The sequence below is a fragment of the Anopheles coustani genome, chromosome 3 (genome assembly GCF_943734705.1).
Source record: "Anopheles coustani chromosome 3, idAnoCousDA_361_x.2, whole genome shotgun sequence".
Lineage (NCBI taxonomy): Eukaryota > Metazoa > Arthropoda > Insecta > Diptera > Culicidae > Anopheles > Anopheles coustani.
The window spans coordinates 76,890,325-76,962,413 of NC_071288.1; the positions used below are offsets into that span (position 1 = coordinate 76,890,325).

Genomic DNA, 72,089 nt, shown 5'->3' on the forward strand with positions numbered 1-72,089 from the left:
ATTTAATAGTTACAATAACGACATATTTAAATTTTTTGATATTTCATCAATTTCCCCGCGATGTATAAACCTTAGTGTAACTATGGTAGATACACCTTGACATTTGTTTACATGCTTGTTTTGTTTGTGTTAGTAAAACTGAGTTTAAATTGTGAAATTTAGATGATTTTATCAAAAAATTGTGATCAAACAAACCTTCAACAACATCTGCAGTACTTAAACTTAATGTGTGAAAAGTTTCAGAAGCGACGGTTCAATGTTGGTCGAGTTTTAGGTGTACATAGAAATCCATACATAAAAAAAAGCTAAAATATGTAGTAGATATATATATATATATATATATATGTAATCTCAAGTAACATTTTAAGTTTTATCATGGTTCTAACAATGTTGTTCTTCTTCTTCTTGGCGTAAACGACCTCTTGGTCATGCCTGCCCGTTAAGGGCTTACGAGACTTGTTTCCCTGTTGTACGTGGATAGTCAGTCCTCTCGTACAGGGGAGGGTCCGGTCTCGGTTGGGATTCGAACTCACACCGTCGAAGTGGTGAGCCCCGGCCGATTTTTCTAACCGGCGCTACCGCTCGGCTGTCGCGGACCCCCAATAGCTAGTATAGCTTTATTCCACATAAATAAGTGCACCGATCACGACAAGAGCACTAAATCACACATCCAACAATGAAAGTCCATGCACAATCGCCAATGTTTTTGACGAATATGTTTGAATGGGATACTTGGATAGGTTGTGTTTTCTTAATTTTTGCCCGTTTAAAGTGGATTTTCGTTTGAAATATTCACCACAATTGGTTTTTCTCTACTTATTTATGACCCAAAACAAAAAAAGCTAGCAACAAAATGACTCTTCAATAACATTCTTAACGCAATCTTAAGGATTCCCCCACAAGACTACTTTATGGCCGCCACAAGTTTATATGGTTTTAATACGCATTGTAACTGATTGGTTTTAAGAGAAGGTTTTAAGAAGGACTTAACAATGTATTCACAGACTTTTCAAGATGACAAAGATTTTAGACTTAATGATCGGTTTTATAGCTATCCTTGAAAGGTTTTAAAGATGTTAAAATTATTAAAACTATTTTGCATACTGAGAAACCTCTATAAAACCAATTGGACTTAATACACCCATGTTAAAACATTGATAAAACTTGTTTAAGTCTATTAGGTCTTGGAAATGTTACTTTGGATTGATTTGTAGCTTAGAATTGCCCGGCAATTCAACTCCCCGTAGGAAACTACCCGCGTAACTAAATGAATAAGTATGGTAAGTCCTTAACAGTCCATAATAAACTACGGTTGCTATGCCGACACACAAGAACCAGAAGATAACAAGTTGTGAATTGCAAATTGCCAGTTGAGTGACAAACACAATTTCCTTACTTGGCAAAAATTTAAAAAATAATGCAAAAACTTATTTTTTAAAGTTGAATACCATCACGCAGAAATAGCGCTTCATATAACTAGCCATAATTTTTTGGTTACATTTATTGCAGCCATTTGCTTTCTTTTACAACAGTTCCCGAAGCTTTTGTTGTATAGATGAAATCTCTAGGTTGCATCATCTATAGTAAAATCGGTGATAAAAATGTACTGAGAAGTCGATCGCTTGGATTTAATTTGTACTGGGACACCAAATAATACCGAAAATAAGTAGCCTGCGAATTTTTTATTCAACAATCAATTTAAGTCCGAAAATGCTAATGATGCTTGGTGATAACACTAATAATGCAATTAACTTTTATCGGCGCTTCTCTGCTCTATAAAAGCATTGACATCATTTATTCACCACCCTTACGTATTGATCCGGTGAAGGCGATCACAAGAGGTTTTGCATTAGGTGAATGATGGTTGGATCTGTTTTCTTACCGTGGTTTGTGGTTTGTGAATTTTTTTTCACATGTTGTATTACAACTAACTATAACTATTCTCCTCTGCAATTGCAGCCTGTTACTGTGCTTTACAATCGTAACACATCTCGAAGCCTTCAGCCTAAAATGTAACCGTGGAAAATGTGTGATTACAGAGCTGCGATCTTCTGCCGAAACCTTCCTTTATCGATACTTTCCCGATGACATATTGTAGAAGCCTTCAGCCTAAAATGTAACCGTGGAAAATGTGTGATTACAGAGCTGCGATCTTCTGCCGAAACCTTCCTTTATCGATACTTTCCCGATGGCGAGCATACTAGAAGGCATCGGGGTGGGTCACGCGAAACGCGTCTACATACATCCTTCTGCAGCGGTGCAACGACTCAGCCTCTCCGGGAAGTGTAACATTTGCTTCCTTCAGATTAAACGTACACGCCTGCGAGATATGGTGTTTGAAGAGAATGATAAGCTAAGGGAGCTTGAAATCGTCATCAGTAGTCTAACGAGTGTAACTCCTACGATTCGACTGCTGAAGAATCTATCCATACTGGAAATTATTGAATCGCATATACATCTTTTGGACTTCGGTATATTCTGTGGGCTCGCGAAACTATCATCAATTATTTTAAACAAAAACCAGATCACTTCTATATCAAGCGACTATAACAAATCCTGCATCTTCAACGGAACTTCCATACATTTTTCAAACAATTTGATGCATTCGGTCGACTTGGGGTTATTTTGAGCTTGCAACAGAATCACTGGAACAGCTAACCAAATCGCGCTTCTGTCCGGAAATCTAATATCAGATTATTTAGACTCTTTCGATTTCAGCGTGAACAACTTGCAAGCGTTAAACATATGCGAGTGGGATACCCCGAACTTAAGTCTACTTGACTTGAACTCTAATCTACTGACCAGCCTTCCTACATGCTTGGAGGATCTTAAAAACCTAACAGTGCTTCGGTTGGCATCAAACCGGATCACTTCTATGACCATAGAAAGCTTCGCAACAATGTGGAACCTGAAGTATCTGTATCTCAACGTCAATAACATGACGGCCGTCACCCTGAACAGTACCCGTTTTCCACCGCAAATTCATACGTTAGTACTTAACATGAATTTGTTGACAAACAAGACCTATCATTTATTCCAGTAAAAGGCACTTTTATTGATGTGTCGCACAATTTAATCACCAGTTTCGATGTCAATGGCACATCACCCAATGTAACATACCTCCAAATGGCCTGCAACCCGATCGACTGTACGTGGTACTCTGAGGAACAAAAGACATGCGCGGTCTGTGAACGGTACCATGAGGTTTTGTACGGAGCCTGCAGAACCCCGGATACAGTTTTACTTCAAACGGGAACACTGATTAGATATCCATTCGTAAAAAGTCGGCGTTCGAATACATTATACGGGAAATACGTAGGCAACGCAGGACTAAACACCACGTTGCTACCTTGTTTGGCAAACGGAAACACAATCTAGAACTGTGCTTTTTTGTGGGCAATTATGAAAATCTCAAATATCGGGTAATGCATATTTCATAAAACTAATTTCGAGATAGATTCAATTTATTATCATCACATTACAAGTAGCTGTTTAAAATGCTATGAGGATTCCACGACAGCTCAATAAATGTGGGTGAAAGTTATTATGATACAAATTATATTTCATTGAAATTATTCCTATTTATGAATTTAATAATGTCTGTGTGATGCATCATGGAGGATTATAATATCAACTGCTGCGATTATCATTCCCACTGACAACGTTATAATAAACATGATCGCGTTCTTAAATCCACTAATGCTGCTAGAATATCGTCTGCTACAGGTAGAAATAATGATGATAAGGTTAGTACGGGAGTTTTGGCCTTTGTAATTTTGTCCTAGTAAAAAGGAGATTAATTATCACACTGGTATCACATAAAAATACGCTCTTAGCTTTTTTTATAGAGTTGATGTCGATTTATTCTATGTAAATACCCAATTTTGTACCGATTGTACCAATATTTTTCAAGAAAATTGTTGAAATCTACTAAGCTGTCGCTTTTTCAACAATTTGTGCTGTAAGCTAATAGTTCGCCCACATCTCTATCTATAAAAAGCAATGTTTGTTAGTTCGTGAAGCTAAAACTCAAAGCCGACTGAACCAGTCTTGACGATGTCTTCGTACGATTTGTTCCTTTCTACCTAAGAAAGTTTTAGGAAAACAGAAAATTTAAGAGCTCCCAAGGAAAAGCTGAAAAATGAGAAAAAATTTTGAAAATGACTCTTTCCATATAAAAATATTAAAATTTACCATCTATTGCAAAAACTAGGAAACGACTGGACTTATCCCAACGATGTCTTTAAGTCATTTGTTTCTTTCGGTCTAACAAAAACTATAAAAAGATTACAAAATTCCAAGAAAAAGCTAGAAATCACGAAAAGACCTTTTACAAAAAAAATTTAAATTTACATGAAAATGAATGTTTTTTTGTTCGTAATGCTAAATCTCTAAATCTAATTTTTTATCCAAGGTTTGATACTCTAAAACCATACTTCTGTTTTGCTTTCCCTGCTAATTTGCATAAATTTATAGCTAATGGAGTGAAATTGCATGTAAGAAACTGAGTAATTTATTTATCTGTCGTTTTACTTCTTCTTCTTCTTCGTTCTTTGTACATTTTATTATAGAATTGAATGAATAAAAGAACAACAGTAAAGGTAATAAGTGAAAATTAATGAATTGCGATGTGCTGAAAGACGATAGCAATGCATCTCCCCATTAACACAACAACCGCAATAATGTCGTTAATCGCTTTACGCATGTTGTACGGGTAGATTAAAGTAAATTCAATTTAATTATGCGCCTGCTTGAGCAAAAGTCCATCGGATTTCGGTTCCTGGAAATGAGCCAGAGACTTTATGTTAATAATCACCATTCTCATTATTAAACTCAACAGACGGTCCAAATCCCAGTTTTGGTCCAAATGCAAGCAAAATATACATGTATTGCTAACACACTCTTTCATTGTTGATCACCTATCTTAATCTCTGTCTCGATTCATATTTTGCAACATCGCAGAAGGTAACATCAAGAAAACTGTAGAAAAAGCTTAATGGGTCAAAGCATTAGTATTACTTTTTGATTACATTTGTTACAGCTATTTGTTTTGTTTACCTCAGCTGCCGTAGCTAGTGTTGGGTCAAGTAACTCTTTTGAGGTGGCTCAGCAAATGCTGTTGTGCTGGTGGCATTGTAAACTCAGTTGAACTGGTGGCTCAGTTAACTCTGCTCTGCTGGCGGCTCAGTAACCTCATTTTTGCTAGTGGCTCAACAAACTTTGTTGTGCTGGTGGCTCAGTAAATTCAGTTGTTCACTGTGCCTCAGTAAACTCAGCAATACTGGTGGATACAACCCTTCTATGCTTGTTGAGCCACCGGCGAAACTGAGTTTACTAGGCCACCATCAGAACTAAATAGGTGAGCCACCTGAAAAGCTCACTGCTCACATACTACCCAACCCTAGCTACTATTATACAGATGAGGGCTCCAAGTTGCGTTCCGGTCGTAAAAAAAGAAATAAGAAATCAAAAGCCTGCCTGTAAATTGTACTTGATTGATTGAATGATTAATCTGCCATTAGTTTTTTTTAATTAAAAAGTTTAAATTAGAATTCACTTAATTTGAGATACACGATTAGATTACAATAGAACTAGATGATACAGCCGTTGCCAGCCAACTTTGCCTCGAATGCGGGTGATTTTGTCTCTAACACACGTTATTTTGAAATAGCTCATCAACTGTTGTCTCTAAAGCAACTGGTATTGAAATAGCTCATTGACAGTTGTCTCTAACGCATCTCATTTTGTCTCTAACTCATCTGACTATGCCTCTAACGCAGGCAAAGATAAAAATAAGGATAAACCAAAGTAGTTGTGGTTATGATACATTGTAAGACTCCAAGAACAATAAACATTATTATTTTGGTATACTTTAAAGCTATTCTTATGTATTTTTAAATAATTTTGCGTTTATTTTTTATACGTAAACTCGTCAATACTGGTGGATACAACCCTTCTAAGTTTGTTGAGCCACCGGCGAAACTGAGTTTACTAGGCCACCAGCAGAACTAAATAGGTGAGCCTCCTGAAAAGCTCACTGCTCAGATACTACCCAACCCTAGCTACTATTATACAGATGAGGGCTTCAAGTTGCGTTCCGGTCGTAAAAAAAGAAATAAGAAATCAAAAGCCTGCCTGTAAATTGTACTTTAATGCCAAATAAGAGCGAGACTTTAATGATTAATCTGCCATTAGTTTTTTTAAATAAAAAGTTTAAATTAGAATTCACTTAATTTGAGATACACGATTAGATTACAATAGAATCGTGTATCTGTAAAAATTAAACGCAAAATCACGTGTAAAACTTAAACGCAAAATTGTTCAAAATTACATAAAAATAGCTTTGAAGTATACCAAAATAATAATGTTTATTGTTCTTGGAGTCTTACAATGTATCATAACCACAATTACTTTGGTTTTTCCTTATTTTTCGGCTTGAGTGGGTTGCCCGCGTTAGAGACATAGTCAGATGAGTTAGAGACAAAATGAGATGCGTTAGAGGCAACTGTCAATGAGCTATTTCAATACCAGTTGCTTTAGAGACAACAGTTGATGAGCTATTTTAATCATCGGTGGGTTAGAGCTGAACATAGGTGGCAACGGCTGTAAAACTAATGATCCAGATGCAATTTTAGCGGTGCTTCGCTGCTCTACAAAAGCATTGACATCATTTATTCACCACCCATACGTATTCATCGGGGATCATAGGTGATATCGCGAATGATGGTTGGATCTGTTTTCTTACCGTGGTCTGTGGTTTGTGAACTTTTTGTTACGTGTTGTATTACAACTAATTAGAATTATTCTCCTCTGCAATTGCAGCCTGTTACTGTGCTTTACGATCGTAACGCATCTCGAAGCCTTCAGTCTCAAATGCGACTATGGTACATGTGTGATTACAGAGCTGCGATCTTCTGCCGAAACCTTCCATTATAGATACATTCCCGATGACTTAATAATAATTGCGTTTGTTCGCCTATTGGTAAGTCATGTTGATGCGAGCATACTGGAAGGCATCGGGGTGGGTCACGCGAAACGCGTCTACATACATCCTTCTGCAGCGGTGCAACGACTCAGCCTCTCCGGGAAGTGTAACATTTGCTTCCTTCAGATTAAACGTACACGCCTGCGAGATATGGTGTTTGAAGAGAATGATAAGCTAAGGGAGCTTAAAATCGTCATCAGTAGTCTAACGAGTGTAACTCCTACGATTCGACTGCTGAAGAATCTATCCATACTGGAAATTATTGAATCACATATACATCTTTTGGACTTCGGTATATTCTGTGGGCTCGCGAAACTATCATCAATTATTTTAACCAGAAATCAGATCACTTCTATATCAAGCGACTATGACAAATCCTGCATCTTCAACAGGACTTCCATACATTTTTCAAACAATTTAATGCATTCGGTCGACTTGGGGCTGTTTCGAGCTTGCAACAAAATCGGTGTAGCAGCTAACCAAATCGCGCTTCTGTCCGGAAATCTAATATCAGACTATTTAGACTATTTGGATCTCAGCGTGAACAACTTGCAAGCGTTAAACATATGCGAGTGGGATACCCCGAACTTAAGTCTACTTGACTTGAACTCTAATCTACTGACCAGCCTTCCTACATGCTTGGAGGATCTTAAAAACCTAACAGTGCTTTGGTTGGCATCAAACCGGATCACTTTTGTGACCATAGAAAGCTTCGCAACAATGTGGAATTTGAAGTATCTGGATCTCAACGCCAATAACATGACGACCGTCACCCTGAACAGTACCCGTTTTCCACCGCAAATGTACGCGATAGGACTTGGCATGAATTTGTTGACAAACATAGACCTATCATCCATTCCAGTAAAGAGCATGAATATTGATGTGTCCCACAATTTGATCACCAGTTTCGATGTTAATGGAACTTCGCCGAATGTTACAAGCCTCCAAATGACCTGCAATCCGATCGACTGTAGTTGGTACTCTGAGGATCAAAAGGCATCAGCGGTTTGTGAACGGGACCATGAGATTTCGTATGATTTCTGCAGGAACTCGAATTCAGGTTCCCTCTGTATCCAAACACTGACTAGATATCCATTTGTGAAACGAAACTGCAGTGTGCGTTCGAATACATTATACGGGAGAAACACGAAAAGATAGGCTACCCCACTAACAGAAGTCCATATAAAAAGTGTTAAGTGTTAAAAGTTTAAGTGCAAAATAAGTGTTTTTGTTATCTTGTAAAATCGCGAGGATGACAATTTATTAAAACAATGCAATACAATACAATATTAATACAATATTCTACTGCTGATATTGTTTAAATACTTATCCATTAATTTTACCACGATCGCCATTCTATCACTGGTGGTGCCGATAGGCCTTCATTCTGCTTCGAAGCCGCATCTTCGTCATGGTCCAATTCATACATCAGCTGCTGTTTGTGCCGCTTGACAATCACTTTTTTCACAACATTTGAATACACTTTAAAAAATACAAAACAACACTTTTTAAGATGTTGAATCACCAATTTTGTTGAAGAACAACATTGGATAACATTCTCCGTGTTGTTTACAATCCTACACTGACTGCTTTGACAAATTCGCTCAAAGTTAACTTACACCCGAAAGTGCACTTGGTGTACCAAAGCAAAACTGATCGCATCAAAAAACTAAAGCTGGCTGTAGACGTCACATATTAATCTGTGCAGATCTTTGACGTCTACAGATTTCCTTTGTTCTCTCGTACCCATCGTCTGTCAAACATCCCTCCAGATATCCCGAATATCTCGAGGGATGTTGGAAATAGCTAAGGAAAGGCTGTAGACGTCAAACATCTGTGCAGATTAATATGTAACGTCTACGGCTTGCTTAACACCCAGAAAAGGGAGAAAGATTCTTTTTTTTTAAAGGTTGGAAAGGGATGACGAGATGAAATGGAGAGAGAGTAAGAGACTCTGTCAACGGGGTTTGCAAGACCAAACACCAGCTTGCTACCTTGTCTGGCAAACGTGGACAAACAAATCTAGAGCTGTGTTTTTATTTGAACAATTGTGAAAATCTCAAATGCCGGTTGAAATAAAAATAATTGCGCTATAAACACTATCGCAGAACTTCGATTACTACTACGCAGTTACCTAGCAACACAACTGATAGTCCTATTATTCAAGAAAGATGAAGGCCCTCGGCACGACTTCGATCATATCAATTTCGTTGTACGCTCAGTTTAAAGTGAACTCTGTGCGTTTCTACCTCATATGTTCAAGGATTCATTTGAAGCGTCCAGCATCGTTGATTTTTTTTTTACATCGGGGTTAGTTGTTTATTTCGCTTACGATACTAGATGGGGTATCACAGATTTCTAAAAATAAACGCCCTAGTCCCTGCTCTTGCTATTTGGTGTCCCCACACAGCATACACCTACACGGTAGTGCTACGTGGGGGCGGGCGTCTGGCTATCGAGCCGTGGTTCTACTTATCTAGCCCCTACCGCGCTGGAATCGTTCTCTCGCTCGGGATGCCTTGCGCTGGCGGGCATTTCTGTGGAGGCGTCTCGCCTCTCGCAGGCTTCTCTCGGCGTCGTCTAGAGCCGCTTACGCCGCGTCCTGGTGCATTGGGGCCGCGTCATGAAGCCGCAGACGCGCCAGGTTGCGTTGCATGTTGCTGGCCGGTTGGCATCCGCTGTTGGCGTCGTCGGAGTCGCCTGAGCATCATTGATACCTAAAACATTCAAGTGTTTACCTGTAATGAATGATTATTTGTTTGCAAACTAACTTGTTGATGATCTTTTAAATTGCTTCTTACGACAAAATTTAGAAATACGATATAATGTTGTTGTTCAAAAATCTATAGCTGGAGAAGATGAGGCAAAGCAGCAATTCGGTCCACACGCTTCGTTTTGCACAATGTTTTACCTGCGCAGTTCAAATAGGAACAGACCTCTTATTGTTTAAGTTATCTTTGAAATGATCTCTGACCACGATAACATTGTAAAAAATGTGGCCTCTTGCTGCATTTTGGAGGTCGTGTATTAATTCTGAGTCACCTCTTTCACCTAGTTCAACCATACATTCAGAAATATTTTCCTAATCCATACTTTCAGGGAGGTTGCAGTTTGGGGGGGACTTTCTCAGCGAAAAGTTGTGTCGAGCGCAACACGCGAGAACTACAGTATCTACGTTGTGCACACACTTGTGGACTCTCCTGCCTTCTATTCAACATCGCTCTGGAAGGTGTCATTAGGAGCGCGGGCTTCGACATCCGTGGCACGATTTTCATCCGCTCTCTCCAATTCCTCGACTTCGCGGATGACATCGACATCATCGGGCGGAACACTAGGACGGTGTGCGAGGCGTACACCCGTCTGAAACACGAGGCCGCAAGGATTGGATTGGATGGTTACCGGCGCTCCAGTAACAGAATGTTTAGGCGATACAACGCATAAAAAAGTGGGTAGAGTATTCAGGGAAAAAACCGATCGGTAAGAAACCCAAAAAAGGATCACCGATCCTTTTCGCCATCCTTCTCACACATACATTTAAGTAATCCGAACTTTGTACATACACAAATACCATGAAGAAACTCTGGTATATCAACAGAAACAAATCATAGAATAAATCAGTGTTAAGTTGAAACTCGAACGATTCACGTCGTATGTTATTTTGACTGCTACACTCGCTGGTATTCTGCAACCCAATCCGAAAGATCAAAACGATCAACTCTCCCCATCTGCTGCATAGGCCTCCGTCATAAGCTTGAAGCAACTAACTTGATGGTAATAGAGAGTCAGAGACTTCGACAATTTTGTCCCGGCAGATACCAGTAATCCTTCCCCCTACTTTATTTAAAAAACCGTTACCACGCGGAATAGAAAGCTAGGAGGTCTACCTTCGCGGGACCTGTTTGCTAGAACGCGCCGTAACAGAAGAGCGATATTTAACAAATGGAGTTCGGATCTGCTCCATTACAGTGCTGGTTAGGCTTGTGAACGTTTTCGTGCCATTTTCGAGCTCATTTGAAACATTTTGTTCTTCAATTGCAGCCTGTCGCTATTCTTTACGATCGTAACGCCGCTAAACGCCATCAGCTTCAAATGCGACCAGCGGTTATGTGTGATTACAGAACTTCGAACCCCGCAAGAAACCTTCCTCTATCGATACATTCCCGAGGACGTGGCAAGAGTGGCGTACGTGCGGCTAATGGTGCGCCATGTTGATGCAACCATACTGGAAGGCATCGGGGCAGGTCGAGCGAAACATGTTTCCATTGAGTCTGCACCGCAGATGCAACGCCTCAGCCTCTCCAGCAAGTGTAATATATACTTCCTCTATCTGCGAAGCACAGGTCTCCGTGAGATCGAGTTCGAAGAAAACCACAAACTCAAAGAGCTTAAAATTATCGGTAGCAGTCTAGCGAGTGTAACTCCTACGATAAGGCTTTTAAAGAATCTTCGTAAACTACAAATCACGCGGTCACTTATCCAACGATTGGATTTAACCATCTTCTGTGGGCAAAAGAACATGTCGATAGTTGATTTCAGTATGAACAGGATACGTATCATTACGAGTAACAATCCAGAATATTGCACGACACCGATAAAGTCGATAATTGTGTCACATAATGTGATTGATTCAGTGGACTTGCAGGTGTTTAACGTCTTCTTTAACCTCTATGAAATGCATTTACTCTTCAACCACATAGTGGCACTGTTTGGACAGTTTACTTCAAAAACTATCCGTATTTTAAAACTGTCAAACAACAGATTACAAACGTTACACATGTGTTAGTGGGATACCCCAAACCTGGAAGAGCTTATATTGCAGGATAACCTTCTGGCTTTTATCCCGCAATGCTCGGGAAATCTTAAAAACCTTGCCAACCTCGCATTGGATGCAAATCATATCACTTCCGTGGCCATAGAAAGCTTCGCAACCATGTGGAGTTTAACGCGCCTGTCGCTCGCCAACAACAACATGACATCTGTCATTCTAAACAGTACCCACTTCCCACCTCAATTGAAACGATTAGAACTCCATAGGAACTTGTTGACAAATATTAACCTTTCGACCATTCCAGTAGAAAATTTTGAAATTTCTGTTGCGTCCAAATTGATCACCAGATTCGATGTCAATGGAACGTCGCCGAATGTTACAAGACTCCAAATGGCCTGCAACCCGATCGACTGTACATGGTACTCTGAGGAACAAAAGGCATCAGCGGTTTGTGAACGAGACCATGAGGTTTTGTACGGAGCCTGCAGAACCCCGGATACAGTTTTACTCCAAACGGGAACACTGATTAGATATCCATTCGTAAAAAGTCGGCGTTCGAATACATTATACGGGAAATACGTAGCCAACGCAGGACTAAACACCACCTTGCTACCTTGTTTGGCAAACGGAAACACAATCTAGAACTGTGCTTTTTTGTGGGCAATTATGAAAATCTCAAATATCGGGTAATGCATATTTCATAAAACTAATTTCGAGATAGATTCAATTTATTATTATCTCATTACAATAAGCTGTTCATTTCAAATAGTTGTGTAGCAATATTTAATATCAATTCTTTGGGAAGCTAAGTTTTTGCTTAACCTTCAAAAATCGTTGGATTAAAAAATGTTATAAAAAAATTATTAAAAAAGATTGTACTAAAACAGCGTATTAAAAACGCTTGGCAGTCAACATGTTGAAATGCTCATTCCCACTGACAACGCTGTTCTTAGATCAACTAATGCTGCTAGAATACCATCTGCTACAGGTAGAAATAATGATGATAAGGTTAGTACGGGAGTTTTGGCCTTTGTTATTATGTCCTAGTAAAAAGGAGATTAATTATTACACTGATATCACATAAAAATACGCTCTTAGTTTTTTTTAAAGAGTTGATATCGATTTATTCTAGTTAAATACCAAATTTTGAACCGATTGTATCAATACTTTTCAAGAATATCGTTGAAATCTACTAAGCTGTCGCTTTTCCAACAATTTGTGCTGTAAGCTAATAGTTCGCCCACATCTCTATCCATAAAAATGAATGTTTGTTAGGTCGTGAAGCTAAAACTCAAAACCGGCTGAACCAGTCTTGACGATGTCTTCGTACGATTTGTTCCTCTTTACCTAAGAAAGTTTTAGGAAAACAGAAAATTTAAAAGCTCCCAAGGAAAAGCTGGAAAATGCCTAAAAAAATTTTAAAATGACTCTTTTCATATGAAAACATTAAATCTATTGCAAAAACTAGGAAACGACTGGACTTATCCCAACGATGTCTTTAAGTCATTTGTTTCTTTCGGTCTAACAAAAACTATAAAAAGATTACAAAATTCCAAGAAAAAGCCAGAAATCACGAAAAGACCTTTTACAAAATAAAATTTAAATTTACATGAAAATGAATGTTTTTTTGTTCGTAATGCTAAATCTCAAAATCTAATTTTTTTATCCAAGGTTTAATACTCTAAAACCATACTTCTTTTTTGCTTTCCCTGCTAATTGGCATAAATGTATAGCTATTGGAGTAAAATTGCATGTAAGAAACTAAGTAATTTACTTATTTGTCGTTTTACTTCTACTTCTTCTTCGTTCTTTGTACATTTTACTATAGAATTGAATGAATAAAAGAACAACAGTAAAGGTAATAAGTGAAAATTAATGAATTGCGATGTGCTGAAATACGATAGCAATGCATCTCCCCATTAACACAACAACCGCAGTAATGTCATTAATCGCTTTACGCATGTTGTACGGGTAGATTAAAGTAAATTCAATTTAATTATGCGCCTGCTTGAGCAAAGGTCCATCGGATTTCGGTTCCAGGAAATGAGCCAGAGACTTTATGTTAATAATCACCATTCTCATTATTAAACTCAACAGACGGTCCAAATCCCAGTTTTGGTCCAAATGCAAGCAAAATATACATGTATTGCTAACACACTCTTTCATTGTTGATCACCTATCTTAATCTCTGTCTCGATTCATATTTTGCAACATCGCAGAAGGTGACATCAAGAAAACTGTAGAAAAAGCTTGGTGGGTCAAAGCATTAAGGTTCATCCAGACGACAGCAATGTTTCTCGGCAATGTTGACGTTTACCGTATTCGTACATGATTTCGTTGACTGTATATGTGTGCCAAGCAACATTGCTGAACGAATTGACGAGCTATCCATGGGTCGATGGATAAGCTAGAAACATTGACGAGCAATGTTGACAGCGTTCCGTTTGGCATTCAACAAGGTAACGAAGCTAAGCTATATCCTGTACGAACCTTAAGTAAATTATTAATTAGAACGAGTCAGTTTCATGTGGGCAAGTGTTGGTTCAGTTTTTTTATCATGCCACTAATTAAATTCACTTTTGTGATGTTAACTAGTTACCATATGTTGTTACTTTCTATTGATACATATTTTACCAAGATAACTATATGCCATGAAAAATGTTTAGAAACCTTAAACATTGTTGGAAACATTGATGAACGTTGATTGCCATCGTATGGACAGAATCCGCCATTTTTGCACATGGCTGACAACCATGTTTGAATGTGTGCGAAAGATTGACGAAAAGATTGCCATCGTCTGGAAGGGCCTTTAGTATTACTTTTTGATTACATTTGTCACAGCTATTTGTTTTGTTTACCTCAGCTGCCATAGCTAGTGTTGGGTCAAGTAACTCCTTTGAGGTGGCTCAGCAAATGCTGTTGTGCTGGTGGCATTGTAAACTCAGTTGAACTGGTGGCTCAGTTAACTCTGCTCTGCTGGCGGCTCAGTAACCTCATTTTTGCTAGTGGCTCAACAAACTTTGTTGTGCTGGTGGCTCAGTAAATTCAGTTGTTCTCTGTGCCTCAGTAAACTCAGCAATACTGGTGGGTACAACCCTTCTATGCTTGTTTAGCCACCGGCAATACTGAGTTTACTAGGCCACCAGCCGAACTAAGTAGGTGAGCCACCTGAAAAGTTCACTGCTCACATACTACCCAACCCTAGCTACTATTATACAGAAGAGGGCTCCAAGTTGCGTTCTGGTCGTAAAAAAATAAATAAGAAGTCAATGTCGATTGTGCTTTAATTTTAAATAAGAGCGAAAATGATAAGTCACCCATTGGTTTTTTTTGAACAATAAGTTTAAATGAGAATTAGTCCAATTTGAGACACCCAATTGAATTACAATAAAACTAGATGATAATACTAACGATCCAAAGGCCATATAAGCGGTGCTTCACTGCTATATAAATGCATTGACATCATTTATTCACCACCCATACGTATTCATCGGGGATCATAGGTGATATCGCGAATGATGGTTGGATCTGTTTTCTTATCGTGGTCTGTGGTTTATGAACTTTTTGTCACGTGTGGTATTACAACTAATTAGAACTATTCTCCTCTGCAATTGCAGCCTGTTACTGTGCTTTACGATCGTAACGCATCTCGAATCCTTTAGCCTCAAATGCAACTATGGGGTATGTGTGATTACAGAGCTGCGATCTTCTGCCGAAACCTTCCATTATAGATACATTCCCGATGACTTAATAATAATTGCGTTTGTTCGCCTATTGGTAAGTCATGTTGATGCGAGCATACTGGAAGGCATCGGGGTGGGTCAAGCGAAACGCGTCTACATACATCCTTCTGCAGCGGTGCAACGTCTCAGCCTCTCCAGGAAGTGTAACATTTTCTTTCTTCAGATTAAATATACACGCCTGTTTACGATGGAGTTTGAGGAGAATGATAAGCTAAGGGAGCTTGAAATCGTCATCAGTAGTCTAACGAGTGTAACTCCTTCGATTCGACTGCTGAAGAATCTATCCATACTGGAAATTAGTGAATCGCATATTCATCTTTTGGACTTCGGTATATTCTGTGGGCTCGCGAAACTATCATCACTTATTTTAACCAGAAATCAGATCACTTCTATATCAAGCGACTATGACAAATCCTGCATCTTCAACAGGACTTCCATACATTTTTCAAATAATTTGATGCATTCGGTCGACTTGGGGCTGTTTCGAGCTTGCAACAAAATCGGTGTAGCAGCTAACCAAATCGCGCTTCTGTCCGGAAATCTGATATCAGACTATTTAGACTCTTTCGATCTCAGCAAGAACAAGTTACAGGCGTTAAACATGTGCGAGTGGGATACCCCGAATTTAAATCTACTTAACTTGAACACCAATCTCCTGACCAGCCTTCCTACATGCTTGGAGGATCTTAAAAACCTAACAGTGCTTTGGTTGGCATCAAACCGGATCACTTCTGTGACCATAGAAAGCTTCGCAACAATGTGGAATTTGAAGTATCTGGATCTCAACGCCAATAACATGACGACCGTCACCCTGAACAGTACCCGTTTTCCACCGCAAATGTACGCGATAGGACTTGGCATGAATTTGTTGACAAACATAGACCTATCATCCATTCCAGTAAAGAGCATTAATATTGATGTGTCGCACAATTTGATCACCAGTTTCGATGTTAATGGAACTTCGCCGAATGTTACAAGCCTCCAAATGACCTGCAATCCGATCGACTGTAGTTGGTACTCTGAGGAACAAAAGGCATCAGCGGTTTGTGAACGGGACCATGAAATTTCGTACGATTTCTGCAGAAACTCGAATATAAGTTTATCCTATATCATAACACTGACTAGATATCCTTTCCTGAAACGAAACTGCAGTGTGCGTTCGAATACATTATACGGGAGAAACTCGTAAAGGTAGGCTATACAAGACCAAACCACCTGCTTCCTACCTTGTCTGGCAGACTTGGACAAACAAATCTAGAGCTGTGTTTTTATTGGAACAATTGTGAAAATCTCAAATGCCGGTGAAAATAAAAATATTTTGATTACTACTACGCAGTTACCTAGCAACACAACTGATAGTCCTATTATTCAAGAAAGATGAAGGCCCTCGGCACGACTTCGATCGTATCAATTTCGTTGTACGCTCAGTTTAAAGTGAACTCTGTGCGTTTCTACCTCATATGTTCAAGGATTCATTTGAAGCGTCCAGTGTTATTTTTTTTTACATCGGGGTTGGTTGTTTATTTCGCTTACAATACTAGATGGGGTATAACAGATTTCTAAAAATAAACGCCCTAGTCCCTGCTCTTGCCCTTTGGTGTCCCCACACAGCATACACCTACACTGTAGTGCTACGTGGGGGCGGGCGTCTGGCTATCGAGCCGTGGTTCTACTTATCTAGCCCCTATTGGGCCTCGTTTCCGTTTTTTGTTTAAGCATTCCCGCGCTGGGATCGTTCTCTCGCTCGGGATGCCTTGCGCTGGCGGGCATTTCTGTGGAGGCGTATCGCCTCTCGCAGGCTTCTCTCGGCGTCGTCTAGAGCCGCTTACGCCGCGTCCTGGTGCATTGGGGCCGCGTCATGAAGCCGCAGACGCGCCAGGTTGCGTTGCATGTTGCTGGCCGGTTGGCATCCGCTGTTGGCGTCGTCGGAGTCGCCTGAGCATCATTGATACCTAAAACATTCAAGTGTTTACCTGTAATGAATGATTATTTGTTTGCAAACTAACTTGTTGATGATCTTTTAAATTGCTTCTTACGACAAAATTTAGAAATACGATATAATGTTGTTGTTCAAAAATCTATAGCTGGAGAAGATGAGGCAAAGCAGCAATTCGGTCCACACGCTTCGTTTTGCACAATGTTTTACCTGCGCAGTTCAAATAGGAACAGACCTCTTATTGTTTAAGTTATCTTTGAAATGATCTCTGACCACGATAACATTGTAAAAAATGTGGCCTCTTGCTGCATTTTGGAGGTCGTGTATTAATTCTGAGTCACCTCTTTCACCTAGTTCAACCATACATTCAGAAATATTTTCCTAATCCATACTTTCAGGGAGGTTGCAGTTTGGGGGGGACTTTCTCAGCGAAAAGTTGTGTCGAGCGCAACACGCGAGAACTACAGTATCTACGTTGTGCACACACTTGTGGACTCTCCTGCCTTCTATTCAACATCGCTCTGGAAGGTGTCATTAGGAGCGCGGGCTTCGACATCCGTGGCACGATTTTCACCCGCTCTCTCCAATTCCTCGACTTCGCGGATGACATCGACATCATCGGTGTGCGAGGCGTACACACGTCTGAAACACGAGGCCGCAAGGATTGGATTGATGATCAATGCGACGAAAACAAAGAACCTGCTCGTCGGAGGCTCTGACAGTGACAGAGCCAGGCTGGGGAGCAGTGTATCAGTGGACGGCGACGAACTTGAGGTAGTAGAGGAGTTTTGCTACCTCGGCACTGTCGTAACTTTGGACAACAACGTGAGCTGCGTAATCCGGAGGCGTTTTGTTGAGGGGAATCGTGCCTACTATGGACTCCACAAACTCCTGCGGTCCAGATGGCTCCTCCCAGAAGGGTCGGTTTTGCTTAGCAGGCCCATTTTTCTGACTTTGAATTAGCAGCGACATCGAATCGAAAAAGGGTTATTTTTCGCGCGCGTGTTTGTTGGGTCATGGTCGAACCTCAGAAGGAAAATTATTATAAGAGACTAGGTTTTTCAGGCCAGGTACCTGGCCTGTCAGCAGTCCTTGGCTCCCCTACCGTCCTTAATCTTACCTTCTCCCTGTTCGACCAGTGCCTGATCTTGACGCGTAGGATGTCTCCTTTTAACTGAAGCGCCCATCGATATGTATGCAAAAGCACTGTCATATCGCAAAATGTTACCAAAACACCAAACGCGTCTATCGAACAGCTCGGTTAGTAGGAGGTTTTTCGAAGACAGGGACTTGAACCGAATTACAGCATATTGTACACGTTTCTGTGCCACACAGCACATACAACCGGGTACTGCAACCTTTGCAAACGGTTAAATGCTGGCAGTTAGTTAGTCAACTGTCAAAATGTCGGTCGGCGAGCGAAAAATAGACTTGCAGAAATTTGCGCACCTGGTATTGATTGCAAGCAGATGGAAAATAGTTGTTTGTGAAGATGTTTTATGTTTGTTGATAAAATTTTGGTGAACACATTACTTCTCTGCTGGAAACGGAAAAAAAGTGACAGCAAAACTGACATTTTTGGGTGTTTTATCAATCGTTAGCGTCTAGAGTAAACTAAGAATTTAATTCCTGCTACGCACGATAATCCAAATTGGGAATTGTTTTATTCCTGTTTGAAGAGATTTTCCCTATTGTCCGAAACAATTCAGAGAAGTAAAGAGCATTGAATGAAATTCCTGAATTAGCTACCTGAGGTAACAGAAAAGCAAGTATTGGCGGTACATTAACACTTCCTGCCATACGTACCGCATTCGCTACTCATTCTGCGGCTCATTATGCCCTTCGTGTCGGTATCTTCTTTCTTTCGTTCGTACTGCAGAATCCTTCCATGTGTGTGACGATTCGCGAAAGGCGCAGTATCGGTTTGACGGCCGGCACAGTCTGCCACTTGCTATCCCTCACCTTCTGTGTTTCGCGGAAGGAACTATCCCCTATCTCTTGTCTTGTTCGTTTCGCGGAAGGTAAAGCTACCTGCTTGCACAACATGAACATTCCGTCCTATTCCGCTCGATTTCTCCCCCCACCCGTCCTCTTTGTCTCTCTCTCTCTCTCTCTCTCTCTCTCTCTCTCTCTCTCTCTCTCTCATCTCCTTTCTTTACCGCTTTACGTCTTTTACTTTGCCTGTCACATATTCCATCCTTTCGTTTTCTCTCTCCCCCCCCGCTTTCTCTCTCTCTCTCTCTCTCTCTCTCTCTCTCTCTCTCTCACACACACACACACACACACACACACACACACACACACACACACACACACACACACACACACACACGCGTACAGGGTCGTTATGGACAAACTGAAGGGCCAGCACCCACCGGAAAGGTGCCCAACCAGACTTCGTGGCATCATAGAGGAGCTGTTTCCGCAGCACGATCTCACGACCCGTGTCCTTTCGTCGACATCAGCTGAGGAGCTATCTGCGGGGGTGGAGCCGGTGACCAACGAGGAGTTCCTGGAAGCGGTTAGCCTGCTGAAGCTGGACAAAGCTCCTGGCCCGGACGGAATTCCTAATGTGGCGCTGAAGGCTGCGGAGGCAGGCGTATCCGGAAGGCGTATCGTTTCAGCGGCTTCTGGAAACGGGAGAGTTTCCGGCTGTATGGAAGAGGCAGAAGCTAGTACTTCTGCCGAAGCCAGGGAAAGGTGTGGGCGGCCCTCCCTCTTTCAGACCTCTGGGGCTGCTGGACACAACCGGTAAGCTGCTGGAGAGGATCATATTGAACCGCCTCAGCGTTTTCACTGAGGGTCAAAGTGGGCTCTCCGACCGGCAGTTTGGCTTCCGCAAGAGGAGATCCACGGTGGACGCAGTCCTTGCGGTAGTGGGGAAGGCGAGAGCAGCGTACGAGAAGAAGAGGACTGGAGATCGTTGCTGCGGAATAGTCACCATCGACGTTAAGAATGCCTTCAACAGTGCCAGCTGGGATGCGATCGGCTTGGCTCTGCGGAGGCACAACGTACCCGAGTACCTGGGCAGGATCCTCGCGAGTTACCTCAGCCAGCGTCGCCTAGTCTACGACACAGAGCGGGGCGAGGAGTCCACGGCCATAACTGCAGGTGTTCCACAGGGCTCCATTCTGGGGCCTACCCTCTGGAACATTATGTATGACGGGCTGCTGGAACTCGACCTCCCTAAAGGCACAGAACTCATCGGCTTCGCCGATGACATCGCCTTGACTGTGCTTGGGGAGAACGCAGCCGAAGTGGAGATCCTTGCGGCCGAGGCCTGTAGTAGGAATAAGTCGTGGATGAGGCAGCACAGGCTCGGGATTGCTCACCACAAAACCGAGTATCTACTGGTGAGCAGCCACAAGCAGAGGCAGTCTTCGTCTATCTGGATGGGTGATTCCCAGATCATCGCTCAGCGGAAGCTGAAATACCTGAGAGTGATGCTGGACGACCGGCTTTCCTTCAAGGCACACGTCGAGTATGCCTGTGAGAGGGCAACGCGATCTGCAGCAGCTATCTCGCGCATCATGCTGAACACCGCAGGACCCAGAAGCAGTAAACGCCGCCTTCTAGCGACGGTGGCTACGTCAGCGTTACGGTACGCGGCACCATTGTGGGCAGATGCCCTGAGCGCCACAACGTACCAGGAGAGGATTCGAAGGGTGCATAGGCTTCTTGCTATACGGGTAACCTGTGCATACCAGACGATATCCTTGGATGCAGTCGCGGTGATTGCAGGGATGGTGCCCACGTGCTTGTTGGTGGAGGAAGACGCTGAGTGCTATCGACGGAAGGCGGCAGGAGGTGGCAGCTCCAGTGCGGTGAGACCAGCGGTTCAGCAGGAGACGATGCGGAAATGGCAAAGCAGATGGGACAGTTCTGGCAGGGGACGATGGACACACACCCTTATCCCAGACCTCGCGCCTTGGGTAGGGAGGAAACACGGAGAGATCAAGTTTTACATTACGCAGTTTCTCTCAGGCCATGGGTGCTTCAAGTCCTACCTGCACCGGTTCGAGCATGCCAGCGCCCCGTGGTGTTCCTGGTGCAGCAAGATGGTGAAGGACGCAGAACATGTCCTGTTTGTTTGTCCGCGTTTCCGCGAGGAACGCGTCGAAATGGTGCAGAGCTGCAGAGTGGTGCTGACGGCGAGAAACCTCACGCAAGTGATGTGTGCTTCGGAGGAAAACTGGGTGGCAGTTGGTGCTGGAATGTGGGCGATGGCAACGAAGCTGCAGATCAGGTGGAGAGAGGAGCAGAGGCAGGCCCGTGTTGGGCATTGACGACGGATTGGAGCCACTAACCAATCGCTAGCCGTGAGCGGGAGCACAACCCCCCCTGGAAGTAAAGCCTTGCGGCAGTTCCCAGGGGATGTGGTCGAGGAGAGGTTTTAGTGGGTAAAAGCCCCACACTACCCTAGTGTGTGGGGTGTCTTACTGAAGATTTCCTCTTCGCGTAACAAATTAAAAAAAAACACACACACACACACACACACATACACACACAAACACAACAGGGCCCTTTTCTATTTTGCGTTGGTCGGTTATACTTGGCAGGGGCATTTTTCTGATTTTGAATTAGTACCGACATCGAATCAGACGCCGATCGAATGAGGGTTATTTTTCGCGAGCGTGTTTGTTGGATCACGGTCGACCCTCGGAAGGAAAATTATTTTTAGAGAAGATACAACGCACAACAATATCAACAAGATATATGACTTTCCGGTGGCCTGAACGAATACATGGAAAAAGACTACAAACACCTTGAATAATTGCCTCAATCAAGTTAAACCGAAACGAGCGACGCAATAGGGAAGAGTTTGAATTCAATCGCAGCTCATTTGTGATCCTCTACAGCATTATAATAGATCCTATTGCTAACCCTAATGATGCCCATGCTTATCGTTATGGCTTGTTTCGGGCATATAAAGGCGATGCATTCGCCATCCCACAACCCATAACGACCGTGGCAAATGTTACTGAAGAGCGATATTTTACAAATGGCGTACGAATCTGCTCCATTACAGTGCTGGTTAGGCTTGTGAACGTTTTCGTGCCATTTTCGAGCTCATTTGTACTACAATTTTTAACCATTTTGTACTACAATTGCAGCCTGTCGCTGTTCTTTACGATCGTAATGCCGCTCAACGCCATACGCTTCAAATGCGACCAGCGGTCATGTGTGATTACAGAACTTCGAACCCCGCAAGAAACCTTCCTCTATCGATACATCCCCGAGGACGTGGCAAGAGTGGCGTACGTGCGGCTAATGGTGCGCCATGTTGATGCAACCATACTGGAAGGCATCGGGGCAGGTCGAGCGAAACATGTTTCCATTGAGTCTGCACCGCAGATGCAACGCCTCAGCCTCTCCAGCAAGTGTAATATATACTTCCTCTATCTGCGAAGCACAGGTCTCCGTGAGATCGAGTTCGAAGAAAACCACAAACTCAAAGAGCTTAAAATTATCGGTAGCAGTCTAGCGAGTGTAACTCCTACGATAAGGCTTTTAAAGAATCTTCGTAAACTACAAATCACGCGGTCACTTATCCAACGATTGGATTTAACCATCTTCTGTGGGCAAAAGAACATGTCGATAGTTGATTTCAGTATGAACAGGATACGTATCATTACGAGTAACAATCCAGAATATTGCACGACACCGATAAAGTCGATAATTGTGTCACATAATGTGATTGATTCAGTGGACTTGCAGGTGTTTAACGTCTTCTTTAACCTCTACGAAATGCATTTAGACTTCAACCACATGGTGGCACTGTTTGGGCAGTTTACTTCAAAAACTATCCGTATTTTAAAACTGTCAAACAACAGATTACAAACGTTACACATGTGTGAGTGGGATACCCCAAACCTGGAAGAGCTTATATTGCAGGATAACCTTCTGGCTTCTATCCCGCAATGCTTGGGAAATCTGAAAAACCTTGCCAACCTAGCATTGGATGCAAATCATATCACTTCCGTGGCCATAGAAAGCTTCGCAACCATGTGGAGTTTAACGCGCCTGTCGCTCTCCAACAACAACATGACATCTGTCATTCTAAACAGTACCCACTTCCCACCTCAATTGAAACGATTAGAACTCCATAGGAACTTGTTGACAAATATTAACCTTTCATCCATTCCAGTGGAAAATTTTGAAATTTCTGTGACGTACAATTTGATCACCAGCTTCGATGTCAATGGAACGTCATCGAATGTTACAAAACTTCAAATGGATTGCAACCCGATTGACTGTACGTGGTACTCTGAGGAACAAAAGAAATCAGCGGTTTGTGAACGAGACCATGACGTTGTCCACCCAACTTCAAATTCTGTCGAGAAGGAAATCGTTAGATATTCATTTGTGAAAAAAAACTGCAACCTGAAATCGTATCGAATAACTTCAAACACCCAGGAGCAGGAACGTAATAGAGAGTCAATCACCAGCCTACGGCCGTTTGTGAATTTCTAGCACATAAAAGTCGAAGATTGTGTGTTGTGTTTTTTTTGTTTTTTGGCGAATTGTACAAATTAAACATTGAAAGATTGAACTATTGTTGGACGTTTGGACGGACATTTAAATAGATAAACATTCAATTCATGCATTAAGATACAGACGATCTAGTGCCAAATTATTCTAGGTTGTTATACTACAATAAACATTAAATTGGTTTGAAGCTTAGAATTGCTCGGGAATTCTAATGCGACTACCCGTAGGAAACTACGTAGTTAAGTCCTTAACGGACCATGAAAAATCACGTTTGCTATGCCATCAAACAACAAGAAAAAGGGTTATGAATTGCAAATTGCCAATTGAAAGACCAACGCAATTTGCTTTCTTGGCAAAAATTGAAAAAAATAATGCAAAACCTTTCTTTAAATTTAATATAATCACGCACAATATAGCGCTTCATGTAACTAGCCATGATTAAGATTTTTTGATTACATTTATTGCAGCCATTTGTTTTCTTTTACAACAGCTCCCATAGCTGTTGTATAGATGAAATCTCTAAGTTGCATCATCTATAGTAAAATCGGTGATAAAAATGTACTAAGAAGTCGATTGTTTGGATGTAATTTATATGTGGACACCAAATAATACCAAAACTTAGTAGCTTGCGATTTTTTATTTAATAATCAGTTTAAGTGCGATAATGCTAATGATGCTTGATGATAACACTAATAATGCAATTCATTTTTATCGACGCTTCTCTGCGCTATAAAAGCAATGACAACATTTTTCCACCACCCTTACGTATTGATCCGGTGAAGGCGATCACAGGTGCTTTTGCATTAGGTGAATGATGGTTGGATCTGTTTTTTTACCGTGGTCTGTGGTTTGTGAATTTTTTGTCACTTGTTGTATTACAACTAACTATAACTATTCTCCTCTGCAATTGCAGTCTGTTACTGTGCTTTACAATCGTAACACATCTCGAAGCCTTCAGCCTAAAATGTAACCGTGGAAAATGTGTGATTACAGAGCTGCGATCTTCTGCCGAAACCTTCCTTTATCGATACTTTCCCGATGACATATTAACGGTTGTATTTGTTCGTCTATTCGTGAGTCATGTTGATGCGAGCATACTACAAGGCATCGGGGTGGGTCACGCGAAACGCGTCTACATACATCCTTCTGCAGCGGTGCAACGACTCAGCCTCTCCGAGAAGTGTAACATTTTCTTCCTTCAGATTAAACGTACACGCCTGCGAACGATGGAGTTTGAGGAGAACGATAAGCTAAAGGAGCTTAAAATCGTCAACAGTAGTCTAACAAGTGTAACTCCTACGATTCGACTGCTGAAGAATCTATCCATACTGGAAATTAGTGAATCGCATATACATCTTTTGGACTTCGGCATATTCTGTGGACTCGCGAAACTATCATCAATTATTTTAACCAGAAACCAGATCACTTCTATATCAAACGACTATAACAAATCCTGCATCTTCAACGGAACTTCCATACATTTTTCAAACAATTTGATGCATTCGGTCGACTTGGGGTTATTTCGAGCTTGCAACAGAATCACTGGAACAGCTAACCAAATCGCGCATCTATCCGGAGATCTGATATCAGATTATTTAGACTCTTTCGATTTCAGCGAGAACAAGTTACAGGCGTTAAACATATGCGAGTGGGATACCCCGAATTTAAATCTACTTAACTTGAACACCAATCTCCTGACCAGCCTTCCTTCATGCTTGGAGGATCTTAAAAACCTAACAGTGCTTTGGTTGGCATCAAACCGGATCACTTCTGTAACCATAGAAAGCTTCGCAACAATGTGGAACCTGAAGTATCTGAATCTCAACGCCAATAACATGACGACCGTCACCCTGAATAGTACTCACTTTCCACCGCAAATTCATACGTTAGTACTTAACATGAATTTGTTGACATACATAGACCTATCATTTATTCCAGTAAAAGGCACTTACATTGATGTTTCGCACAATTTGATCACCAGTTTCGATGTCAATGGAACGTCGCCGAATGTTACAAACCTCCAAATGGCCTGCAACCCGATCGACTGTACATGGTACTCTGAGGAACAAAAGACATGCGCGGTTTGTGAACGGGACCATGAGGTTTTGTACGGAGCCTGCAGAACCCCGGATACAGTTTTACTCCAAACGGGAACACTGATTAGATATCCATTCGTAAAAAGAGACTGCAGTCTGCGTCCGAATGCATTATACGGGAAATACGTAGGCAACGCAGGACTAAACACCACCTTGCTACCTTGTTTGGCAAACGGAAACACAATCTAGAACTGTGCTTTTTTGTGGGCAATTATGAAAATCTCAAATATCGGGTAATGCATATTTCATAAAACTAATTTCGAGATAGATTCAATTTATTATCATCTCATTACAAGTAGCTGTTTAAAATGCTATGAGGATTCCACGACAGCTCAATAAATGTGGGTGAAAGTTATTATGATACAAATTACATTTCATTGAAATTATTCCTATTTATGAATTTATTAATGTCTGTGTGATGCATCATAGAGGATTATAATATCAACTGCTACGATTATCATTCCCACTGACAACGCTATAATAAACATGATCGCGTTCTTAAATCCACTAATGCTGCTAGAATATCGTCTGCTACAGGTAGAAATAATGATGATAAGGTTAGTACGGGAGTTTTGGCCTTTGTAATTTTGTCCTAGTAAAAAGGAGATTAATTATCACACTGATATCACATAAAAATACGCTCTTAGCTTTTTTTATAAACAATTGTTGACATCGATTTATTCTAGTTAAATACCAAGTTTTACCATAAAAATGAATGTTTGTTAGGTCGTGAAGCTAAAACTCAAAACCGGCTGAACCAGTCTTGACGATGTCTTCGTACGATTTGTTCCTCTTTACCTAAGAAAGTTTTAGGAAAACAGAAAATTTAAAAGCTCCCAAGGAAAAGCTGGAAAATGCCTAAAAAAAATTTTAAAATGACTCTTTTCATATGAAAACATTAAAATTTACCATCTATTACAAAAACTAGGAAACGTTTGGACTTATCCCAACGATGTCTTTAAGTCATTTGTTTCTTTCGGTCTAACAAAAACTATAAAAAGATTACAAAATTCCAAGAAAAAGCCAGAAATCACCAAAAGACCTTTTACAAAATTAAATTTAAATTTACATAAAAATGAATGTTTTTTTGTTCGTAATGCTAAATCTCTAAATCTAATTTTTTATCCAAGGTTTGATACTCTAAAACCATACTTCTGTTTTGCTTTCCCTGCTAATTGGCATAAATGTATAGCTAATGGAGTGAAATTGCATGTAAGAAACTGAGTAATTTATTTTGTTGTCGTTTTACTTCTACTTCTTCTTCGTTCTTTGTACATTTTACTATAGAATTTAATGAATAAAAGAACAACAGTAAAGGTAATAAGTGAAAATTAATGAATTGCGATGTGCTGAAGTACGATAGCAATGCATCTCCCCATTAACACAACAACCGCAATAATGCCGGTTATCGCTTTACGCATGTTGTACGGGTAGATTAAAGTAAATTCAATTTACCTATGCCCCTGCTTAAGCAAAGGTCCATCGGATTTCGGTTCCAGGAAGAGAGCCAGAGACTTTATGTTAATAATCACCATTCTCATTATTAAACTCAACAGACGGTCCAAATGCCAGTTTTGGTCCAAATGCAAGCAAAATATACATGTATTGCTAACACACTCTTTCATTGTTGATCACCTATCTTTATCTCTGTCTCGATTCATATTTTGCAACATCGCAGAAGGTGACATCAAGAAAACTGTAGAAAAAGCTTAATGGGTCAAAGCATTAGTAATACTTTTTGATTACATTTGTTACAGCTATTTGTTTTGTTTACACCAGCTGCCATAGCTAGTGTTGGGTCAAGTAACTCTTTTGAGCGTTAGTTAAGCTACATCGCTCAATTTCGTGACCAGAGTGAGCCACCTAGCTGACCTAAGCGTTGCATTGACGTACCTCTGCAATATACTGAGGAGGCTTCCCGACTCAAGTGATTCCCTTACTCAGGTGGCTCAGCAAATGCTGTTGTACTGGTGGCACAGTAAACTCAGTTAAACTGGTGGCTCAGTTAACTGTGCTCTTCTGGCGGCTCATTAACCTTACTTTTGCTAGTGGCTCAAAAACTTTGTTGCGCTGGTGGCTCAGTAAATTCAGTTGTTCTCTGTGCCTCAGTAAACTCAGCAATACTGGTAGGTACAACCCTTCTATGTTTGTTGAGCCACCGGCAAAACTGAGTTTACTAGGCCACCAGCCGGAGTAAGTAGGTGAGCCACCTGAAAAGTTCACTGCTCAGATACTACCCAACCCTAGCTACTATTATACAGATGAGGGCTTCAAGTTGCGTTCCGGTCGTAAAAAAAAGGAAGTCAATAGCCTGACTGTTGATTGTTCTTTAATGATGAGCGAAAGTGATGAGTCACCCATTGTTTTTTTTGACAATAAGTTTAAATGAGAATTAGTCCAATTTGAGACACCCGATTGAATTACAATAAAACTAGATGATAATACTAACGATCCAAAGGCAATATAAGCGGTGCTTCACTGGTATATAAAAGCATTGACATCATTTATTCACCACCCATACGTAATCATCAGGGGTGTGGTGATATCGCGAATGATGGTTGGATCTGTTTTCTTACCGTGGTCTTCTTCTTCTTCTTCTTCTTGGCGTAACGACCTTGTTGGTCATGCCTGCCCGTTAAGGGCTTACGAGACTTTTTTACCCTATTGTACGTGGATAGTCAGGCCTCTCGTACAGGGGAGGGTCCGGTCTCGGTTGGGATTCGAACCCACGCCGTCGAGGGCTCACCACCGGCGCTCATGGGCCGTGGTCTGTGGCTCATAATATTTTTGTTACGTGTTGTATCACAACTAATTAGAACTATACTCCTCTACAATTTCAGCCTGTTACTGTGCTTCACGATCGTAACGCATCTCGACGCCTTCAGCCTCAAATGCGACTATGGTACATGTGTGATTGAAGAGCTGCGATCTTCTGCTGAAACCTTCCATTATAGATACATACCCGATGACTTAATAATAATTTGGTTTGTTCGCCTATTGGTAAGTCATGTTGATGCGAGCATACTGGAAGGCATCGGGGTGGGTCAAGCGAAACGCGTCTACATACATCCTTCTGCAGCGGTGCAACGACTCAGCCTCTCCGGGAAGTGTAACATTTTCTTCCTTCAGATTAAAAGCACACGCCTGCGAACGATGGAGTTTGAGGAGAACGATAAGCTAAACGTGCTTAAAATCGTCCACAGCAGTCTAACGAGTGTAACTCCTACGATTCGACTGCTGAAGAATCTATTCATACTGGAAATTACTCAATCACATATACATCTTTTGGACTTCGACATATTCTGTGGACTCGCGAAACTATCATCAATTATTTTTACCAGAAACCAGATCACTTCTATATCAAACGACTATAACAAATCCTGCATCTTCAACAAGGCTTACATCAATTTTTCATACAACCTGATTCATTCGGTCGACTTGGAGCTATTTCGAGCTTTCTCTAAAATCGCTGGAGCAGCTAACCAAATCGCGCTTCTGTTCGGAAATCTGATATCAGATTATTTAACCTATTTTGATCTCAGCGAGAACAAGTTACAGACGTTAAACATATGCGAGTGGGATACCCCGAATTTAAATCTACTTAACTTGAACACAAATTTCCTGACCAGCCTTCCTACATGCTTGGAGGATCTTAAAAACCTAACATCCCTTCGGTTGGCATCAAACCGGATCACTTCTATGACCATAGAAAGCTTCGCAACAATGTGGAACCTGAGGCAGCTGCATCTCAACGGCAATAACATGACGGCCATCACCCTGAACAGTACTCGCTTTCCACCGCAAATTGATACGTTATAACTCAGAATGAATTTGTTGACAAACATAGACCTATCATTTATTCCAGTAAAAGGCACTTATATTGATGTGTCGCACAATTTGATCACCAGTTTCGATGTCAATGGAACGTCGCCGAATGTTACAAGCCTCCAAATGGCCTGCAACCCTATCGACTGTAGTTGGTACTCTGAGGAACAAAAAAAATCAGCGGTTTGTGAACGAGACCACGAGGTTTTGCAAAAGATCTGCATACACCCGAATTCACTTTCATTAGAAACCGGAATAATCATTAGATACCCATTCGTAAAAAGAGACTGCAGTCTGCCCTCGTATACAAGATACGAGAACCCGAAAAGGTATGCAATGCGGTTCCAAAATACCAGCTTGCTGCGTTGTTTTAGCCCAGACTTGGACAAACCAATCTAGGGCTTAGTTTTTATTTTAGCAGCCCAAAATCCCAAATGCCAGATAATTCATATTTAATAAAAATAGTTGCGTTATAAACGATTATACTCGATTAATACTACACAGTTGCCTAGCAACACAGCTGGTAGCCAAATTATTAAAGATAGATGAAGTTTATTATCATTATCCCATTTCAAGTGACTGTTTAAAATGCTATGAGGTTCCCTCGACAGTTCCGTGAACGTGAGTGCAAATTGTTATGACACACATGAAATTTCATTTCATTGAAATTATTCCTAATTAGAAAGTAAAGCTCTGCCAAGGAAGTCTTCCTGTAGCAATACTTTCCACGTAATGTGACAATGGGGATGTTCATCCGGCTAATGGTCTGCAATGTTGACGCGAAAATACTGGAATACATTAGGATGGATGCAGATAGTCGTTCTACATACAATCCTCCCCTATCATGCAACGACTATACCTGTCCAACAAGTGCAACACATACTTCCTCGAGACCAAACAAACAGGACTCCGGAAGATGGAGTTTAATATGAACGACAAACTGGAAGAGCCCCATTAAAGAGCTTCAAATTATCAGTAGTAGGCTGACCAGTGTAACTGCTACGCGCAAGCATGAAAAGAAACTGTCCAAAGTGGTTATGAGATATTCACTGATATAGTACATAGACTTTGCTATCTTCTGTGATCACGCCAAACTTTCGTGGATCGATTTTAGTCACAACAGGATACGATCATTTTGAAACAGTGAAACAGTAAAAGTATTAAAAGCAGTCTCCATAGTTGACATTGTTAACTTATCATCAACTAGACCACAACAAGTTATTTTCCGTATGTTTTAGCGAGTCGACCAATCATAGTATAGTAACACTAAACTGTTTAGTTCGTCTACTTGTCATGATCAACTTGTTGCACCTTTGAACTACAATTCCCGGTTGACAGACATTGACATTGTTGCTGGTACTATGTAGTTCCAGCGAGAGTCCCAGCAATCTGCCATGGAAAAACTTGCTGGTACTACATGACAGCTGCAAAAAATTTGAATTTTTGTCAACCGGGTATTGATATGACATAAAAATACAACCCGGTTGACAAAAATTCAAATTTTTTGCAGCTGTCATGCAGTACCAGCAAGTTTTTCCATTGCAGATTGCTGGGACTCTCGCTGGAACTACATAGTACCAGCAACAATGTCAATTTCTGTCAACCGGGAACGAGTCTACAAAATGTTTAAAGTGACTATGATTCTTGTAAAGGCTTTTAGAATATACACTGTTTCCGGCGTTCAGCAACACCAGCTTATTGTATGTTTAACTTGGCATTGATGACCGTTCACATTAAAAAATATTTTACACTGAATCTAAATATGATGTTTTTGTAAATTCTTTTGGATTCAACATAAGTTTGATTGCAGAATTATACCACACACCAAAACAACTTCAACAACCATTTGCTTCTGATATTATGTACAACGCAGCGCGTTGTCAAAAATTTGGTTCGAGCACTTTTTTGAACGCCAGAAATGCCTTCAATTTAAAAAAAAGAGACGTTGATTTTTTTTTTAAATTGATATGAAGTTAATCATTCAATTAACGATACCATGTTATTATTTATTGTTCGTGTTAAGCTGGTTTTCATTATTCGCGCTATTTTTTGTAATTTATTATTTCAATTGTTGACAATGGTGAAAAGGATGGATCGAATACTTCTAGAATCAATTTAACTCCTTCAATGTTTTTTCTTGTTTGGGGGTACTTTAACATCCGGCAACCGACGCGGTTCCTCCCGCGTTCCCCATTCCATGTCTCTCACCGCAGAGACCACTTTCTCTCTTCAAGGCTCCTGTAAACTTTTCGCCACGCACTTTCCAAGCGTTTTCGTTGGCCAGGCTCAGTCGGCGGCCCCTGGCCCTACGGGCCTTGCTCATACCCCCCGTGACATCCTCAGTTGCAACCTGCTGGATATCAGCGAGGGTGTTTGGTGTGGTGCCTAATAACGGGCACTTGCTGTATGCTGACGATGTAAAATTATTCCTTACCATATCCTCTCATTTCGACTTCTTACTCCTTCAAGAATCCCTCAACCGCTTTGCACATTCGATTGTTGTGTTATACTCATCAGTCGATCCGCTGGGGTGACCCACCACGACTACTGTATTGGTAGCGTAGCTTTATCGCGGGTGTCGGGTATCAAGGACCTTGGGGTGTGGCTGGACGTCAACTTGTCCTTCTGCGTGCAGATTGATGAAGTGGTACTCTAGGCCAACCGTACGCTGCGGCTTATTTCTCGCCTATCTTCGGAGGTGCGGGACCCGCGGTGCTTGCTGGCGCGTTACTGTTGCTGGGTCAGACCGATCCTCGAGTATGCTTCCGTGATATGGACCCCAACAGGTGTCATTGCCTTAGGACAGTTAGAGGGGGTGCAGATAACGTCGCATAAATAAGTGTAAATTTATAACGACCTAATACAGTTTCCCTATCATTGAAACGAGAATATTAGAACACTCGTTTCGTTGCCCGTGTAACGTCCGGATCGAACGCCGGCCGTCAAGCGTTGTATAAACCTTGTAAACCGCTTGTATGAACCTTGTAAACCGCATGTCCGGTCAATTGACAACTGTCAATCGGACCGCATGGTAAAGAATTGTCACTTGAATAAAGTTCTCTTCTGCATTGGCCACCGACGAGTACAGACGTGTTATACTAATCTTCCGTTCATCTTTTATGATTGCTGGCTTTGCCATTGCGATGTGCCTGTAAGCTTCGTATGTGAAGCCCTCCGCGCTTAATCAATCTTTTGTTCCGTGAGCTTCGTACGTGAAGCCGTCAGTGGCCGTTAGCCTTCTGGCCCATAAATCCGTTATAGTTCACGTTGAATATCAATCAACCAAATCGAGTAGTTTCTGCGTTGTCAAATTTGACATCGCGCTGCGGAACGCGGCCTGTGTGGCAGCGGCGATTGCCTACCCGGTTGACAAAAATTCAAATTTTTTGCAGCTGTCATGTAGTACCAGCAAGTTTTTCCATGGCAGATTGCTGGGACTCTTGCTGGAACTACATAGTACCAGCAACAATGTCAATTTCTGTCAACCGGGTACGTTCATACAGGCTTTGCCAGCCAACTTTGCCTCGAAAGTGGGTGATTTTGTCTCTAACGCACGTTATTTTGAAAAAGCTCTTCAACTGTTGTCTCTAAAGCAACTGGTTTTGAAATAGCTCATTGACAGTTGTCTCTAACTCATCTCATTTTGTCTCTAACTCATCGGACTGTGTCTCTAACGCATCTGGGTTGCCTCAAGCCGAAAAATAAGGAAAAACCGAGGTATTCAACTCGGCGGCATAAACGTACTTACTATGATTAATGTATGTCACTTGACAGTTAAGATAGTGCGTTTATGCCACCGAGTTGAACATCACAACGCAGACTTCTTAGGCAGCGCTCTGTGAACAGTCCAACAAACCAGACAAACACGACACTGTTCAAAGGGTGCTCTGCCAATTGTCGTGAAGAACTGTTACTCATCCCAGCAGCAAAGTAGCAGAATAAATAAGGTATTTGGTAATGGTGTACTGTTTCACCGTGGGATACAGCCCTGCACGACAAAATCAAACTGTTTTGTTCTGTGTCGTGTTTGCCTGACATGTTCGATGCAGGTTGACAGAGCACCTCCATATGATTGCATGGGTTTGTTCGTTTTTTTTTTGTCGTGTTTGTCGTGTTTGTCTTTTTCTATAGCTGACAGAGCGCTGCCTTAGTTAACACACGTATGCAGGCACGTATGAAAATTAAACGCAAAATTGTTAAAAAAAAACACATTTTTTTGTTCTTGGAATCTTACAATGTATCAAAACACAATTTGGTTTTTCCTTATATTATCCTTATAAATTCGAACGAATACTCTCCCTCCCGAGGGCTGCCTGATGTTCGCCGACGATGTTAAGTTTTATTTTCCTGTGTCCTCGTCCAATGATCCTCTTTCACTGCAACATTTTGCAGACGCCTTCTCGGCTTGGTGTACCGTCAACGGTCTGGTGCTATGCGTGGCGAAGTGTTGTGTCATCTCGTTTGGTCGCTCTCCCAACAAACTGGTGCACAACTACCACCTCAGTGGCCTGTCTCTTCCTCGAGTGACCGTAGTCAAGGATCTCGGGGTGTGGCTCGATGACCGGCTGACTTTCAGGTCGCATCTGCATTCAGTCGTCGCACGGGCCAGCAGGATGCTGGGACTCATCACCCGCATGTCATCAGAAATTTGCGACCCCCTATGCCTGAAGGCGTTGTACTGCTGCTGGGTTCGACCCATCCTCGACTACGCTTGCGTTGTCTGGTCTCCGGCGGGCGTCACAGCGATGGACAGATTGGACGGGGTGCTGAGGAAATTCACGTGTCTTGCCATTCGGCGATTCCTGAATGACCCTTCTGCTACCTTGCCTCCCTACTCGGTCCGGTGCCGCCTGCTGGGGCTGGTCAGTGTCAAGGACCGCCACAGCCATGCAAGCTCGTTACTGATTGCCAACATCCTCCACGGTCACATTGACTCTCCCGTCCTTCTCGCAGCCATTCCTTTTTATGTCCCGTCCCACAGGCTGCGGGTCCGACCTCCTTTACACATTCCCATACGCTGGTCTCTGTTTGCCCAGAATGACCCTTGGCTGCGCGCACTGTCGGACTTCAACGCCGTTGGTCACCTGTTCGATCACAACATGTCCTTTGTCAGTTTCCGTTCTCGCCTCTTATCCACTGTCTTCTAATCCCTTTCTTCGGTCCCTATCCCTTATTACTCCCTTCGCCTATGTTTGTCCATCCGTTGAAATTCTAAGCATTTCGGACTTTGTATGGCCTACATGGCAAACAATTTTACAATAAAAATAATAATCATAATAATAATAATACCTGAGAAAAGACCACAAACACCTTCAGCACTTGCCTCAATCAAGTTAAACCAAAACGAGCGACGCAATAGGGAAGAGTTTGAATTTAAACGCGGCTTATTTGTGATCCTCGATAGCATTATAATAGATCCTATTCCTAACTCTAATGATGCTCATGCTTATCGTTATGGCTTGTTTCGGGCATATAAAGGCGACGCATTCGCTATCCCGCAACCCAAAACGACCGTGGCAAATGTTACTGAAGAGTGATATTTTACAAATGGCGTTCGGATCTGTTTCCTTACAGTGGTGGTTAGGCTTGTGAACGTTTTCGTGCCATTTTCGAGCTCATTTGAACCATTTTGTTCTTCAATTGTAGCCTTTCGCTATTCTTTTCGATCGTAACGCCGCTCAACGCCATCAGCTTCAAATGTGACCAGCGGTCATGTGTGATTACAGAACTTCGAACCCCACAAGAAACCTTCCTCTATCGATACATTCCCGAGGACGTGGCAAGAGTGGCGTACGAGCGGCTAATGGTGCGCCATGTTGATGCAACCATACTGGAAGGCATCGGGGCAGGTCGAGCGAAACATGTTTCCATTGAGTCTGCACCGCAGATGCAACGCCTCAGCCTCTCCAGCAAGTGTAATATATACTTCCTCTATCTGCGAAGCACAGGTCTCCGTGAGATCGAGTTCGAAGAAAACCACAAACTCAAAGAGCTTAAAATTGTTGGCAGTAGTCTGGCGAGTGTAACTCCTACGATAAGGCTTTTAAAGAATCTGCGTGAACTACATATCTCGCACTCACTTATCCAACGATTGGATTTAACCATTTTCTGTGGGCATGAGAACATATCGGTGATTGATTTCAGTTTAAACAAGATACGTTCCATAACGAGCAACAGTACAGAATGTTGCACGACACCGACAAAGACGATAATTTTTACAGATAATATGATTGATTCGGTGGACTTGCAGGTGTTTGACGTCTTTTTTAACCTCTATAAAATTTCATTAGACAGCAACCACATATCAGCGCTGTTTGGACATCTTACTTCAAAAACCATCCGTATTTTACAACTGGCACACAACAGATTACAAACGTTAAACCTATGTGAGTGGGATACCCCAAACCTGAAAGAGCTTTTATTGTACGTCAACCTTCTGGCTTCTATCCCTCAATGCTTGGGAAATCTGAACAACCTTACCAAGCTCATGTTAGACAAAAATCATATCACTTCCGTAACCATAGAAAGCTTCGCAACCATGTGGAGTTTAACGCACCTGACGCTCTCCCTCAATAACATGACGTCCGTCATCCTGAACAGTACCCACTTCCCACCTCAATTGAAACGACTAGAACTCAATAGGAACTTGTTGACAAACCTTAACCTTTCATCTATTCCAGTAGAAAATTTTGAAATTTCTGTGGCGTCCAATTTGATCACCAGTTTCGATGTCAATGGAACGTCATCGAATGTTACATACCTCCAAATGGCCTGCAACCCGATCGACTGTACATGGTACTCTGAGAAACAAAAGGAATCAGCAGTTTGTGAACGAGACCATGACGTTGTCCACCCAACTTTTCATTCTGTCGAGAAGGAAATCGTTAGATATCCATTTGTGAAAAGAAACTGCATCCTTAAATATGTTGAATTAACTTCAAACACCCAGGAGCAGGAACGTAATAGAGGATCAATCACCAGCGTGCGACCTTATGTGAATTTCTAGGAAAAAAAAGTTGAGGGTTGTGTTTTGATTTGACGATTGTCCAAATTTAAGTTACTGAAATATTGAACCATTGTTGGACTTTTTCGATTACATGAAAATGGATAAACAATCAATTAATACAGACAATCTATTAACGAATTATGCTACGTTATTATTCTACATTATACATTTTATTGGTTTGTAGCTTAGAATTGCTCGAGAATTCTAGTTCTACTCCCCATAGGAAACTATCCGCGTAAATAAATGAGTAAGTATGATAAGTCCTTACCCAGTCACTTGAACACGCGGGTTTTGGATACTAAATTGGATATTACACATAGAAAAATTGGATATCCAATTGAGCCCCTAAACAATCGCTCAAATCAAGATTTTTGGGTGTCGCGGTCGAAGCGCGCCGCGTTATACACACACATGAGCACTTGCCATCACCCGATTTTTGCGGTGTTGCGGTGTGTTTAGGGTGATGCCCGATTGATGACGTCACAAACGCGTTGCATAAAAAAAAAAATCTGTGTCGTATTTTTTTTGCCCGTGTTCTCTCTCTCTTCGATTATTTCTCCTGCTTTGTACTTTAGCTCCGTGCTCCGTGCTGACTCAGAGAGTCTAGACAGCTGTCTGCTTCTCGTTTGCTCTAACACGCGCGGGTATATCGTGCCTGTGGGCCTGTGACGGTGGCGTGAAAGGAAGCGTCATATCCATATTATTCTAATTGATGTGCAAAGTGCAAAGTGATAACTCGAGTTTGTTTTCTGTGCGACGAAGACGAAACAACTTTTTACGGTGAAATTGTTCCTGAAAGAAGGCAAGTAGAATTGATTGTTGTTATTTGATGGTTTATATTTACCCATGGAACGAAGTGTTTTCCAGTTGTGCTATCGGCTGCTCTTCTGCATGACCGGTTGGTGATTCAATATAAATAACGAAATGTTTGAATGTAAGCATAGTTCAGTTTACACCTTCAAGTGCTACGCAATCTAATATCTAATAATTTTTCGAATCTAGTGCCATTCGATTCGTGCTTTCTTTTCCGCTTTGGTTAAAAAGTTTTCCGCATTTAAATTGACAATAATTTTACTAGAGCCAAAGTTTAAAAATTTTCGCTATACAGAACGAAAGAACGGTCGTTCTCAAATCCACCAATCATTTCGGATTTGTCACAGGTCGTTGACTTGTATCAGCTGATACCAGTGAATCCTAGCAGTGCATAGATACCAGATAGTAGAGTGAGAACGACTGCTCCTAACTCTCTCATCCTTATCAGGAGTTTCCCTCTAGCGGCAATTTGTTCGACTGGTCAACTGTCATCGAACCGTTCGTGATCGATCAAACAGCATCCAAGATCGATTAAGTTACATTATGAGGTTTTTATTATTATTTATTTATTCAAACCATGCTCTTATTATAGATAATTGCGTTCGAAATTACACATATCATTTCCATCATCATCACCATCAAACTATCATCAACTAACTGAAGCAATGGATCCACAAACGGGTATGAACATAAAAGTTATTTGTTATTCTTTTTAATATTTGTTTGTTTTACAGCCGTGTATATTAATGAGCAGAATGTTTCGGAAAATGATCAGCTTATGATCATAGAAATTCCATCGGGCAAGTTAAATTGCATAGCCGTTAGCACATAGTTCTGAGTATGTGTTTAATTTTAATTTGTTTTTTGCTATTTTAGACAATCCACAATCACTACAAAACCCGCGTACATTCCAACCGAGCTCATCTGCTAGTGAAGTTCGTAAGTAAAGAAATTTAAATTGATGTTGACTGCTATTTTTACTTTTGCATTCAATTGCTTTACCTACCTACACTTTGTGCTCTTCACAAAATCCAATTAGAATGGACTCAGGTGTTTCAATTAACAATATATTGTATTTATTTTGTCGTTGCAGCATATTCAAACAACGATACAACAATGCAAACGTTATTAAATCTGGTCAAATCTATATCTGACAAATTTGAAGAGAAGTTCACTAGACTAGAAAAGCAGAATAGAGAACTTCGACTTCAAAATGAGAGGCTCGAAGCAAAACTCGATTTAGTTCTGCGCAACACTGCGACTACCAATGTCACTTTGGACACGTTGGTGGCAGTAAGTCGGCCTAGAGAAGGCCTCATCCGTAAGGAGACGGATTTTCAATTTTCTCCTGTATCTAGTACAGAAGAACTTCTGCAGCTTGAAGACGACCTAAAGAACGTTCAATATAAAAGAAAACTGTTGGCTTGGTTGCAAAACCAAGTCACGCGCGCAGAACCTTCCAATCGTATGCACGATTCAATAGATATAATTTTTGCTAAGCCATTTTTTGCCAGCATTAATTGGTCGGGGGTCAGTAGGACACCTGGGCAAGCAAAGACAGGTTTAATTAATTTTAAAGAGGTGGTGAGTATTTTTAAGGAAATAGGGGGTAACGAGCATTTAATAGTAGATGACAAACACGTTGCTAGCTTTTTGATGAAGAAACTTCAACATGCTGCAGCCAGAGTGCATATAAAAGATTACAAGAGGACATCCTGTCATACTAATAGAGCATAAGAGGACAACATATACATGCCTATTGTTGATGTTTCGGAAACTTAGCTCAGTTGCAGCGCCCTTAAAAAATACAAAAAAAAAACTTTTTCATCGTTACTCTTTATTTTTTTTATTCTTGTAGTGTATGAATGAGAGGAAAAAAAACAACCTCGTCTAGCGTCGTTAAAGGCACAGCAATTAATTTACATTTAACTTCATTCCAAGTAATCTCATCCTGGGTTTCAGCCAATCTGCACGGTACTCCCTTATAAATGTTCAACATGCTTGAATCGAATGGCTCTGGAAGCTGGATGTCCAACATGGTAGAATCAATAAATATTGCTTTTTCAGGTAACTTATTGCACAATATTTTTAAAACACCATTCGAATCTCGTTCGTTGCTAGCTGAATGGAACTTCATAATATAATTACTTTTTGTTAAAAACCAACAGTTCCTTACATTATTTTGTAACAAAAAGTTGTGGCTAACACGAAAAGTAATAACTCCTGCATGTTCGCTGCAGCGAGGATTCGATGCCTCTGCCCTTTTCATATAAAAAGACATATGGAATTTATCTAGCTCTGATAAACGGTTTATGGTTTGTTCCAGATTTTTGTAGCCGCTCCGCAGTTGACGCTTGAGATGCTGTAGCTCATTCTCAAAAGGATAAGTGGATAGCGTTGGAAGCGGACCTAAACGAGCCACCTCTTCATACACATGTTGCAGGTTATGGACGTTGCTGCCTATATAACGCTCTCCATAGACATGGCTATATTGGGTGACAAATCTTTCGAGCATCTGTCCGGCAAGTGACCACATCGGACGGTATACACGCGAGGATAGAATTGTTACTGCACAAAATAACAACAAAAAATGCTGGTAACATTCTTGGGGGAGATGTTCTTTCAACACCACAATGCTTGCGTAGTGCAAAAACGAGGCAAACTCCGATCCTTTCCATTTCCCAGCATAAACAACAGGGCGCAGTGGGCGATGGATTTCAGCAGGGAGTTTAATATTGCCTAACGCCTTCGAAATCTGCGAACATTGCGAAGTTGACCAACGCACTTTGCCCAGCGATCCGTCACGCCACCCAATCAGCAAACGTTTCATGACCCCAAGATCTATCAGATGTAAACGATCTGCAACAATCACATCGTTGATGATATCAAAATCCTTAAGATCTAAAAGTGGTGATATCATTTTGCAGTGTTTCGGGTACGCATTTTCTCTGAATCCCTTGTCTGTTCGTTTTGGTGCACCTACTCCTGGAAACACAACCGTACGACCTTCTCTACTGTATTGTCCTTCTACAACACATTTCATACATCCTGCGTAGCCGGTATGCCCAACAGTACCTGAAAAAGGTAACAAAATAATAGAAAACAAGTTCGTATTTACCAACTAATACCATATTTAATTTTTACCTTTCACGAACGACCTGGCCGGAGTGTCGGCGATAATAGCTCGCAGTTTGACGAACAACTTTTTCCCGTTGATGATGATTCCGTGCTCAATGAGAAAATTAATTTCATCTACCAACGGACGCAGATATTGCTCAATATTTTCGGGTTTGGACAACCCATAAAAGATGCCCGCTGCCATCACTGGCACACGGGGTAGCTCATTAATATTGAATAATATCGGCCAATACTGCAAGGTGGTGCTTTTATGAAGGGGCAGGCCATCAATTGATACGTTCAACGACAGCTGACTGCAAGACGGTGTGGTTTTCCTGTCGTAATGAAAATCAAAATTAAACTAATTATCATAGCTTAAGAAAATATTTCATATGGTAAAATATTGAAGCATAATAAAAAAACTTACCAGAACTGGTTTATCAAACATTTTTGAATGCCTTTAAACCAAAACTGTCCTCCTCCGATATTGACAATCGCTGATGCTGGGTTGGGAGTTTTTTCTAATAGGGTCTCAGCAGTTGTTGGGAAACGCATTCCAGTTCTATTTAATATGCGCAGCACAAGGTTTATCGAATGCTTTGTTTGGCCTGTTGAAAGAGCCCAATACCTTACACAAACAAGCAGGGGCAACAAGTCAAAACTTTTATAGTCTTCTTCAGACCCAAAGCTCTCATCGTCACTCGATTCTAAATAATCCGTTAAGTTCGGATCTTCGGAATGAATGGATCCCTCTCCTTGATGCTCTTGTGGTTCAGACGGCAAATCGGTGCTATCCGAAGGATTAACGGCATGTAATTGTTGTGACACTGGAAAATAAAGCTTTAGCACTAATTCAATATTACAAAATCATTATTTCCACTCACTCAATCCACTTGATCCTGCTTCTTCATCGACTGGTAAATCCATCTTCAGGTACTTTGCGACCCTACGACTGAAATTGCCAGTTTTTTTCATTCTATCAAGATCGGACATTTTGGCACAATTAATTTTGCACTTTATAAACACTGGAAAACTTTGTTCACTTGTAATCAACGCAACTATCGTTTTAATTCTACCGCAAGTGACAACAAAAATCGTAGTAAACAAATGCAATGTGACGTCACTTCATAGTTTTGGCGCGAAGCCAAAGATGAGCAAAAGAGAAAACGAGCGCAAAAAAGACAGAAAGCGATTTAAAACGACAGACCCAGGGCAACGACCGCGGGGCATGAAGAATGGAGGAAACGAACGATGCAAGTTCGTGGGACCCAAAGGGGGGATGCGTGATGCAGGGAGTAAATTCATGCATGGCTCACGCATACACTCGCAGCTCGGTGCCGCGGCAGAAAGTGGTTGCATACCCTTGTGCGAGTGGAAGCAAGAGAGAAAGTGCAGATTTAGAGTGAGAGGTCCGAACAGTATCCGATTTTTGCGATTGGGTAACGGTCTATGATAAATTACGGTTTCTATGCCATCTAACAAGAAAAAAAGGTAGGAATTGCAAATTGCCAGCTGAAAGAAAAACGCAATTTATTTTTTTGACAAAACTGAAAAAAAATAATACCAAAACTTATTTTTTTTAGTTGAATACCATCACGTAGAAATAGCGCTTCATGTAACTAACTATAATTTAGACTTTTTGGTTACATTTGTAGCAGCTATTTGTTTTCTTCTGCCACAGCTCCCATAGCTGTTGTTGTATAGATAAAAACTCTAGGTTGCATCCCTTATAATAATTTTCCTTCCGAGGGTCAACCACGGCCCAACAAACACGTGCACGAACAAGAAAGTCGCAGGTGGATTCGATGTCGTTACTAAGTCAAAATAAGAAAAATGGACCTGCCAAGCAAAACCGACTAAAATTGAAAATGGAAAGTACCCTAAGTGTTTTTTGCTCCGCCATTGTTGTGACAGTTGGTTAAAAAAGTGTGACAAAAATTTCCAGCATACTTGTGGGAGATCTCCGCCAAAATCTGCGCGAAATAGGTAGTTGGTAATTCTAGATCACAGTATCCATCGTCTTGCGGATAGAAACTGCTCTTCTGTGTGAAATCATGGGATATAGATCCTTTTGCTCGCTGTGACTGCCGAAATTAAGTGTGTTGGTCTGCCTTATACCCAGCCTTCCTCCAGAACATATTTCGAACGCCTCAAATCTTTTTTCTTTTGATGAAACATACCAAATTTGCAGTTTTACCCCACTTTCTTCGCTGTTCGTGAGAAGTAAACAAAATTTTAACCAACTGTCAAAAATTTTTCCACGGTTTTCGGCTCGTTACATGGTATGCTGCGACCTGTCTGTTGATTGACTTTGTTCGCCATCAAAGGTTCGTCTCGTGTGACCGTACCTATTGTGGCATATTGTGTTGGTCGTTGAGCCGATACTGCGTCTTTCACGAATCATCACACACATAGAAGGATTCTGCAGTACAAACGAAAGAAAGAAGAAACCGACACGTGCGGAATAGTGAGCCGCAGAATGTGCAGCGAATGCGGCACGGATGGCATGGAGAGAGAAAGATGTGCACCGGCAATAGTCGCTTTTCTGTAACCTCAGGTAGCGACTAATCAATGTAGTGCTCTTGACTTCACGGAATTACAGTCGGTATCCGACTTACGCGGATAATGGGGACCAAAGAAATCCGCGTATCTCGAATATTGCTTGACACATAACCTATACTAAGGGTTAAGAGATCAAGTTCTTGTGCATATGTATAATAGAATACAAAAAAAAAATACTTTGTCCGTTAATATGAATGCAATGCAGACGAATTCGAATAAAATAGATTGCAATAAACGACATAAAAAGCGTAAGTTATGCAAATGTGTAATTTACATATTTATTAGTGTGGTTGTACATCTCAGGAATTTACATCGATGTAATAAACCCAATCTACTGTCAAATTTTGAAAACCGCGTATCTCCGAATCCGCGTATGTCGAGTACCGCGTATGTCGGATATCTACTGTATTTTGTTTGTGTTTGAGTGGATTTTTCCTATTAGCCGAATCAATGCCCAATGTGACTTATCATGCGTAGCAGGAGTTTAATGCTTTAAATGTACTAAGAAGTCGATTGTTTGGATGTAATCTGTACTTGAACACCAAATAATACCGAACATTAGTAGCCTGCGAATTTTTTATTTAACAATCAGTTTAGGTACGATAATGCTAATGATACTAGATGATAATACTAATGATGCAATTCATTTTTACCGGCGCTTCATGCTCTACAAAAGCATCCCTACAAACAATTTGAATGAACTCAGGCCTGCCCCCGTGTATCGGAGTGGGACGCAGTGACTTACTGATGCTCTGTCGCATTCGCGCTGCAGGGCCGACAATTTTCGACCCGCCCGCGAGCATAGCTTGTATGAAGAGTGAGCGAAACTTGTATGAACCGCGAGAGGTTTAAATCCCTCGCTCTTGGTTGAGCGCATGTTTTGCTGCGCTAGCGATCGCTAACGATCCATGTCCATGTGGTCCATCCAAATGTGTACTGCTAGATATATACAGCCTTTTCCGGCTTTTTATTCCAAAGTCCCATCAAAACACTAACAAGTAGCAGGTTTCATCTGACAAGTTGCGCTCTATAATGGCAACAACGCATCATCTATGGCATGGCAACATTACCGTTCTGCATAGCCACATTCAATATCTAACATGTTTCATTGACGCCGTCCACTGATACACTACTCCCCAGCCTGGCTCTGTAACTGTTAGAGCCACCGACGAGCAGGTTCTTTGTTTTCGTCGTATTGATCATCAATCCAATCCTTGCGGCCTCACATACCGTCCTATTGTTCCGCCCGATGATGTCGATGTCATCCGCGAAGCCGAGGAATTGGAGAGAGCGGGTGAAAATCGTGCCACGGATGTCGAAGCCCGCGCTCCTCATGACACCTTCCAGAGCGATGTTGAAAAGAAGGCAGGAGAGTCCATCACCTTGCCTCAGAAAATCCTCATCTTCACCTCACACAGCATGTCCTCCAATGTGGCCTCTAGTGGGCCGGCTGTCGTGGCTGGGCCAATCTGATCTTTACCTATCTTATTGTGCGGCGTGAACGCCTGGAATACTGGCCTCCTCGTGGTGCCGCAGTCGGAACGGACCTTCTAAGGTATCTTTAATCCTGGTTTTATCTAGCCCTCTGGTATGTTCAGCCTCTCCGGAGGTTAGGATGGATCCTATGTCAACGGACAGGACCGTGAAGACGTAGGAAGTGTTTCGGAAGGGATTCACTCTCCTGGAAGATTCACGAAAAGTCGCAGAAGTCGCGGTCTGGTGACCAGTGCTTTGCTGGTCCCAGGGCACTGAGACCAAGACTTTTGTGCGAGCCACGAGTGGACGTCTGGCTACGAAGGATTGTGGCACCGTCGAGCTTGCTCCGGTTCACTCTCCTGGGGTTGCTGGTTAGAGACGAGTAGAATGGACCTGCCAACCATTGAAAATCTTCTGACCATCAGCAGAACAAAAGGGTCGCACGTGGCACAAGCGGGCACGCTGAGTGCAGGTACGCAAGTGCAAAGAGTGGAAGAGGACGAGTCTGGTTATGGCTAGAGGAAGGCTAGAGGAAGGAGTACGAGATGCGAACTCTCGTCAAAAAAAAAAAAAAAATGTGGCCTCTAGCAACCGAACCAGCTTCTCAGGGAAGCTGTGCTGCCGCATAGCTCCGTAGGCCGCGTATGGTATCGTAGGCCGCCTTGAAGTCAATGAAGAGGTGGGATCTGAATGTTCTCAGCACTTCTGAAATATCTGCCATGGAGTGAAGGTGGATTTACCTCTAACAAATCTAGCTGGGTAGCTGCCGACAACATTTGTAAAACAGTATTTGGGATAGCATTTTGTAGGCAGCATTGAGGACTGTGTTTGCTTGAAAGTTATCACAGTCCATTTTATCACTTCCAGTCCTCCGGTATCCTTTCGTGGCCCAGATTTTCACAAATACCTGGTTCATACTGACGGCAAGCTCTACCGCATCAATCTTGAACAGTCGTAGCTCCAGCCGGTCACTGCCAGCTAATTTATTCTGTTTCTGCTGCTTGATGGCACTAGTGACTTCGTCCAAGGATGGTGGGAGCACATCGTCATCAACCTCTTGGCTAATGTGCTGCTCGATACTGCCTGCACTGCTACTGGGTTCTCCTAATTCCGCCCGTTGAAGTAGCTCTTCCACCTTTCGATCACCTCTCACTCGTTCGTGAGGATGTGGCCCTCGTTGTCTCAGCACATTGCGACGTTTGGCGTGGCGGCAAGCCGATGACGCAATGTGTTGAGACACCGCAGAGCTTATGCCGTAGCTTCACCATGACCTGGAAATGGTTCGAGTCAACGTTTGCGCCGCTGTACGTGCGTACGTCGATGATGTTTAAGAAGTGCCTTCCGTCCATTAGAACGAGGTCTATTTTGGAACTATGTGAGTTGTGGTGATCTCCAGTTGTAGCTGAAACGAGGTTTGTGCTGGAAGAAGGTGCAACGAAAGTTGAATGTGAAGTTTATGAGCAGGTTATTGGTTGCTGAATGATAAATGGCGAATCCCATTGCTGCTTCCATTTTCCCAAGCGCAGGACATGGTGGCGTCTCAGTGGAATAGCCATTGATGTCAATATGCGAAATGCAATGCTCTACATCGTGTGCATCGAAAGGACGCAGATACTTTTGAAGGATCATCCGCTACGTAAGCTATAAACGACTGCAGTGTGTAGATTTGAATGAAACTGAACCTGATAACGTTCAGGGTTGAAGCTGTTTGCTTTCGTTGAGAGCTTAAGACATAGCACAATCGACTGATAACGACATGATAATTCATACGTAAGGTAATACATACAATTCAATCGGTTTTATTCAACAATATCATTCAATTTGTTGCAGGAACATTCAAAAATCATTTGTTTTTTGTTTGTTATATATATTAATTGAACCGAACGATACTACTGAAATAAATGTACGCTTCTAATCAACAATTGCTCCCAAAAGATGCAAGAATCTCTGTTCGAATGAGTGAAACATTGTTTTAAATATTAAACAGGATTAAATATTCCATGCTCTATGCTGCGCATCTTCGTTATGTTTTCTTCTATAAACAAGCTATATGACTTTCAGTTAACCAAAACTAACACATGCAAAAATACTACACACACCTTCAATACTTGTCTCAATTAAGATAAACCAAAACAACACATAAAATTTAAACATGGCTCATTTATGATACTCGATAGGATTATAATAGTCGTTATTGCTAATGATGTTCATGCTTATCGTTACGGCTTGTTTCTGGCATATAAAAGCAACGCATTAACTATCCCACAATCCAAAACCCAAAACGATCCTGACAAACGTAACTGAAGAGTGATATTTTATAAATGGCTGTCAAATCTATTTCCTTACACTGGTAGATAGGCTTGTGAACGTTTTTGTGCCATTTTCGAGCTCATTTGAAACATTTTGTTCTTCAATTGTAGCCTGTCGCTGTTCTTTACGATCGTAACGCCGCTCAACGCCATCAGCTTCAAATGCGACCAGCGGCTATGTGGAATTACAGAACTTCGCACTCCGCAAGAAACCTTCCTCTATCGATACATTCCCGAGGATGTGGTAAGAGTGGTGTACTGGCGGCTGATGGTGCACCATGTTGATGCGACCATACTGGAAGGCATCGGGACAGGTCGAGCGAAACATGTTTCCATTGAGTCTGCACCGCAGATGCAACGCCTCAGCCTCTCCAGCAAGTGTAATATATACTTCCTCTATCTGCGAAGCACAGGTCTCCGTGAGATCGAGTTCGAAGAAAACCACAAACTCAAAGAGCTTAAAATTATCGGTAGCAGTTTAGCGAGTGTAACTCCTACGATAAGGCTTTTAAAGAATCTTCGTAAACTACAAATCTCGCGGTCACTTATCCAACGACTGGATTTAACCATCTTCTGTGGGCAAAAGAACATGTCGAAAGTTGATTTCAGTTTAAACAAGATACGTTCCATTACGAGCAACAGTACAGAATCTTGCACGACGCCAACAAAGTGGATATATTTGTCACATAATATGATTAATTCAGTGGACTTGCAGGTGTTTGACACCTTCTTTAACGTCCATGAACTTCAATTACACTTCAACCAAATCGCGGCATTGTCTGGACATCTTACTTCAAAAACTATCCGTATTTTAAAACTGGCAAACAACAGATTACAAACGTTAAACATATGTGAGTGGGATACCCCAAACCTGGAAGAGCTCATATTGTACGACAACCTTCTGGCATCCCTTCCGCAATGCTTGGGAAATTTAAACAACCTTAACGACCTCGTATTGGACGCAAATCATATCACTTCCGTTGCCATAGAAAGCTTCGCAACCATGTGGAGTTTAACGCACCTGTCGCTCGTCAACAACAACATGGCAACTGTCATTCTGAACAGTACCCACTTCCCACCTAAATTGAAACGACTAAATCTCGATAGGAACTTATTGACAAATCTTAACCTTTCGTCCATTCCAGTAGAAAATTTTAGAATTACTGTAGAGTACAATTTGATCACCAGCTTCGATGTCAATGGAACGTCATCGAATGTCACAAAACTCCTAATGGCCTGCAACCCGATCGACTGTACATGGTACACTGAGGAGCAAAAGAAATCAGCTGTTTGTGAACGAGACCATGAGGTGGTCCATCCAACTTTAAATTCAGTTGAGACGTTAGACGTTTCAGTGGATATCGTTAGATACTCATTCGTGAAAAGAAATTGCAACCTGGAATCGCAACGAATATCTTCGGACACCGAGATGCAGGAACTCAATTTAAGGTTAATCACTAGCGTACGACCTTATGTGAATTTCTAGGAAAGAAAAGTCGAGGATTGTGTGTTGTTTTCACGAATTGTGCAAATTTTAAATGCTGAAATATTGAACCATTTTTTACTTTTCGATTACATTAAAATGGATACACATTCAATTAATGCACTAGGATACAGACTATCTAGTACCAAATTTTTCTACGTTGTTATACTACAATAAACATTAAATTGGTCTGTAGCTTAGGATTTCCCGGGACACCCAAGCAGTAATGCGGGGTATAAAACGGGTTCATTCGGTGCCGTGGGATCGACTCACCGTAAAATACACTCATATGTAAAAGTATAAAAAAGACGTGGTGATATTCAGCCATCAAAATACGCTGATTGCAATCACACTCTTGCATTATTGATCTCCTATCGTTTATCTCTGTCTTGATTCATATTTTGCCACAGACAAGAAGGTGAGCTTAAGAAAGCTGTGAAAAGAACTGTAAAAAAAGATGTAGGAATTGCAAAATGCCAGTTGAGAGACCAACGCAATTTGCCTTCTTGACAAAAACTGAAAGAAGAATGCATCAATGTAAAAACTTACTTTTTAAAAGCTCATAGTAAGTAGAAGTAGCGATTCAGATAATAAAAATTAAGTAAGACTTTCTTCGAAACTCCCTTCCAACGAACCGCTTGAAGTGCTACTAGCCGAAGGCTCGAAGCCGCAGGCTCTCACTTCCTCTGCGAGTATTCTGGTACTCCCTCGTGAGGTAAGAGACCTACACCGAGTTTCCAATCGTAGTCCTTTTTCAGTTGCGTGGGTCTGGCATGATTGGTTCAAATCGGTATTTCTTCATGAAGACTGTTCGTTGCAGCGATACAGGGGGTGGCTTGTAAGGCCTCCTGTCTCGTCGGTGGAACAACGCTTCCTATCTGTTTCACGTCCCGTAGGATACCAGGACAGAGTGTACAGCCGCCCCTAACATGGGGTATAGACCCTGGTTCGCGCCGCTTCTAACATAGAGAACAGACGCTTAGGGATGAACTACTAGCAGGTAGCAGTCAAGGACAGCCAAGAAGGAGAGGATATTATTGATAGGCTATTATTATTTATAGGTAGATAGTTAGGAATAGATTATAGTGTTAAATAGTGTTAGTGAAAGGTACCGTAAGTAGATAGATATAAAAGGACCGAGCAAGCAGTCAAAATCCTCGTCTCTCCATTTAACTTCAGAAAGAAAACCATAGGCTAAACGGACTAGTGAAAATAAACAACGGCCAACACCGTGCAAGACAACTTTACATTTGAGAACAAACCAAGATTTAGTACAATAACCAAGTACAGACCAGCCTCGGTTTTCGTCACCAAACGGGACTTTGACGGCGACGAAAACCGAGGCTAGCGGACTAAAGTTCTTCCGTTTATAATACCTACTCAAGACACAGAACAAACGTTGGTTGTGTACACAGAACAAACGTTGTGTGTTCTTCTCGTCAGAATTTTCAGTGGTTGATATGAAGGTGTTCTTCAAACTATAACAAAGTTTGTGTGTTTTATCATCAAATCAATGGCCATCAACCGTTTTATATTCCGTTTTACTTCTTTGGTTTCCATGCCGTGTAGGTTTACAATAATACATTCAGTGCTTCAATTGGAAGATGTTTTTGATTGAGCGAAGAAGTCTGAGCAGAAAACCTGCACCACTCGTTTATGAGTCGATGTTTGGATCTTCTGTCTTACAAAATGCATTGAATCATAAGTAAACAACAAAGCACGCTACTATAAACCGGCTTCGAACGATTTGTCAAACGACGAAAACCGAGGCCGACGAAAACCGGGGCCAGCCTGTACATGATTTGGGCCATTTTGATGTTGCTGCAGACCTCCCCGTTAGCCTACTTTTACTATTCCGGGGTTAAGAAATATTCTCATGATTCTACAAATCGTATCCGTATCAACATAATGTTCATATGGTTTACTGTGTCAGTTCAATGTACCTGTTGTCTTTTTTCTTGAAGAGTAGACGACGAGTATTCCTTGCAAAACCACCAAAACACCACCTCGTCAACGACATGCTTAAATACTTAAATTAGGTGAGTTACACTTTAGTGTACTCTAACGTTCTCACTTGTAACGCGAGTTAGTCTAAAGTCTAACATCTGAGAGACATTTGAAAAAACAATCCAGCTAAACAAAAAATATACGAAAATATTGATACGTAACGGAAAATTCAAACCACGAAATGAAACACCCACCTCTACAATCAATTCTTTGAACAAACGAGCTCACAAAAAGCTCGGAAAAATGACTGCCGCTAAAAGGTGCGGCAAACGGTCTAATAGGTGCGGCCAACGCGGAAAGCGTGCTCCCATTATCTTAGAAGGGTCTGCCATCTTCTTAATGCTTTGGAGGGAATCGCTGAACGACGCTCGCGTTATCTTAATAGCTCTGGCGTTCGTATTAATATTTTGGACGATGCCACTAAAAGCCTTGACCAACGCGCTAAACTGTGGTAAAAGGTGTAAAAGAAGATGCCATTACGTTTAAAATGTAAAAAAGCACTTAATGGGTCAAAATATTACTAATACTTTTTTTACATTTGTTACAGCTATTTGTTGTGTTTTACCTTAGCTGCCATAGCTAGTGTTGTGTCAAGTAACTCGTTTGAGCGAACAGAGTCAAGCTACATTGCTCAATTTGGCGATCAGAGTGAGCCACCTAGCTAATACAAGTGTTGTATCGACGTAGCTCTGCAGAATACTTAGGTGGCTTACCGACTCAAATGGCCCACCTACTTAGGTGATTCACTTACTGCACTGGTAGCTCATCTACTCAGGTGACTACCGCCTCAGGTTGATCAGCAAACTCAGTTGCACTGATGGCTTAGTAAACTCCTCTGCTGCTGTGCTGGTAGAACAGAAAACTTAGTTGGGCTCTGTGATTTAGAAAACTCAGTTACACTGGTGAGAAAAACCCTACTGAGTTTGCTGAGCCACTGGCAAAACTGAGTTTACTGAGAACCACTTTACCACTAACAGATCTGAGTAGGTGAGGCACCTGATTAGATGAGCTACCTGAGCAGTATATGAGCCACCAGAGTACCAGTATGTTTCAGAACTACCGAAGATTTTGATGCAAGTAAGTAACTCACTGCTCAGTGGCTACCCAACACTAACCATAGCTACTGTTATATTGATTAATGCTCCAGGTTGCATCACCGGAAGTTGCTTGGGTGTAATTTGTTCTTAAATGCCAAATAAGAGCAACAATTATTAGCCTGGTATTTGTTTTTTATTTAACAATAAGAGTAAATGAGAATTCGCTTAATTTGAGACAAACAATTTGATTACAATAGCACTAGACGATACTAATGATGTAAATGCATTTTTATCGGCGCTTCACTGCACTATAAAAGCATTGACATCATTCATCTACCACCGATACGTAGACATCTAGTGGACCCGAACGTAGTTAGTTTTACATTAGGTGAATGATGATTGGATCTGTTTTCTTACCGTGGTCTGTGCTTTGTGAACTTTTTGTTACGTGTTGTATTACAACTAACTAGAATTATTCTCCTCTACAATTTCAGCCTGTTACTGTGCTTCACGATCGTAACGCATCTCGAAGCCGTCAGCCTCAAATGCGACCATGGGATGTGCGTGATTACAAATCTGCGAACCACCGCCGAAACCTACCATTATAGATACATTCCCGATGACTTAATAATTATTGCGTTTGTTCGCCTATTGGTAAGTCATGTTGATGCGAGGATACTAGAAGGCATCGGGGTGGGTCCAGCGAAACGCGTCTACATACATCCTTCTGCAGCGGTGCAACGACTCAGCCTCTCCGGGAAGTGTAACATTTACTTCCTTCAGATTAAACGTACAGGTTTGCGAACGATGGAGTTTGAGGAGAACGATAAGCTTAGGGAACTAAAAATCGTCAACAGTAGTCTAACGAGTGTAACTCCTACGATTCGACTGCTGAAGAATCTATACAAGCTAGAGATTATTGAATCACATATACATCTTTTGGACTTCGCCATATTCTGTGGACTCGCGAAACTATCATCAATTATTTTAACCAGAAACCAGATCACTTCTATATCAAACGACTATAACAAACCCAACAACTTCAACAAGACTTACATCAATTTTTCATACAACCTGATTCATTCGGTCGACTTGGGGCTATTTCGAGCTTTCTCTAATATCGCTGGAGCAGCTAACCAAATCGCGCTTCTGTCCGGAAATCTGATATCAGATTATTTAACCTATTTTGATCTCAGCGAGAACAAGTTACAGGCGTTAAACATATGCGAGTGGGATACTCCTAATTTAAATTTCCTTAACATAAACACCAATCTCCTGACCAGTCTTCCTACATGCTTGGAGAATCTTAAAAATTTAACATCGCTTTGGTTGGCGTCTAATCGGATCACTTCTGTGACCATAGAAAGCTTCGCAACAATGTGGAACCTGAGGCAGCTGCATCTCAACGCCAATAACATGACGGCCATCACCCTGAACAGTACCCGCTTTCCACCGCAAATTGATACGATACTACTCAAAATGAATTTGTTGACAAACATAGACCTACCATTTGTTCTAGTAAAAGGTACTTATATTGATGTGTCGCACAATTTGATCACCAGTTTCGATGTCAATGGAACGTCGCCGAATGTCACAAGCCTCCAAATGGCCTGCAACCCGATCGACTGTACGTGGTACACTGAGGAACAAAAAAAATCAGCGGTTTGTGAACGAGACCATGAGGTTTTGCAAAAGATCTGCATACACCCGAATTCACTTTCATTAGAAACCGGAATAATCATTAGATACCCATTCGTAAAAAGAGACTGCAGTCTGCCCTCGTATACAAGATACGAGAACCCGAAAAGGTATGCAATGCGGTTCCAAAATACCAGCTTGCTGCGTTGTTTTAGCCCAGACTTGGACAAACCAATCTAGGGCTTAGTTTTTATTTTAGCAGCCCAAAATGCCAGATAATGCATATTTAATAAAAATAATTGCGTTATAAACGATTATACTCGATTAATACTACACAGTTGCCTAGCAACACAGCTGGTAGCCAAATTATTAAAGATAGATGAAGTTTATTATCATTATCCCATTTCAAGTGACTGTTTAAAATGCTATGAGGTTCCCTCGACAGTTCCGTGAACGTGAGTGCAAATTGTTATGACACACATGAAATTTCATTTCATTGAAATTATTCCTAATTATAAAGTAAAGCTCTGCCAAGGAAGTCTTCCTGTAGCAATACTTTCCACGTAATGTGACAATGGTGATGTTCATCCGGCTAATGGTCTGCAATGTTGACGCGAAAATACTGGAATACATTAGGATGGATGCAGATAGTCGTGTCTACATACAATCCTCCCCTATCATGCAACGACTACACCTGTCCAACAAGTGCAACACATACTTTCTCGAGACCAAACAAAAAGGACTCCGGGAGATGGCGGTTAATACGAACGACAAACTGGAAGAGCCCCATTAAAGAGCTTCAAATTATCAGTAGTATGCTGAGCAGAAGAAACTGTCCAAAGTGGTTATGAGTTATTCACTGATATAGTACATAGACTTTGCTATCTTCTGTGATCACGCCAAACTTTCGTGGATCGATTTTATTCGCAACAGGATACGATCATTTTGAAAGAGTGACAACGACGCCAGCACCATCAACATTGCTAGGTTCGATTTATCGAGCAATCTGATCGATTCGGTGGATTTAAAAGTATTAAAAGCAATCTCCATAGTTGACATTGTTAACTTATCATCAACTAGACCACAACAAGTTATTTTCCGTACGTTTTAGCGAGTCGACCATTCATAGTATAGTAACACTAAGCTGTTTAGTTCGTCTACTTGTCATGATCAACTTGTTGCACCTTTGAACTACAATTGCTTTCACTCAATTGTATTTAGTTTAACAATTATTAGATCTGCTTCATAGGTCGGAATAATAATGTCGAAATGGTCCTTTTTTACTATAGTTTCCACTCGTGAACACAGAAAGATATTTTTTTGTTTTGTTAGAATCGATAGTCACTTTGCCGGAAAATAAAACAAAGCAAAGCGGAAATCTGCAGACACAGTTTCATTCAAAGTGTGTAATAGGAGGGAAATGAAACGTTGTCGTGATTATGGAAACAATTTTTTCGAACATTGCATTTACTCATGGGAAAGGTGGTGCTTCAACGTGATGAAAATAACCAACGCAGAATAAAATTAATAATAAAACTACATCCATAAGGGCAGGCCCTGTAGCCTGGGCCTGTAAACGGGCCCTGTTACCGGGCCCGGTAAACGGGCAGTGTAATTGGGCCGTGTAAACGGACACTGTAACCGGGCCCTGTAAAAGGATCCTGAAATTGGGTCCTGTAAACTGGCCCTGTAAACGGGCCGTGTTACCAGGCTCCGTAAACGGGTCCAGTAAACGGGTCCTGTTATCGGGCCCTGTTACCGGGCCCTGTTACCGGGTCCTGTAACTGGGTTCTATAACTGGGAAGTATAACCGGGCCGTTTTACCTAAAGTGAAATACAAAAATTATCTGGTATAATTTTTTAATTACAGCCTGGCATTTGCTTCTATACCATTATGCGGCCTCTGAAGGCGTTTAGTTGAAAGTGCAAAAACAGTAATTGCGTGACGATAAGCCTTGACCGAGCAAAGCTGACCGAACCTAAATATGAAAACCAAAGATTAGTAAACTGTTGATATGACATAAAAATACAACGAATCTACAAAATGTTTTAAGTGACTATGATTATTGTAAAGGCTTTTAGAATATACACTGTTTCCGGCGTTCAGCAACAGCAGCTTATTGTATGTTTAACTTGGCGTTGATGACCGTTCACATTAAACAATATTTTACACTGAATCTAAATATGATGTTTTTGTAAATTCTTATGGATTCAACATAAGTTTGATTGCAAAATTATACCACACGCCAAAACAACTTCAACATCACTTGGGAACCATTTGCATGTGCTGTAGTGTGTTATGAAAGATTCAAAGAAAACAAAATTTCTGAAGTACTAACCAATTTTTAGCATTAGCTACGTTTATAAACAAGTTATTGGTGTAAACATTTCGTTGGAACTTGACTACACTACTTAGGTATAACGTCAAGCTGCATGTTTTATTGGATACAATTTGTGATCGATACAAATTTCATAGGAACCAGTACGCTTCTTGCATCCCATGAGTCGGCATATGGATTGCTTAGAAATCCAGAAAACTAATCAATGACATCATGGTCCAATGCTGATTTTTTCCAAGAGGAAATGGTTCAAGGATTCTGGTAAGATGCAAAGACTGTCGGAACCAAACGGGCCAAGTAATTCGATACACTCACAATAAAAGCGAATTACCGAGGGAGCCTTTATTCGTAGGCAATGAAATAACATTCCCGGGAATCATTATCATCCGATTATGAGTATTTCAACAGGTTCGAATGGTAATGACGCAGCGCAGACTATTCGTTGAATTAAGAGACGGACGTTTCCCAAAGCAACAATTAAATCAAAATTGCGAAGACTTTACAAAAGCGAACGTGATAGCTCTGACTTTTTCTACAATGTAGATTTGTTTCTAAGAGAAAATGGTACATGATGAAAATAGTTAAAGTTGATTTTAAAGTCTCTTAGCAGCCACATCTAATACCAAAGATAATCTACGGCATTGACTAATACCAATATCTGGGAGCTTTATCACAGTTGTGGCTTATGAGCAATAAAAACTAATTTTACCAATGGTAGGTATTGTAACCCGTCTATCTGTCTTATTCGAATTTCATTTGGATTCGTAGTTCTGGTGTCAGCATTTAACGATTCTGTCATGAACACCCTTGAGCTGGTTACCCTCACTTATCATACTTTTGTACAGAATTGATGCAACAACCCGATAAGCAATCTATTGACGTTTACGATTGTGCCAGATTTAAAATCGGTCGAGGGGTCGACTCCCGCAGTGAGATAAGCTTGATGCGCGAATTAACCGTCAAGTCGTATTCAGTTAGGAAATATCCACCGGAACCTGACGGGGTCGCAACGGACGTAAATGTTCCAGAGGTTTTAAATCACCCGGTCCCGATGACACTCTCGAGTGCACAAACCGGTTCTACGGCTGAGGCCTATTCCGGGGTAAATGGCTGCCAACGGTCGCGGAGATACCAAGCCGACCGTTCGGTCAGCGGGCCAGTCACAGGATTCTTCAAAGATTAATATTTTTACCTCCGTATCTAACCTGAAAACGGAGTCCGTTACACTCGAACCCGTAGATTTGGCCGGGTTCTTGTTCAGATCAAACCCTTCGCCTAGGAAGGGGAACTAAATCGTCCCCAATCTTTCAACTCCAATCGGGCCCTTAGGCATCAGGAACAGTTCACCCGAGGTCAGATGGGGTTGAATTCTTTGACCCCTGGAAACCCCTCGCGACATCCGACCGGAAGGTTGTCTTGAGGATGTCTTGTGATGTGCTTGAAAGGACGAAAAGATGCACCGACACTCACACCACCAACCAAGAGGGATTCCTTATTTCGCTGAAAAGTTCGTTACTTCAACGGAAATCCACACTGATTTTTTGTTTCTTCACGATTTTTCCTTTTTTTCATCTGGTTTTTTACCACAGTGCCGATCCTTGAACTTAAATGGTACTTTCGCCATTTTTAAAAACGGAACTAAGGCGCTTAGCTGGCGGTTTTAAAGTCCACCCAGATGGGCACCAGCGAAGCATGACTTTTCAATCGTGCTCAAGCTGACTCGCGCCGTGAAATCGATGTCCTGGAGTGGCTTTGTGTATGTGTGACCCCCATACACAGCGTCCACCGTTAGAAAAACCGCCATCCCCTGAGCGGAAGTCAAAACCCTGGGGGTTCTTTGTATCATAATGTGAGAAAAAGATATTCAGAGAGAGGAAGACGAAGCATTATCCTCTTCATTTTTTGTCAAGCCTGCTTTATGTTTTCCAGTTTTTGCCGATTTCAGTTTCTCAAAGGAGAATATGAGCGGAACGATTTAACTGTCAATTGCTTGCAGATAAGCTTGGGACATTTAACACTATCATTGCGTTTCGCACTTGCTGCATCGCAAGGGATAAGATAATCCGGAGAATCATTGATGTTAAAACAGATGAACAAGATTTTAATTAAGTTAATCGATATCACAGATTCATAATTTGAATTCTGATCACTTATCATCTTGTGCAGAGTTTTTTAATGGCTCGCTAGACACAATTTTATACGACAAGCCAAGCCCAATACAATTCATGTTCCATGTCTTTACTCTTTGAAAGTTTGAAAATTAGTTTATAACAAACCAATAACCAAACTCTTTTCAATGTACTTTACCAGGACAGTGAACAACCTTAAAAAGTATTAAAGTATCCTCTTTTGGAAACAAAACCCGTCCTTCTAGCAAGAACTTTTATGGTAACAGTTTTTAAACCATTGAATGTATACTTTTTTTATCAAAACACATTCCATGGCGCTGGGAAAACCCCTTTAATACATCATGAACATCATGTTTAGTTTGATATTCGGTGCTACTTCTCCCCCATTCATTTATTAGTTACTGTTAATTCATCGCAAATCGTAGGCGCAATCCTCGAAGAAAGATTCGATACGAAAAATACTAATAGAAAAAAGATGATACGGATACTCATATGGAGGAAAGAAATGTTTTGAAGGCGTGTGATGAAGCTGGGCATATTTTTGAAATACTGTGCAATAGAAAAGGCTTTGTATGATTGAGTCGATTTTACTCACCTCAAAGGGAATCATGAGTTGCATAAAATACTTCACAAGGAAAAAACGCATGTCCTTCTTTCTACATAGACATATGCACGCACACACCAAAGGGCAGACACAAACAAGTTGGAGGATGTTTTTGTCTACTTTTTCCAGCTAAGACAGGTTCATCGTCTTCAAAGATAGATCTGAAGATAGAAGGAAAAAGGAATGAACAGATGAAGATTAAACAAGAACACACAAACACGCCTCAGAGATGCCAAATTAGAGATAGCCCAGAGATAGTTAATTATCGTGTAATTGAAGGTAATGACCAGCGTGGAGAATGTAAAGGAACATAAAAACAAACAAAAATAACAACGCTGCTAACAATACAGTCTACCAATCCGACATGGATTACAAGGAAAGAAGCATAATTTGAAAAAAATGACAGCTCGGGAAAAAATTAAAAGGATAATGCGCATACAACGGTACGTTATTACACAAAACAGATAGGCACATGCAGTGTACATATGACATACCATTTGCATAACTCTAAGATAGTCTCGATTATCTACTGTTAAAATAGAGGAATGAAATTCTAAAGTGGCCCGAGCCTTTACCAATTCATTAGTGCAGTTCTCAGGATATTAATATACAGACCTTAACATGCAAGAAAACTTTTTATAGTGTCCAAAAAACCTTAATTGATGAACAAATACAACCTATTGGTATTGTCTATACCATATTTCCCATCAGTTGTCAGAAACACTTTTCGTTCCTAACGCCTGCTGTCAATTCGGCTGAGAAAAGATACCTAGATCGATATTATACACAAACGCCAAAAACGGAACTTCGCCAATCAGTTGACCGGTCACCGATATCGTAGGATCGATTTCCCCTGAGGTCGACCGTCAAAGTAATAGTTTTTTTTTCATTCGCTCGAGCAAGCGTCCCCAGTAAATGCTTTATTCTTTTTTACACGCGCTCGTTGGGACAAATTCTATAAAACGCATTTAAGTTTATAACAAGTGTTGTAACTTATCAGGCAATTTCGAACGAAACAACCGACGAAAAAAATCACGTTGGAATGTAGTTCTTATAAAAGCGCTACATTTCTAAACGACATTTATTGTCGACAACATGGCCATACTGCCATCACGCACGTGATCTTGCAGATTCGAAAAGGCGGGTGACGTTGAGAAAGGAATCTTGTTAGGCGAAATCTTGAGCAGCAACTGCACCCGGACTGCAACAGACCCGGTTCCAGCGTGTCATGCATGCTCCACACTCTAGGTCTGGCCCACCGAGCAAAACCGATGTCGAAATCGAAGCGCTAGTACATTTTCGAAAGCGAAAGGCCAATCCGCGCGAAGGTGGGTGGTGTTGGGCCCACAGCATGAAGCCACGTGGGATGGCAGCTGGAGGCTTTAACGATCCCATATCGCTAGCTCGTGTTCGCCGTTCGCGTTTCCCACCAGAACCGGCGTTTGCCAATTTACGGACTTTCTGTCAGTTGTTGTTGCCTAGCAACCTAACCCCGGGATTAAACGGCCCGTACTCACCCGATGTAGCACGTTCTACCGGCTGGACCCTCCCAGATTTTAGCCCGCGTGGTTTGCTTGAACGCGCGCAAATCTCTAATAAATAGCTTTCCAGAGGCGAGGGTTTAATAGCAAGGAGGGCTTAAAAAACCTACCTTCCGAGACTCGGTTGCGTACGGCGCAATGGTTGCCTGGGTATATCCTCGACAAATCCTTCAAGGCTCAGCGGGACTCGGCTGGTGTACGTCGTTGTACCGCGCTGTAAACAACATCCTAACGATAGTCGAGCTCTTTCACCAGATTGTCCCAGTGGTGGGACATTACGGAACTGCTACCAGCAGGCGTCTAAGTAACGTGATGTTCTAAGCTGCTTATGTGTGGCTTTCAACTAATCGTTTGGTAAAAAAAAATCCGCAAAACTCGCTGAAGTTGTAGTAGGGGTCATCGGTAGCCACTTTCATTTAATTATGGTTGAGTCACAGGTTCATCTGAATTGAATGAATTACTCCTATGCATGCAGTTTATTCCTAAAACCGGAGCGTCCAGTTTAGCTTTCCGATTCATTCATCATCCTTAGATTATTAAAGCCTTACATGTTTTTTGTTGATAGGATTACTTTCTAAATCATTTCATTGCCCTCTGTAGGTAGCATCTGATAAAACGAATCCGGGAACTACCGGTGCAAAGTTTCCATCGTGGAGCCTAGAGGGACGCCACCACACGTGCACCATATACCCCTTTGTGTAGCCTTCCCTACCTTGGTAATCATCCTTCACTGATGGCCTCGGGCCAGGCTCGACCTTACACAATACAAGGGTAGGCCCGGAGATCCTGCCTCGTTACCCTCAGGGGGTTCCTATGGACTACGACTGCGGTGTGCGCATACCGGGGAAGGTTGGATTTTTAATTCCAGCACGGTATATAATTACACTGGACCAAAAGGAAGAACAGGAACAGACCGAAATGCCGGGACAACACAAACAATAAAAAAAAACCAGGAGTGCTGGTGCAAGCGATACACAGACTTTGGGTCTACATTGGCAATCTTTTCCATTTTTTCGTTTTGTTATTTGGCACCAGGTGACTATACCTGGCAGGAGGCTAGCAGAGGATTGAACAACCAGAAGGGGAAGCTGTTAGACAAATTACGACTACCGTTATCCGGTGTACCGTGCGCCTCATTATACACCCTGTCGGATCCCTGTGGTGGTAGTCGACAGGGTCTTCCGTCTATAGCTGCTCGTGATCCTCTCGAACCCCTCGCAAACACTTCCCAAAGTCCCTCCACTCATGTATCTACATATATGAGTGTGTGTATAACCTTGAATGCATTTTGTTTTGGCGTTGTTTTTTGCTGTCCCATCCAAAGATGTGTTGGTACACGCTTTGGCCCTTGATTAAAATCTTTGGTTGTCGTTCGTCGGATGCAATAATTGGAATAATTTTAAAAGCCAAAGACCTGAACCCTCCAGAAGTGGTAGGGCAAAGAAATCGCACACAACAAACACATACACTCGCCCATGGAGAAACAACAAACTAAAATGCAACTCCGCACCATGGGCGAAGGTCATCCCGACTACAAAATTTCTAATTGTGTGTGCCAGTTTCGATCGCCATCCGCTGTTGCCATCCTTTGCCCCTATGTATAAAAGGATGATGTTATGCCACCGCATGCAAGTAAACGATTAATTCCGAGGGACTACTAATGGGGCGGCCTCCCCTCTTTGGTAAGCAGTTTCGCAGGCTATCATTTTCCCTTCTGCTGTGTATGGGCGGAAATTGATGCACACACGGTTGATTGATGGCGAACGGATTCCGGGGGAGGGGCGGATCCCGTCAGATCAACGTCGAATTTTGATAATCAATTCCGAAACGATACCAGACCAGGGATCTCGGTTGTTGATGGCGAATTAAGATTGTAGGAACTAGTTTTTAGTTGTCGCACCAAACACCCTGAAGGCTATCAACAAAACGAAAAAGTGCTGCATTCTTCTAGCAAACATAATTTTGGAGAACTAGTAAAATTAAGGTATTTTCTTTTACGAATCACTAATACTTTATTCTAAGTGCAAAGTGAAGATTTCTATACCTATTCGATTTAAACGGTATCAATCAAAGGTAAGAAACAAAATCAGGATTAGCAGGAAGCAGAATAAGCACCCGAAGTCTTCGACTAAGGCCTCTTAATCTTACTCGCTCAAGATGGATGGGATTGCGTCTACCATATCGAAGCACACAAACTCCAGCACAAAAGATCATGCACGAACTGTGTAATTAAAGGCTTCGGCTGGGCGAACTCTTAATTTACCCCGAATCCGATAATGTGTTCTCCGGAGCGGACTTTGATATTTTTCAAACGAATTCGGATGTAGAAGGCATGAGAAATACTGCAATGACGAATAAGACCCTCCGCGCGCAGCATGACCGGCCGAACATGCACATTTTTTCGCCACCAATGTCTCGTTAATCTCCACCATGAAAGAGACCAGCTGAGACCTCCCAAATAGGCCCCACCGTTTTGGGCCGCGCGCAAAGGCTAGCCGCTTCTAAAAATAGTACGAACCACAAGATCCAAAACCGCGATATCGAGGTGCTGGCTTTGAGTGGGTCGTCGTTGGTCATTCGAACGCCACGCGTCACACCTTCGAAGAGGTCTTGGATTGCGGTACCAAAATATGTCATTCACTTGTGTTGGTCGTAGGCCAGTAAAGGTTGGCGATGGCTATAAATCAGATTGTTTGCATCTAAGCAACTATGTTAAAAAAAAAATTAAAATATGTAAAGTATACGTCAGTTACGTGTAATAAGCCTTTTCACGTATCTTTCATAGTTACTCACAACAAAGTACTTATATTTAAACCGCTTAAGCTTTTCATCCAACACAGTTCCAAGTGTTCCTTTTAACTGCATATTATTTGACATTTTTCATTTCACTGCAGACGAACGATTCCCTGCAAAGTGTGCATTCCCTCCCAAAGGGAAAACTATTCTACTCCAACGTGCTCCATCACGCACGTAAACCCAAGGGAACACCCGGACGAAAAGACAAAATAAAACACGCCACAAAGCCGTGGAAAACGAGCGGCAACCAAGACGGAACGCGACGGGGTTGCACACTGTGTCGCCCGCGGGCCCGCAATGTATTTATGATTATTACATCATTATGCATTCCGGTTGCATTGGTTGCATTTTCAATAGATGCAATTATGGAACCTCCGGCCGGTCTGTGGCCCGCTCGCTGCCGTCGACACGACGTTCGCCCATTCCGGCACTCGGCGGAGAACAACTGAGGAACGACGGTGCAGCAACCGGTGGAAAGAGTAAACAAAACCGAGAAGCATGTGGCATATGAAACGGAAAATCCTGTTCTTCAGCAGCTAGACGGGAGGGCAACCGCTGAAGCGTATTACGTGAAGAGGAAAACTTTTGACGAATTTATCTTATCCATTATCAACTATTTTAATCTTGGTGTAAACTTGTTCTTGCTCTCTAATGCCTGTTTTGCTTCTGTTCTTTGCTAAAAGGTCAAGAAAAGATATGAAAATAGACAAGAAAAAGACGTAGACATAAATAAAATTGTACAACAGTAAAAAAGCAGTAACGGAAAAGATTCTTTAAGTTCTGATGAATTCCGTTCTACCGCAACTTCTGAGTGAGCAGCGATAACCGATGGCACACATTTTACGACCCTTAACATTCCACCACCCGGCCTTCCCGGTGCCACCCCTGGGGACCAGATTTATCGAACATTCTTCCGCCCGAATTCCCATCCGTTTTGGCACACTTTTCTGAATCGAAAAATGAAGAGAAAAAAAAACCGTGCCGGTAACCGATAAAGGCTCCCCCACTCCCTTTCCGGTCTGGCGATAACAAAACTGAGTCTAAAATATTGGTCGTCTGCAGGCCGATGAGGCTTTTGCAAAACTGGGACACTCTCGCAAAGCTGATAAGACGCGAAGTTTTCCATGACTCATACCAACTGTTCTAAATCTTGTAAAAATATGAATTGACTTATAATCACAACAACACTCAAGTGCAGTGTTGAGTGAATTGCAATTGCAAAATCTGATAATCTTGTCCATTGAATTGCGACGAACCAAGGAGTTCTGATTTCTAACCTAACTTTTAATTGCAGATTGAAACCGATACCTCCGAGATGGCATCGCGGTCATCGCCAACATCTGCCAGCAGCAGGTTCGCCAGCGCAACCCGTGCGCGTTCATCCCCCGGGCGAGACGTTCGACGCGAAGACGTTGTTTTTATTGCGTTTCTCTCCTCTGCTCCAACTCTCGAGGGTTCATCATCGTGCGGAAACTTCCTGCTTCTTTGGAAGTTCGCCTGCCCCGCCGTCATCGTCGTCGTCGTTGCCCAATGTGCATCGCCGTCTGCAGGTCACGTACGATGTGTGGTGTTTGTGGCGCGGCGTCCACGCTGCATCCAACGGCACACAACACCCGTGAGCGCAAAAGCCGACAAGACAAACCCTTTAACGGGCGCGCTCGAGCCCCAAAGCAGGAAGTTCTTGGGGATTCGGTGAGGGGTTTTGGGTTTTGCGGAGGGAAAGGAACGTCTCGTCTCTTTGCACGGCTCACTAGAAGCTCTTTCGCTCTCGACTTCTGCCAGTTTCTTCTTCTCCAGTGCATCGACAATATTGCCATTAGCGATGTCCGTGAAATGAGGTCAAATTACCCCACCACGGTCTCGTCGGTGTGCAAAAGTGGAAGCAGCGGGAAGGGAAATGGCAGGCACAAGGGTTTCGCGGGCTGCAGTGGAAGGTGTTAGTTGAAAGGGTAGAAGATGGCAGCAGCAGCAGCAGCAGCAGGAAAAAAAGGAAGTTTGCACTATCCCAAGCCGTTCCGTGACTCGGCGTAGAGGGAACGTTCAAACTCGTCCGAAAAGCGGAGAGACACAAGCGTTTACCGGGTGGGTCGGGGTCGGGGTAGGGTCGTCAACGTCGGCACGGCACAACCAAACCGGCCGGGCGCGAGTGAAACAGTGAACATTAGCCGCCGGCACAAACAGTTCCCAGCAGTTCCGCCAAACTGTTTGCACGTGGGAGGGAGAAGCAGGTGGAATGGAGCGACGTTCTAAGACGGTGGAAACGAAGGAGATGCAGGGAGGGTTTTCGCAACGCGTATCCCCAGGCTTGGATCGGTTCAGCGAACCACCAGTCTGACTAGTATGGCGTATTAGAGGTAGAAACCTCTCGCTCAACATCGATTCATGTTAGACTGACTTTTCGAACTGAGATTTGTTAGGTTTGAGTGAGAACTTACGAGTTCTGTAAGGTGACATTTGTGGACAATAATAGCGTAAGTGACTAAGCTTAGAAATATAGTATAAAAGCAAGATATTTTATGTTCCAATTAACTTGTATGAAAAATAATCATTTGTATTTGGATAGACGTAATTTAGTCAACGGCTCTTTATGGTACTAATAAAAGATATCAATAAAATCCTTCCTAAGGTTCTAATTCTATCTGAAGTCTTAGCTTTTACTTGAACGGATAACGTTTGTTTACGGTCTACGAATTCTTTTTGCTCGTAATTAAAGGAACATCTGCATTGGCGCTGAGAAGCGTATGCATTTAAATGCAATGAGAAGTTTTTTATATATAACGGTACAAGTGTAAGTTAAAACACATAACAAACTGTTTGTTGTGAGGTAATACTCAAAACCTTTAGATACCCCAGAAGATACCGGCGTTCCACCGAATATTGACTTCCGAAAAGATCCACACACTTTTTTACTCCCCTGGATAAGTGTTTGAATTTCATCTCAAAACTTTCTTGCAGAATTGTGATCAATGAAGAAGTTGGAAGATTTGAGGATTTATAACCATAACGTAACGGAAGAAATTAAATGATAAGATATTAACGTGTCTATTGAAGGAAAAGAGTTTTCCATTCTAACAGTTTTCTAGAGGCTGTAAACCCTTAAGTCTTATCTTAACGGCCATGTTCTCCTAGACATGAAACTCTCTCTCTATATATTATTTAACAACCCACCCTTAAACTTAAAAGCTCGTGAATAGACCACGATTGGAATTGAACCAGCTACAAAAGTGGGGGGTCTTATTTCACTCGACTAGCAGCCGATTTGGAAGTCATTTTGCAACGAGTTAAAAGTTGCCTCCACTACGGATAACTTTTCCTCCGTTAGAATCAAACTGGAAATAGCCCATATCGTTTAAAATCTGCCTGACAGTGGGAATGGTTTTTTCACCCGTCATCGCACCGTCACTATTGCAATGTTGTGCTGTATGCTTTTTTCTGAGGTTTCTCCTTTTCAGCCAAATCTATCAATCTTTCATCCGATACCCCCCAAAACCAACCCGTGCTCGTTGGTTCAGCATGAAATTCGCGAGTGAGAGAATTAGAAAGGCCACTCCAATCCGGCAAACGGTCGTTGAGCAACACAGCACACCCAAGGCAGGCCCCCAGGGGAACGAAGTAGAATGCAACACACGGACGACGGTACGATAGTGATCCGGGTCCAGGCCACTGCAACTGCACGCCACCAACCGAAACGGAAACCCTACGGGGTGAGCGATTCTCGAAACGTGTCAAACGGTGACAACTCCCGGTGGTGATGTGCCAGTACCTACCGGAGGTGGAGGATTCGGGTGTACAAGGGTTGTGGGGTAGTGCCCCGACGCACCCCGATGTCTAGCTGTTGCTTGTCGCAAGCTGAACGCACAGAAACAAAAAACATCCTAAACAGGTTTTTCTGGCAAAATCTGGCCACGCGAATCTCGATAGGATAGCGGTTGTGGCGAAGAACGGATGAATTTGCAGGAGCCAAGATGTACGCACGGTAGGCACGTTAGTTAGAAAGGTGCGGACCATTCGTCCACACACCCATGGTCCACCCGAAGCAGTGCAACTGTAATTAAGCAAGAGGCTTGTTGTTGCGTGGCAAGTCGTGCTGTTTTGAAGTTTCTGAAGTTGTTAGTAGCCGTCCGCCGTCATACCGCGTTTACTCACATGAACGTGTGGCACGACTCCCCCACGGGACACTCGGATGCTTGCCGTAGGGGGACAAAAAACACGACATCCTCTAAAGCAGGGGTCGGCAAAGTCCGCGCCGATTATATCCGGTATGAAAGAAAATGTTTATGGTACCTACAAAAACGTGTCAATTCTTTTGGCTGTTTCTACCATCCCATCCCGTATGTTTCCTTGTTTTCCCGTATTACTCATCCTTTGTAAAATTCCCAAGCTTCCAAAGCAAAATTTCGTCCGAAATCCAGAGTCAAAATAACATGTTTACATTCCAATAATATTGTAGCTGCAAAGAGTATGAATTTAAAGGAAACCAAATATAGAACACATTACGCGAAAATATGGTGTACGCGAATAATACCTAATTTCAAGTATAATAAGAGAATCGAATTTAAAAATCAACGAACAAAGTATCATTTGTCAAAAAGGTACAACATTTACTGAAAATAATATAAAAATAATGGTTGAAAAGAGAACTATGAACAAGGTTCTCTTCTATCATTGTTAAATGTTACTTTCCAATTAGGAAAATTTATAGAATCCTTTCAAACATAAAAGACTTTTAAAGCATAAAAATAGCATCTGTTATGGTACTTGGCGCCAACGGTTTAGGTCTTTTTTCCATCATAATGCCCTGTTTGGAAGATGTTTGCCGACCCCTGCTCTACATGTCTATGCTAAGTACATGTGCATCGCGATGCAACGCTGGTCGCGTGCTTGCATCTCATGCAGTGATTGTAAGAGTTGGAAGAGGAAGTTGGGGTAGAGCGCAAAACGAAACAGTTATCCCTTGAGCTATGCGGGAGAAGAAGTGGCCACGAGGAAAAAAGAAAGTAAATAAACCTAAGCCAGTCCCCAAATTCACATTGGTGGTGTGAGTCATGCGTTCGGATGTTGCATTGCAGCTCGAGCACTTGGCTGTTGCTGGTGGAGGCAGAAAAATCTCAACACACTGAACCACTTCAGCACGTGCTGGACCGGCATAACCATCGTGGACTGTTGTTCTGTATTTCGCTGCCAAAGAGTTATCGTGTTGAGTCGTCACCGAGGACTACGCGTCCCGCGAGCTGCGTTTTACTTTCGCTCGGGAGGTCAACTGCAACGACCGACTGCTTTAGTTGCATTTCTCATCCTCTTTTTAGTCGGTTGTTGGGACCTAAAATAGCACAAAACTGCCAAATAGGTGGTGTCGCGCGCGGGATTACAACGCCGTCAAATGTCAGAGGGTTCTCCCGAGGGAAACACTCGCTAAGACTTTGAGTCTCCAAGTGCTTGGCGAGTTTGCTTCCTCAGAGCACTTCACCCTTGGCGTTTGCAGAGGGGCGTGCACGCACCCTCTAAAGGTGCCGGTTAAGAACGAACGGCATAATGGCTTCGAAATTACCGTTTCAAGTCAAGTGTCTGTTCCCGGTGGTGTCAATTGCCCGCGCGTACATACAACTGACACGATCCAACGACGACGCTGATGACGACGACGATGACGACGAGGACGTGGAATACCAAACCTAAACAAAACGGGGCGGCGGCTCATTTCCTTCAAATGCACAAACAGCAGACACGAGAAAACAGGGGAGTTGACGGCGACCAGGAAAGCAAAGAACCGACAGGGGAAGGAGAGATTATGAGCTTGTAATTTATGCAAAATGAAACAACGCCGGCGAACACAAAACGGCGGAACGGAAACGCACCGAAAGGAAACTCGTGTTCTTTTTCGCGCGTAAGATTCCCGGGCCGGGCGCATGGGACGGAAGTTGATGAGCCGGAAAAGAGCGTGTGGTGGAAACGGACACTACTACCGGCACACTTTTGCTGACAAAACCCGGGACGGTCTCACAATTGCCGGTCAAATTGCACTTCCTGACGATCCGGAATGACAAATCATCCTTTCGGAACCGGAAAAGAGATGTAACAATTTCAAACTGGGTCAGAGGAGACTTAATTTTTCCACACAATATGCATCAAACGGTAGTTACTTTTAACTCAAATAGTATTTTTACTCTTTAATTGAATTTGTATACTCTTTCATTCTATCTAGAGTCACTAATAAGCGACACACCTATAAAAATCTTTCCAGGCGAACTCATGTTAAATTTACATTTAAGTTTGGGGAAAAAAATCCAATTCACTCCATAACCAAAAATATCAGTTAAAAACAAGATCATTACTTTATTTACTTGAAAAAAATTACCCATTCATGATATTTTAAAATATTTAGTCAAATGTTCTTCAAATCTTGATTGACGAGATGCTTAATTAAAACACTTTTAAGTTAATTTATGTCACCTTATCTTTCTCAAAGTAATTTTAGTTTACACGAGGCTAGGCTTATTTCTTAAACACTTATTCTGCAATATTGTTTAATATTATACTCTACTTTTAAGCTCCAGAGTTATCATTTAACGCTCTTCTTACGTATCTAACGATCAATTACATTTGTGTAAAAATATCCCTTCGGATTGTCCGCCAATCAAGGCACTTCATAGGAAGGAAAACCGATGCACCGCACATTGTTGACACCGAACAAACGTATTTTGAGCTTCCCGTGCTCCGACTATCAGACGTCCGCTGGCGTCAAGTGTGTTCTGCAGCACTTTAACGGAACACCATCATCTACTTTTCTCTCTTCCGGGCCCAAAGTGCGAATGATGCATGAGACCAGTGAAGCGACGGCTCCATCCGGGAAGGAACTATTTACACTGAGAAAGTCAAACATTTGATCTGTGTCTGGAAAGGTTGAGAAAGAAAAAAGGTTCAGTCACCGAACGCGTCGTTCGTTGAACGATTCGGGTGTGTTTTTTGTCGCGTCCTCCTACTCACAACATACCGTTGGAAGGTTAAAAACTAGTACAGGTGTTGTAAAAATAAAATAACTTCAACAAAGATATACAATATAAGGTTAGAGCCACATCAAACTACTGCAATAACTAAATTAAAGAAACCAAAAAAACATGCTTGAAAGCATAATAACTCTAACATTCTAAAGCATTCTAACAAAAAGATATTTGAAATGTAAATGGTCTAGTGTGTACACTACAGCATCAGAAAGCCTTCATGCTGCTCTCAAACTCGATACCTTCATCTAATACTTCCATCAACCAATAAAGTTGTCGCCGATCGTTTAGGCGTAAAATTTGAAATCCTATCAATTTTCCCGATTCGAAGTAAAATTGACAGACCGATTGACACTGAACGGTACATGGTGTGTAGTGAAACGATGAAGCAAATGTGGCGCCATCGACGTCAGTGCTAAAAGGTGTCCCCGCGGAAACACTCCTTCCGGATACAACCGGATGCGACACGTTTGCACGTCTCCGATTCCGAAATCGCAGAAACGTCAATCAAATGGTGATCCGCAAATCTGTTGCGATTCAAACGGTAGTTTTAAGTTTTCGTTATCACACTTTTCGACCTTTGATTCCGCCGTCGTCTAGAAATGGTTATTTAATCAACAATTCGATGCTCTTAATATAGCAATTAAATATTTCACGAAGGATTGATGGATTGATTAATGTGTTAGCCATAAAACTGAGATTAAAAAAATATATATATATACAGGATCGTGGCTAGAAAGGTTTACTTTTCAAGAAAAATCCCCATTATACTGCTTACTGCATCTACTTATCGTAGATAAACAACTTACTTCGAGACTTGATTTGATCGATTGCAAGTTTGTCCCAAACAATAAATACCCTTCTGTGGCGAATTCCCATTCCATCTGAGGGATCTAGAAAACCATAAAAGAACATTTAAACATGTCTAACAAAGACTATTTTTGATCAATCTCAATCAGGGGAAATACAAATAACCAACCAACACCAAAACGATATAAACGTGAGTGTACTCAAGACCGCGTACAAAAAGTGGTATAGGACGGAAACCAACTGCATCCTCTTGGATCTAAAATGGGCTTATACAAGGAATTTAAAAACACACACACACACACAGATACACATACAATTTTCAAACAGCTGAGGGAGGAATCATGTTACCTACGGAAAGATTGACGATATGTTTAAAAAATATACAAGCACCAGATTCGACCTACGAACACGAAGGAATATCGTTAAAGAGAATGAAACACAAAACATTTTTGTTGGAAGATGCATTCGTTCCAGAAGATACGTTGTAGTGGTGTTAAGGCGGTGCAGGGTGATAAAATTTGTACCAGAAGATTAATTTATTTCCTTTTCAACAGGTATCGTCCAACGAACCACGAAGCAATGGGATGTTTAACAAAAAATGTCTAACAGCAACATAAATTTACAATGTGAGTAATGCAATAAAAAATCCTAACAAAGCCATATTGTTAACTGTATTTAACACGTTGACTGCCGTGTCACCCAAAGAGCGGGTGTTAGCAACAATGCTCATCAGCCCTTTACGCCAGTATAGTAGTGAACTTATATTGTAATAAGCTATAATATATCCTTTGTAAAGCTAAGTTTTTGCTTAGATTTTGAAATCCGTTGGTGTCATAAATTTTAACAAAACTGATTGTACTAACAAACTACACTAGCAACAGCGTAGCAGTCAATGGAGAGTTTTTGATAACGATGGAAACTGCAATCATTCATTTTCGACCTAACATTTGATTATTTATGAATAAATAGTTTAATAGTATCGTAAACTCTATGGTTGATGTGAATTTTTATTCTTTGTTTGACAACTCATTTGTAAATGTATTACGCATTTGTGTCTTTGAGTTTACACATCTCTGATTCACTTTTTTTCTATTTTATTTTTATTTTATTTAATCGAATGATGCCCTCAATCAATAGCATGTAAAAGATCAAAGAAAACCCTGCAAGAAAACTCTTTCAAGCTACAACATGAACCAATCATCAACACGTGCCTTTCAGGTGCGGAAAAAACTGCAATGCACAAACACACAATTTGCAGGGCACGTTTGCAGCAGCTTACATCAACAGTATGTTAGATCAAGCAAAAATATGTTGCACCAACGGTACGGATTGATTCAGAGGAAAAATATGTACGCGTACCGACACACGATACCAAAGAGGAAAACAAATCCCTAAACGAAAATAAAAGGGCCCAACGGTGGTACAAACCAGCTGGCGAACGTTAGAAGATGTAAGTGCGGTGAAACACTGGAAAAGAACTAGACTAGTGCGATGGCAAAGGAGGCTCCAAGAAACGGGCTGCGAGTCAACAGAAACCGGTTCCCGGTCTTTTGGTGCAGATGATACCCTAGCCGTGTTTTGT

At 41.8% G+C, this 72,089-nt stretch overlaps 1 protein-coding gene across 1 annotated transcript; it reads right to left on the reverse strand.

The window, feature by feature from the left end:
* Positions 1-29,895: 29,895 nt before the first annotated feature.
* LOC131266962 (uncharacterized) lies at positions 29,896-41,774 on the reverse strand. Its single transcript, XM_058269670.1, has 5 exons — positions 41,666-41,774; positions 41,410-41,608; positions 40,809-41,116; positions 40,074-40,739; positions 29,896-30,005 (listed from the first exon to the last, which is right to left on the reverse strand). Exons 1-5 carry the CDS (start codon positions 41,772-41,774, stop codon positions 29,896-29,898), a joined length of 1,392 nt encoding a protein of 463 aa, XP_058125653.1.
* Between the last annotated feature and the right edge of the window lie 30,315 nt (positions 41,775-72,089).

Excerpts from the sequence above, each read along its gene's own strand:
- LOC131266962 (XM_058269670.1), bottom strand. The coding sequence starts at position 41,774 with ATGTCCGATCTTGATAGAATGAAAAAAACTGGCAATTTCAGTCGTAGG. Across the intron at positions 41,609-41,665 it reads AGCAGGATCAAGTGGATTGA|TGTCACAACAATTACATGCC; the intron begins GTGAGTGGAAAT and ends TTTATTTTCCAG. Across the intron at positions 30,006-40,073 it reads TGAAGAGGTGGCTCGTTTAG|AGTACCAACTACAGTCGATA; the intron begins GTCCGCTTCCAA and ends TTTGTTCCTCAG.